Genomic DNA, 70,369 nt, shown 5'->3' with positions numbered 1-70,369 from the left:
CCAACACCCTCAAGTTTCAGTAAGTTTGCTTATGCCATGTCAAATATTAAGCTTTAGAAAATAACTTTTTAAGTGATTATTACTAAGCACACATTTTTCTTTTCCAATTTTTTTTATTGGGCTGAAACAATACTATAACCTTAAATGTTTTCATCAGATATATACAAAAAAAATATCATAACTATCGGAAAGAAAGGCTTTAAAACATCACAGTATAATTACTACTTATTTGTTTCACTTGGTGAATTAAGTTACTGCAATAAATAAGTCCTTCAAGAATATAATTTATTGAATTTGACTTTATATAAGCTAAAGTTTTATCTCGTCTCTCTTCAGGATCAGTGAAGTCGAACCAAAATATTACGCAGACGGAGAAGATGCCTACGCCATGAAGAGAGACCTGGCTCACATGGCCGATGAGGTGAATTAGAATCTGTAAATGTCCTTCTTTTTACTACTTTGACATTCCTTTATTTGCTCTTAGTTGAGATACATTTTTTTTTTGTGTGTGTGTGTAAATTTTGCTTTTTTTTTTTGTCGTTTTCGTGCAGCTGAGGAAGCCTGGCGTGCGCGTGTCGAGTCAAGAAGCAACATCTGGCCAGAGCCCATCAGGCTCCGGCGACCAAGAGAGAGAAAGCGAGAGAGACAGTGGAGGAGAGAGCAAAGAGTTGAGTGAAGTCAGCGAGGCAACAGAAAGCACAGACGTTAAAGATTCTTCTTCTGACTCACAATGACGCCGCAGTTCTTGACATTTTTTTAAAGCACCCATTTTTATCGCAATTTGCAGCTGTTTCTGACTTTGAAGGCTGGCCATCTGACTATCAAAGCTGCATCTCTTTTTTTTCTCTCTCTGCTGTGATGAACAGAGTTGAGTCAATGTGTTATCCAAATTAAACTAAACTTATTGGTCGAAGCATTTTTACTGGATCGATGATTTCTTAAAAGTCCAAAATATCTGTAATTCAAAATGACCAGTGGTCTCTTAATTTGTCGGAGAAAAAAAAACTTACGTAAATTTTACAGTAATTTTCTTTAATATTTGGCATTTTCCCTATTGTTGAAAGAGAAAACTTTTTTTTATTCTACATATACACAATTTAACACAACAAAAAATGGTCAGCAGGTTTAGTGCTCCTTTTTTAATCAGACCATCGATCAGAATAAACTTGACTGTGTAAAAGTAGAGCGGTGTCCAGTTGTGATTTCAACGTAGAAAACAAGCCAATTCACACTCCCTTTTTAAGTTCCCTATTGTGGTATCAAGAATAAATTTGAGCTCTCTGCAAATGTCTGTGCATGCTGTAAACCATTCATGCTTTGCAACTGCAGGTGGTTTTAGTATGAGTTAGAGAACTGCACTCTGAAACTAGTTACCTCTACTGAAAAGGTGTACAAACTAAAACAGATGCAATATATCAAAGTATGTTTAAAAAGTATTTAATTTTGATACTCAAGAGGTTGTGTTATGCTGTGGATTTGTTTTGCTTATTAAGAGATTGAGCATATCGGCAATAAATTTCAAATACAAAGTTGATTTTAGAATATCATATTTTTATTGCCGGATGTACGCAATTAAAAACTGATCCTAAGCCGGAGCAAAGGGTCAAACTTGGAGTCCTGGAGAAATAAAAAAAAAACAAGACGCATGAGCAGTGACTCAGATTGAAGGTTTGACACATTTAAGACCCGCAGCAGAGTGGCGCTTGAGGACCAGCGATGGACACTCTTCCATCTTCTCGTCAACTTTTCTTTCCCTTGCCGAGAAAAAGCATCTCCACAGCCTCATACTGTTTGTTGTAAGTCTGTTGGACTACGCCGGGTCAAAAAGAATATTTTAGCAAGGCATTGTATTTTGCATGTTTCTGGAGCGTTAGAAGCTGGAGTACCTTGAGTACACGCTGACAGAGGAGCAAGAAGCACATGCAAATTATTCAGAAAAAGGTCTGCAGAGCGGTGATTTCACCGGGACACTGTCTTTGAGTGAGGCGACATCTGAGAGCAGGAACAGCATAGGTTAAGAAAAATATGTGAGTGAATTCATTTTGGTGACTCCTAGTGGTAGCATTATGGAAGAAAAAAAATCACTGTCTCCTCAACAAATCCCACAAAGATTAATTGGATAGCTGTCAAGTTTGACAATAGAAAAATGTAATCTAAATAGATGCAACTCTTTCTAAACACAGATAGGCATTAATTCTACAACCAAAGTCCGTTTTAGGTCACTGCAGGGCTAAAAACTGCAGCAACGTGAGTGTTTGTAAGTTTAAAAAAAAGACTACTCATGAAATCACAAATAGAGATGAGAACTTAACATCTTTTGTCACACTGACCAGAAAGTGTCTGTGCAGGGGAATTTTAATGTGCTTGTGCAACACCATCCAACTGTGAATGTTTGAGGAAGGAAATGGCCAAAAGAGAGGTACGTGGCAGAGACATGCGACTCGTGCAGTGACCTTTCACAAAAGTAGCTGTTTTACAGAAATCATAAAATCTTCAGCTTTAAATAAATATATGAAAATTTGACCAATCCCTCTCTTAAAAACTGGAAGTGATCCCGAGTTCTATGCATAACTTGTGTTATACATAGAATGTTTTCTTGGCTAAAAAAAAAAAGGCAGAAAGAAACACAATTTCTCAAAAGCGATGCATCTGTGCAAGAGAAATGCTATGCTAGCACATTTAGCTCAAGCTAGGATTAAACAGCCAAAGAGACAGCAGTTGCTTTTTTTTTTTTTGCATGCAAGAACCATGTTTTCGTTCACTCCAGATTTCACTTACGTGTCCTTTATCAGTACAGACCATCTGCTAGTGTCAACACATCAGTGCTCTAACTTGAGTGTGTTGCTTGCAGGATGTCATGACAAAAAAAACTGAGAGAACAACCTGACCAGGGACGTGGAAGTCCTGGAAGACAGAACAAAAACACTTCTCAATCCTTGCAAAAATATGTGCGGACCTTAACAATGCTGGTCAGAACTGGAGCAGACATTGCAAAGTCCATCTGTCTTCTGCCAATATTTTAGTGGCTCAAATTACACCTGTTTGACTCTGTGGTGGATTTAATTTAAACTGTTATATAAGGTGCTGTCTTCAGTCTACTGCACTCGTCTGACTTTCTCTTTACCGGACCAATCATCACTTTATGGGCTTCAAACCTCAGTGAGAGATTGCACTCTGACTAGCTGTTATGGTTTAACACCATCACTCTGGACTTCTGTTTCTTTTTTTCTCCATTTATAGCTTTTCTCTATTTCTGTCATGGAAATGAATATATCTGACATAACGTACATGTTTGAATATAATTAAAAGGAGAAGTTGATCTATGGTTTCTTCATCTGATGTCTTGTGAGAAAAAAAAAAGACTAAATATTTTAACCCTTGTACTCCTTTTTTTTTTCCTTTGCTCTTTTTTTTTCTTATTTATTTATTTTGATTTGCTCCCCCATCCCCCTTCTTACCTGAACCCCAAACCTGCCTGCATCCAGTCACTGACACCACACCTCTGAGGAGGGACTTAATCAATGGCAGCAGCTGGAGTGTGATTGGAGCCTGAAGCGTTCAAGAAGGCAACATGAGAAAGAAAGAGAAGAAGGGCTTGGCTCAAAAAGGTTGTCGTTTCTTTGCTTGTCGCACTTGCACAATCACACGAGGATGCTTCAAGCTGCATGTGTGAGCGAGATGAAGGCTGGGTGAGAAAGAGAGCGCTGCACAACAGCAAGTGTGTGTCTGTGAGAAAGGGAGAGAACGAGTCACAGAGATACAAGTTCTGCTCCACCCACAAGCATCCAAGTCCAAATTGCGGGGGAGGTGAAACAACCGTTCAGAGTTTACTGTGCAGCTAAGTGGCATTATTTAGTTGTTTGAGTAAGTAGAAGGTGCTTGTCAACACATCTCTTACAGGTAATGAATCTTGTTTTCTTCCTAGTTCTATTTGACCTTTCATTACTCTTGTTTTGATCAAATTAAAACAGACTACGCTCAATTCTCATGAGAAGTGCATGGCCTATCTATAGTTTTTATTGGCAGCAAACACAGCCCTCGGGGCTGTTATCGCTTTATAACCCTGTCAGATTTCATGTTGTTACCTGTGAGACTTCAGTGGCAAAATGGGACACACAGCTATTTTAACAAGCTCTAAGCTATACTTGTAAGATTGAAACTACATTGGTGGTGGTGACAGCACAAAGTTGTGCTGTAAAGAATGAACTTCTAAATGTGGAAAGGGTGACACATGTTGTAAAATAATAAAACGAGGCATTCCTCCTGTGGACAGGGAGTGTGTGACTGTGCCTTTGTCGCCCTGGCAGGTCAGCTGGTAATTGTCGATGGTGGGGGGAAAAGAGAGCCCAGCCTTTAGCTAAAAGAGAGCTGATGAGCGTTTGATTTTAAAAATGGCCAAGAAAAGGGGAAGTTTAATAGTGCAAAGAGAAATGTGGTGCTGATTGTGTATAAAGTTTTTATGACCCAGCAAGAAAAAGCCTTGTTCTTCCTCTTTCTGCTGTGCACTTTGTTGCACTAATGAAACAAGCAAAGAAAAAAATAAAACAAAGTGCTGGTTTGTAGGTTGATGTTAAAATACCACATGCTTAAAGAAATATTTTATTTTTATTTATTTGTCACTTCCTTATGAAAGCAGGCCAAAAAGTAACGCTTTTGGCCTTCCTTTTTTATTTCTGGACTTTAATGTCCCAGTCCAACATGTCTTGCCAAACCTTATGGTACAAACTCCCTGTGATGATTCAGTTGTTCAAGTCAAGAGTCAAACCTTGTGGGATTTGCAGTGGCTGCTCGACCACCTGTCGTCTTTGAAGCACACATCCCCTCAGAGTTTTCTGCCTCACGGTTCAGACTATTTTTAGGATAAAGCTAAGATGCTGCCGGACCTATTTTTTGCACCTTCTGCAAAAGCCCCGCCGTGCAAACGGGTCTGGTGTGGTGCAGGGCAACACTTGTTGTGCCCAACTCCAACTGCTGCTTTTCAGCAGTTTGCCCGCTCAGAAAAGCATGGTGGAGGGCCTCCAGTTTGAGGGAGATGTGTTACAGTAAGATGAACAAGCTGCCTTGACTTCTCTTCTCACTTTAAGCGGCATGAAGAAGCTGGTTTTTGGTCGCTGGAAATACTGGAGGCGTGAAATCTTCTGGAAAAAAAAAGTGTGATTGGTGCAGCAACGGGGCATAGCTTTTGGCTGCTGCAGCATGTCCAGCTAAATGCTAAGAGCTGTTTGTTGTTGCCATTTTGAAGGGTTGATTTCTTTTTCTTTTTTTTTCTTTACTTGACAGAATTCCACCCTGTTGGAGGAGCGATGACTTCTGCAAAGCTTCGAAAGGAGAGGGTGGGAGTGGTGGACTATGACACGCAAATAAAAGGTAAAAGTACTCATCTAAGTAATGTTCACACCTGTCACACCTCTTCCTGAATGTGACCAGCATTTCGTGGGGAAACCCTGCTGCAACACTTTCAGAATGAGTCTCTCGTTCGCTTTTTGTTTGTGAGCCTTTGCGGTTATTGTGCTCGTCTCTCCTTCCCCATGAACATTTCCAGAGATGCGCTGCCAGCTCCTGGACCAGCTGAAGGTGCTGGACGTGCAGCTGGAGCAGAAGACCCAGCAGCTGCAGGACATGACGGACTACCTGCGGCGACGGGGCGAGATTGAAAACGAATATTCCCGCTCCCTGGAAAAGCTAGCGGAAAGGTTCGCCTTGAGGATTAAAAGGTAAACGACCTAGCAAAAGCAGGGAGCGGTTCATTAGAGAGAGAGAGAGCGCCACGCTGACCCCAACTCGTTTTCCCTCTCAGGAAGGAGCCGAGCTCTCACTCCGTCTCCCAGGTGTGGCTGGCTCTGCTGTCTCAAACCCGCCAGGAAAGTAGGGACCACAGCGGACTGAGTGAAAGTTGCAGCAACATCCTCATAACACCAGTCATGCACTGTCTGGATTACACACAGCGCCTGGCTAAGAAGGTACTGATACAAGCGGCCCATTTAAGAACAATAGAACTAGTTGTTGTTTGTTTGCTGGCTTACTCCCCAGCAAACAAACAATAATACCCCCCTTGCCCCCCCACAAAAAAAATTCATCGAATGAAAAACTGACTTTGCATTTAAGGCCAGTTTGCTGAGGAGTTGAATGAATTGATGGGCATTTGTACTTCTGACGGTGTGAGCAGGTGTTAATTGCTTCTGGAAAATAAAACCGGCATTTCCCCGCAGCTTGTCTGCAGAGAGAAATGTCGTTGCAGCAATGGTTTTGTTTTGCTTGGATGAGAAGCCACACCAGATCAACACAAGAAAATGGAACTGTTTACCAAATCCTCAAAATCCCCGAAAGTTTAGAAATCTGCGGTTATCCGAGCTGCTTGAACACCTTTTTCTACCACATTTCTTTTTTCCTACCGCTCATTTTTCCATCAATATGCTGGGCTTCATTAAACACTGACCTTTTAGTAATTTGTAGAGGGTACTAATGTCTGTTTGCAGGTTAGCAGACTTTGCCTAAGATTGTGTTCAGAACATTGAAGGACTAAAATATATTTTTCTGTTTTTTTTTTATGCATGATGTTTAGCTTTTATTTCTGGTAAGTTATAATTATCATAATTGGCAATTTCAAATATATCAGTGTGTCTGAAATGAATTGTAACAGTTTCATTTTTAAAATTGATTTACTAAAGTTAACCTTTTGTTTATGGTCCAACTCATTGAAATAAACCATCTCCTCGTAGTTGTGCCAAAATTCGCAGACTCTAAGGTTTGCTTTTGTTCGTCTGTTTTGGTGTCAACTGTGATGTTTTGTCTCCACATTATGTTTTCAGAGTAGAGACCTTTGTACTCAGCTGCAAGATGGACTGCTCAAGGTTACCACGGAGCTGCAGACGGTAAGAAAGAAACCAACCACTTAAAACGGTTTCTGTTTCCTAAACACGGGAGAAAAAAAAACAACAAGCACTTGTTTGTGCCTCTGTGCAGGCATGGCGTACTTACCACCAGTACCACTCAGAGTTTGTTTGTGCAGAGGGGAAGCTGAGGGAGGCCGAGAAGCAGGAGGAAAAGCAAAAGCAGAGTGCGGCGAAAAAACTGGAGCGCTTGATAGAAAAAGTAAACGAAAATGGTTCCTGTAAATCACGCGTTCTGTCAACGTGGCCCCTCGTGTTCTTATATGTGAAACGATTGTGTTGCGTAGAGGCAAATTAAAGTCCAGGAGATCCAGCTGAAGTGCAGCAAGGCCAGGAATGACTACCTCCTCAACCTGTCCGCAGCCAACTCTTCCATGAACAAGTACTACCTTCAGGACATCACCACGCTCATAGACGTAAGGGCTTCATTTCACACCTTAGTCTTCATGTGCAGTCCCATCTGCAGCTCATTTGGCCTCTTCCTCACAGTGCGCAGATGTGGGGTACCACTTCTCTTTGGGTCGGGTGATGAAGGCCTACCTGTCCAGACAGTCGTGGTCCCAGCAGAACCTGAGCACGGGTCTGCAGCAGCTCCAGGAGGCCGTGGCCGGACTGGACCAGAGCCGAGACAGAGACGCCCTGCTGCAGGACCACGGCAACACCTTCTCCATGCCCCTCCGCTTCCCCTACCAGCCCCACGAAGAAGACCAGGTCGGCTTTTTCGAGCCGGTTTTTAGTCCCGCTGCTTTCAGGGTGGCAGAGATGACTGAAGACTTTTTCTCGCATGTTGCAGATTTCTGAAGTTAGTGCTGAGTGCGAAATGAGGTGTGAAATGGAGACCCGATTCAAGCAGATACAGGCCCGGCTGAAAACTGTGACTGAAGAAACGGAAGAGGTAAAGATCGTGTCACAAAACTTAGCACCTCATTAACGACCTTAACTTGACACGTCAGTTTATACTTAAAGAAAGGATCTGCATAAGTATTGGAAGAATAATTCAAAAGTCCTTATAATCCTGTTTCCCTGGACTCTCTTTCTGGGAGTGATCGTCTCAAATAAACAAGAAAACAGAGTTAATATCATCAGTCCAATTTACTAAAGCCAAATAAATCATAGAAATGTATAGAAACAACAGAGGAATAGTTTACCGTGTCTGCAGTGGACCGCTGCCATGAGTCCTTAAACCATTTTATTGTTTTTGGCACGGTATGAACAGAAAGTGGCTCAAAATTCCCAAAGCTAAGTGTCGAAACCGGCATGTTTCAACATGATCGATTGAAGGCAGTTGGCTGCACTGAAATTTATGTAGGAGTTGAATAATTTCCCTGTTTACTTCTACTTTACAATCGCATGCCGTGTTGTGCTGCTTTTTTCACACGAAATTCCTCTAGATCACATTGAAGTTTGCTAAAGCCCTTGTTTTTAATGAGAAGTGAAAGAAAACTTTTGCTTTCTAATTTCAGAAAGCTGCAATGCAGTTTCTTGATAGTTTTGTGTATTTAAAGACCTTTTGCATAAACAGACCACATAGCTCATTATTGTAACAGGATGCCTATAAAAGCAAACTGGCTTTGCTTGCAAAAAAAAGGAACATATTTAACTCAAATCTTTGTTCATAGACATGTTCCCCTTATGCTCTTTTGTTTTAAAGTCTTTTTTTTCTTTTTTTTTTTTTACTTTGTGCTCATTTGCATCATTGTTGTTCTATCCTGCAGCTCAACAGGATGACCTGTTGCTTGAGCTGATGTGTTTTCTCTGTCACATAGGCTGGTAAAAGCATGTCAACAGCCAAGTCCGCACTGCTGGACAACATTGGTGAAAATGATCTGGAGTCCAGCATGAGTAGCGGTCCTTCTCAAGTGGGCAGCACCGAGAATCTGAATGTTAAACCCAGCGTTGCGCGGCGTAGGGCCAGCATACTGGAAATAGAAAACGTCTACTTCACTGTGAGTCTGCAGACCAGAATAATTCACATTTCAGGGGCTCTCTGAGTTTTGACTCAATAGTCAATCATAACTGTGGATTTGATTGTTTATTGTTTTTTTTGTTTTTTTTTTTCAGAAAGTAAAAGAATATCTGGTTGGCAGCTCGTTGGTGTCTAAACTCCAAGCAAAGCATGACCTGCTTAAAGTGGCTGTAGAGAAAGGTAGCACTTCTGCATTTTTCATGTAAAAAAAAGCAAACTGCAGACACAATGTGCCATTGTAAAAGACCCAGTGTACTGGCATGATGTTACAGTGTTTCTCGTTTAAATTTTAAATCGTGTTCCCTTTTTTTGCTGCCGACCGAGTAGTTTAATGAAGCAGTTGAAAGTTAAACTGGATTGTCATGTCGTTTTCAAAAGATCTCTCGTTTCCCCTTAGCTGAAGCATCAAATGGACATCAGCCCAGGTATAAGTTCAAATTCTGCATTTTCTGTTCCTTTTTATTTGTCCTATGATGACTTGGTATGAAATTAAGGGAAATATGCAATATGGGGGAAAAACAAAAAAAAAAACATTGTCAGTATATTGGGTTCTGCAGGTTTTCTGGAAAGTCGCTGCGTATAAGAAAGAATCATTCAAGTGCCAATTTGATCCACAATCACAAGCTTTTCAGTGGAGACATGCTGTCCTTCATAAAGGTAGAATAATCCTTATTACTCATTGCATTGTTGCATCTTTTACTCTTGCTTGCTTTTCAAAAACAAGTAATTATTGTTGTAGTAGTAATAATTTTATTTAATTTATATAATTTTATTAACACCATTACTATTTTTTTTTAGTACTTTGTGATACATTTTGCTACAAATATTGCTACTTTATCACAAATTAGCCCTACTGTTTGTTTATGGTGTTGTGGAATAAATAGTTGCGGTTTTTGTTTTTAATTAGAAGTTTGAAATGATTTTTATGTACACTATACTTTAGATATTTATTAAATATTTGCTTATTAGGTTATTTTATGCATTTAAACGAAATATGTACTCCTTTTTTAGGCTTCAGGACAACGGATACCATATGTTGTGGAAAGCTGCGTTCGCTTCATCAACCTTTATGGTAAGTTTTTGAGATTTTAGGAACGGTAAACAAGCCGCTTTCATTGCTCATCAGTCTTTAGAGCTGCATACATGGTCTGTGTTTCTTTATACTGTTCCAGTTGAAATATAAAGTCTTCGCTTCATGGGGCAAAAATGATTGTAGCGTATGCTTTCCTCGTCAGGTCTCCACCATGAAGGGATTTTTAGAGTACCAGGATCTCAGATGGAGGTCAATGTTCTAAGAGATGCGTTTGAACGAGGTAGATCTGTGTGGGCATCTGCATTTGCTTGGATGAACCTCACTCACTATGGAGAGTTAATAATGTTGGGCAGTGTGTCCTCGCCTTCCCTGCAGGAGAGGACCCGCTATCTGAGCGACGATATGATATGGACTCTGTAGCGGGAGTGTTGAAGCTCTACTTCAGATGTCTGGACAATCCCCTGTTTCCTGTCAGCAGCACCAGTCAGCTCTTGGAGTGCAATCGTAAGAGCTCGCGCGAGAGGAAACGTTTGACTTGACTGGAGATGCATAGCAACAGCAGCTGATTCTTTTTTTTTCCGTTACGTTTCCTTTAGAGATAAAGGACGATGCGGAGCGAGCAGCTCGGCTCAAGGCTATTGTGTCGACTTACCCTGAGCCCGTCATTGTTGTCATGAGATACCTCTTTGCCTTCCTTCATCAGTGAGTACTGCAACTTCAGGAGCTATAACAATCTAGCAAAGAAAAACTGAGAAACAAAACTGAAAATTCAAACTGTATGTGGCTACAGTGGCAAGCTGACTTAGACTAGGGCACAAGCCAACAAAATCAGATCGTTGGTGGTTTCCAAACTTTTTTGAACGCCACCTGAGACATCGCCAGACTCTGTGAAGTACCGACATGACTGAGTATGTTCTTTTAAAATTTGGTGTTTAGAAAAAAAACTAATTGAAAAGTGTTCACCCACACTGCACTTCTCCACTTTTTGTCACAACCACACGAAAGGTCATAAGTCTCGATGACGGTTTGCCACAAGCCTTACTGTTGCACACAAAGCTCTGTGGCAGAATGCCATGTTTCCAGTCAGACCAGCTACTGGGATCTCATGCAGCCCAGCCACACTAACGATGTTCTTACCGACATACGCTGCTGAGGTACATTCACGAAATGACCTGGGGTTAGCTGCCTTGCCTAAAGGCACATCGTCATATTGGAAAAGATGATGGTGCAGGTGCATGGTAGCCGTCCGTCAGAGTATCCCAGAGCAGCTGTGGCTATAATCCAGTAGGTAACCACAATCACAATCTGTGTGAATCAGTGAATGTAGTGAGAAGCGCTTTGGAGTCCTCTGAATGTAATGAAATACTATGCAAGAGCAGAGCAGTAGGAACTATTATTGTTTCTATAAAGGTTTCTAAAATACTCAGCTTCACTTGCCTCCCCCATCGTTTTCATTTGCACCTGATTTAAATTAAGTCACCATTTCCTGTTGAAAACCACTGACATGACCCTAAGGACCAAAGAGTTAAGAGGACAGCAATGCTGTGGTGAATATTTCCTTACCGTTCTGCTCGTGTTTTTGCCCAAAATTAACTTGAATACTTGGCTAAGTGGGAGATGATTAAAATTACAGTCATGACATTCATGAGGAAAAACTAAGTATGCTGCATCATATTTTAAAACCTCCTCTAGTTGTAATAGTTGACGTTTAAGTCCATCACATCATTGTGGATAACATCAGTCCACTCTTCTTTACGACATAGAATCAGGTCATTGAGGTTTGTGGGCAAACCTCTCTGAAGGTCTCAAGATAGCACATGAAGTTAAAGTTGTCTGCTGCCATTCACATGTACGCCACCTCACTGTTGGAGTCCGGGTACTTTTTATATACGGTTGAGTTGATGGTTGACTCGGTGGCTGCAGGATGCCCTGGAGGTGTCGCTGAAAATTTTGTCCAAATCATTCGTCTTCTGCTACCATGTTTATATTTATATTGTGGCCAAACATTTTTTTTTCTGGTTACTTATGTCCAAAGAACATTGATCCTACAGTTTTATTCACAGGCGGCTTTTTAAAAGTTCTGCTGACGTATTTGTTTTACGCTTTCCTCCAGCAATCACTTCCAAAAAAGAAGTCATACATTTCCAGTCTTTAATTGTACTGTGACATACTTTAACATTAAACATGCTGATTCCTGTAGATTCTGATATGAAGCTCAAGTTTTTTTTTTTTTTTTTTTTTTTTTTTTTTTTTTTTTTTAATAAGTTCTCTGATCATTGATTGCATTGTCTGAATTTGGGGTGATTTTGCTGGGGCATGCAATCCTAGGAAAGTTGGCAACCTCAGTTCTTTGGCTTGAGAAATTGTCTTTCTGGCAGAATTTCTTTCTTTTCTTTTTTTTTTTTTTTAAGAAAAAATTGTCCCAAATTAAAAAATGACAACAGTTGCTTCTCTAAGCTAGGACTTTCTGCCATTACCAATGGCAGAAAGTGATTTTTTTTTTTTTTTTTTTTTACATAAAAGTGTGATCCTAATTGAAATGCAACTGAATACACAGTATAAATTGCATAATTTTGTTGAATGTGTGCACATTAGGGCTCAATATTGTGCTCTTACCTGACTGCAGCGGCATTCCTGTATGGTCTTCTGCTGCTGTAGCCCATCAACTTCAAGGCTTGATTGAGCTGCATTCAGAGATGGTGGCCCATAAACCTTGATTGTAAATAAATAAATATAAAAAATGGTTATGAGCAACTATTGCCTCCATTATAATCCCAATGCAGGCTGTACATTTTCTGACATCATTAGCAGTACATTTTCATCCACACAAAAGTATAGTCGTACGAAGTCGAATGTTGAAGAAACACATTGATGTTTGAAGGAAAACACTTAAAAAAATAAAAAAAAAGACACATTTTGGTAGCTACAAATGTCATGGTGGGGGGAGTTTCCACAATCTATAAATTTCCATTAGCCTAATTTTCCATTCGAAATGTCAGTTAGACCACAAAACAGTGGTGTGAGCAAAACATCTTATGAGAGCAACTTGACCTGAACAAGAACTAAAAAAAACCTCCAGGCTCTAAGAACAGTTTGAGTTCATGCTTCCACTGCACTGTGGTTAAGTTTTTAGTTTTTGTTACTTTGACGATGCTTATTAAAAATAATATTGATCATAAATTATTCTGTGCCTTCAGTGTGTCTCAGTACAGTGACGAGAACATGATGCAGCCGTACAATCTGGCTGTGTGTTTCGGCCCCAGCCTGGTGAGAGGCCTGCAGGACGACGAAGTCGTGACTGTGCAGCCTCAGATCAATGCCCTGGTGAAGGGCATCATCCTGCAGCATGAAAGCATTTTTCCCAGTCAGAGCGAAGTAGAAGGACCAATGTATGAGAAGTGCATGACTCTCGAACAGGACGACTGGTGAGACGACGAAGCACATTTGAGGTTGCAGATGGATAGAAATGAATGCAGAACATGTGGGGAAAAGTGAAACTGTCTGGGCCTCATCTCTTTTGCAGTGAGGTTATTATTGAAGGAGAAGTTGAGGCGGATTACAGCCAAAGCAGAGATGGTAAGTATGCCGTTTATTTTGACTTCAGAACCGAAATTTTTATATAAACCAAAAAAAACAACAACCCTGTTTTGCAACAGATTTAGAAATGGGATTTCCGGCGGGTATCGGCCCAGATGTGTCTGCAGCACCTGCACTGACAAAGGCTGAGCGTCCAAGAGCAAACAGCAGCGGCTGCTTAGATTACAGTAAGGTACCAGCAGGGGGCGTCCTTTCTGCATCTGGAAAGCTAACGCTGCAGATTCCAGTTGGACCACAGTACAGGCAGAAAAAAGTGCTCTCTCCATCTTATACACGCAAAGAGTAAGTAACACTGCTTTTAATCTATGGACCAAAGAGGAATGAAATACTCAGATTGAAAAAAAAAATTATATATACTTACTTACATTTATACTTAGTTATATCTGAACTTATTCCAGTTGTTCTGATCAACAATATATGCATTTTTTTCATATACAATTCCAAAAACGCACAATTAAGTATTTGTGCAAAAAGGGGAAAAAAAGAAAATGCATAAGTTATTAAAAATGTTTCTGTAATTAAGATACAGACAAAAATTTTAATGTGGAAATAATTGAATACATCTTAGTGTTAGATCATTTGTTGTTATGGAAACCACTTGGTTTACTTTGACAGTAATGGTGGACAGTTGCTTGTAGGTTTGCAGTTTGGCACCAGAGGAAGAAAGATAAAGGTTATATTTACAGCTACGTTCAATAATAGCGGTACGTCTGAAAACAATGAGTAAAGCTTAAAATCCTTACAAAGTGTCTGATGTTACAAAAATATAATGTCCACTGTTTAAAATTGTTTAGCATCATCAATAAAGAATTTAGTTAGAAAAAAATAGCATTTAGTTGCATAAAACCTGTTTGAGAAATGGGTGTTGAACCACATTCCACAGTTCTTCTGAATTTCTTACCTTAGAAACGGAGCATTTAACGTTTGTTCACAGGTCCTATACTGGATTCATTAATCTTGTTGGTCTGGAAACCAGAGCTTGCTCACTTCCTTTTAGGCTTGGGTCGTTATTTTAGTAAAATGCTAATTTCAAAAGCATTTCCTCTTCAGCAAAAGGCAGTACGACTTTTTCGATAACTTGGATGCCTTCAAACTGACCTCTGATCCCTGGTGTGTGATTTCACAATATCGTATAAGAAGAAACATCCCCACGTCATACCTGAGTCACCTTGCTTCAGTGTTTGGGTTTCACAAAACGACCTCGGTTTCATCAAACCTTCAAAGGTTGTGTAATTTCTCTTTACGTTAGTCGATGTGTAATTTGGTAAATTAGAACCTTGTCAGCCTATTTTCAGGGGCCTCTTGTTGATGGTGTCACAATACATCACTCACACCTTCTTTGATCATCCTGGAACTGAAACTTTAACTTTTTTTGATCAACAAGAATGGTGGAAGGTTTTTTTTTCTTATTCTTCCTAGAAAGTGGGATATTTTAGTTTTTATTTTATTTTTTTCTCCATGCAGATATCAACATTCATCCTCGGAGGACTTGTTTGTTAAAGTTGATAAGGTTTGTTTTTTTATTTCTTCATTTTTTTAAGTAAATGTTACAATGAATATATTTTATAGCTGTGAGTGATGCACATCTTTTGAAAATTGATATTTTGTGAAATATTTTCAAATAAAAAAATTATTACTGGTATAAAACATGATCATCAACAAAGTAGATTTCTTTTTTCTCTCCTTCCATTTATTTCATATTTCAGGAGGTCTGTAATAACATGGAGTCGGTCTTCAAGGAGCTTCTGACACGGCAAACGCAGCAGGATGCTTCTGCCCAGGCTCAACAAAAAAAGGCAAAACGTGACGGACGGAAAGGGAAGGTAACCAGTCTTTTCAGATCAACAGATCAACTGGACTGAGTGGATGAGCATCAGCACATGACGGCAACAGAGATGATGGAAACCGAGGGGCAGGGTGAAGGAGTCTGACTGCAGCTTTTTCAGCACATCTATTTCTAGAAATCAGAACCCAGTGACCCATGACCCCTGCTCCGAGGGACCCGTGACTCTGTATCCTCTGTCACCATGTTTCATTTTCACATCCGCTGGAGTGACTTCAAACCCACAGTAATTTATAAAAACTGGAAACAACTTGAAATGAAAAGATGTTTGCTTGGAACTAAATGAAGATGATTATCAGCTGAGAGTGAATACAAACTGAGACTATAGTGGTTGTATTTAATACCTTGTTTCCTATTTTGATTTTTCTGTATATAACAAATAAATTTCCTTTTATTTTCTAATTTTATTTTAGGCAAATGTGTACTTAAACAATACCTAATACACAAATACTTAATGATGGAAAAAGAAATGAACGTAAAATCTGAGCCACATTGTAAAAGATGATTTTCTTTTAATAAACTCTGCTTTGTTTCCTTTATGTGCAGGAATAACTGCAAATAAACATTCCTTATTACTTTGACATGTTGACACCTAGTTTGAACATCTTGGCCCCCTCTTCTGTACATGAGTGTATCGATGACTTTGGGTTTCCTTGTCTTAAATCATTGAACCACTATAAACTGTTAATTAAACTTTTTTTTTTTTTTTTAGAGATTATCAAAACAATAAATGCACTTATGCTATCTCCAACCCACTTGGCCTCTTTATTTATTGTGTAAAATTATCAGTGATATGTCTCAGACTTTGTTATTTACAGGTAGTGAATAACATTGAATTAATATATCCAAAAATAGCAGTAGAGACATGCTAAAAGCGGGTTAGCCATTATAAGAATGGTTTGATAATTTTTTTTTTCATTTTATTAATGCGGGCATAAACAAACTTAAGTGAATTTTTAAAGTAAAATGTAAAAAAGAAAATGTAGTTTTCAATTTTATAACTTCTTTTACCTGTTTTGTTTTTTCTTGTATATTTTGAAAGAAATCACTGGTCTTATGAAAACAAGGGGTGTGAATAATTTTGGACTTAACTGTAATACTGCATAAATCATTAAACCAGCTCTACTTACAGCTATAGGAATATACTATAGTAAAATATGAATCTACATCATAAAATTAAAACCAAATGTCTATCTTCCTCATTCCCCAAGAAAAGAAATCCATTTCAAAATTTTTATTTTTTGCAAAATAGTATTTCCTGTGAATGTTGAGATTTAGCTATTGAGATATCAGAACATATTTAAGTGTTTTTGGAAGGATTTCAAAACCGGGTCTTGTATGAAAAAGTTTATTCCCCTGTTATAAAAGTTGGTCTTCAGACAGGGTCACACTATGAAAATACCATATTTTCTTCACGATAGTATTTTCTCTTAGCTTCAATTTAGACCTTTTTAAAAATAATTCTATTGAAGGAAGTGCTAAGTTGTTGCAATAATAAAAAATAACCAGTCATAACATGTAAATGACTTCATGAATAAAAGATCCTCTTGTAATTATTTATCTTTTTTTTTCATTTTTCTTTGCACCATGTTATCAGATTGTGTTTTCATATATTAGATTGTGTTTTCATATATTGTTTTTATTTTTGTTCTTCTGTAGCACTTTTTGTTTTTGTATCGTGTTCCTTGTATTGTTTTATATTTCATTTTCAATAAAGAATTTATTCAAAAAAAAAATCTCTGTTGACGTGTCTTCAATGTTGTTTCCCAGAATACTGTGCGGTGCTACGTACACCTCTTTGCAGCGCAGGCGCACTGGTGTGTTAGCGGTAGGCTGAGGTGTACTTCATTCAGTGTGGCGAGTTGACAGCGGTAGTTTAACACTTATTTAGGGATAAAAAGCTACTCGTCAGACTTCAGGATGATCCGGATAGCTGCGTTTTTGACGATACTGGTGGTTGCCTGTTCGGGTAAGTGTAAGGGAAACATGGAAGGAGGTCCATTGGCTTCAGTTAGCTTGTAATTGCTAATATTCAGCCCATCAAAACACCCTGAAATGTCTTCTCACCATGTGTCAAGCCCGTGTTAATTATTGCATCTGCTCTGATGGAGTATTAGTGTATCTAATATTTAGCTAATCTACATTATTTGTTGGTAGGGGAGAGCTGCAAAGACCCAGTGATCACCCCGTCGGCCTACACGACCTCTGACGCCGTCATCTCATCGGAGTCTGTCTTCATCGTGGAGCTCAGCCTGACCTGCGCTAACGGAGCCCAGGTAACCCAGAAAGCTGCTTCAGTGAGTTACTACTCTGTTGCTGAGGGACTGACTGTGGTTTCATGATCACTGCTCTTCTCTGCAGAGTGTCACTCTGTATGCTGATGTCAATGGAAGACAGTTCCCTGTGACCAGAGGTCAGGATGTTGGAAAATACCAGGTATGAACTCACAGCTGGATTAATTTGTTTAGGCTGTCAGTTTCTACTTAATTCAAATTAGAGGTGCACAAAGTTAGAAATGACATCACATGAGTGTGGCTCCATGGTGGTAATATTGGTAAATAGTAGTTGTGATATATGCCTGTTTTCTTCTCTTCCTCATCTATTCACTCTGCACCATTGGCATTTTGAGGAATGTCATTTGTAGTGTTTGCTAAATCTTCCCCACTATGAAATGTGGTAGTTGTAGCATAACGTGGAAATGGTCTAGTCAAAGCATATTTACAATCTCTCTTGTTTTAGGTCAGTAAAAATTAACAAAATTCTTTATTTGCTAAATGCCTCAATAATGAGGCAATGTGTCAGGGATTTATTTAGTAACGTCTCCAAAATCAGAAGTTTACTTGAACTGTTTGACTTCGGTTAAACCTTTTGGGGTTTCTTTCCCAAGCTCCTCACAATAATTTGCTATAATTCTAGTTTATTCCTCACAAGCCTTTTCAGATACTAAAATAATTTTGGTAATTCTAGCTGACCTAAAACAAGAGGAACTTGTCTTTTTTATTCTGTTTTTGTAAACTTTTGATTTCAAACATATGTGTTGGGATGGCGACTCAAAGCTCAGACATGAACATTTATGCTCACAGAAACTCGTACTTAAGGTTCTGAGATATTAGAAACATTTTTAATTGCAATACTATTTCTGAACATAATATCAGTTATGATAAACCCACATTTTCTTGTCTCTTTCCTTTTTCTCTGGTAACCCAGCCACTCTTTGCAAGCTTTAGTGTCTCAACTCTAAAAATATACAAATTGTTAACACAATAGGCCAAACATGTTTTTGGTGTGCAGAGTTTACCTTCAAGCAGCTATTAGTAAATTGACCAAACTTTTAAAATATAATATTTTTAAGAACTAAACTGAAATTTAAATAGTCAAAATATGTATTTTTTCTCAGCACTTCACAACAACTCGTAGGGGAAAGTAAGAGCGCTGCCCACCACTAATAACGTTCCGGGCGGAACCCGGTGCGCTCCATATTTTAACGAAGCTTCGAGGCAGATCAATTTTCCTTGAGGAATTTTAATAATTGAGGTACTCGAATTATTTGAGGAATCGTTTCAGTCGTGGTTAACGTCTTGACTAGATTTCTTGACACGTATTCTATTTGAGGTCAAATCCTTAAAGGGTGCGAAGTTTTAAAGGAATAGTGAACGGGTTTGAATCGGTTTCTCCCTGGTTCTCTTCCAGGTGTCCTGGAGTCTTCCCCACAAACAGGCCAGCTCAGGAACGTATCAGGTCAAATTCTTTGACGAGGAGTCCTACAGCGCCCTCCGAAAGGTACGTTTCGGTACACAACGGTTTCTTTTACTGTGAAATGTTTCATCTCATCTTAAGTAAAATGTTTACTGTCATCTGTTTCAGGCTCAGAGAAACAATGAAGACGTAAATGCGATTCAGCCTCTTTTCACCGTCAACATTGACCACCGGGTGAGTCACCTACAGATGACTGCAGCTCTTTACGTTTTAAGTCAAATAGCTTGGATTGATGAAACTACAGTAGGGCTACGCCTTACAAAGCCATTCATTTAATGATCCTAATGTACGGCCTTTTAAATGCTTTAATAGGTCCTGAATTATATTTTGTGAAGGTTCTCATTTGCTCATTATTTCTACGTAATTTGCTATTTTGAAAAATGTGCTCTTGGTATTTGTTTTTGTCATTTGTAGTTCTGGCAGAGAAATCTGGATGTTACTGAACTGTGATAAAACAAACAAACAAAAAAACCCTCAAAGAGCAGAGAAGCAACTAAAAAGGATTCTGCTACTGAAACTGTCCTATTGTATTTAAGTGATGAAAATCAAAACCTTGTTGTATAATTATACAATTATATAGCTAGCAACTGATTATAATCAGTTGCTAGCTGCTTCGTCATGGTGAAGTGTCTTGTTAACAAAACCTGCTGTGAAAACAGAGATTTCAATATTTGGGTAAAAACTATAAACTGTAGATGAGGTTTGGTAACCCAAAAGAAGTGCCAGAAAAAGACAATTTAATTTTAGTTATATTTAACTTGGTTGATTTATGAAATAAATTGAAAATAATTGTTTTTTCTTAAGCCACTCTGTCATCTCATGTGATGTCATTTCCTGTCAAACTCATCATATAAACTCGTGCTGAGGTTTGAAAAGGATGCAAATATTTTGTCTCACAAATCAGTAAAATAATTGTTCTAAGATCTCTCTTGGAACATGATTTCTCTGGCTTCATGACTGAAGTGGTGTCGTGCAAAAACACGCAGCTCTGAATGCGCCACTTGCAGGTTGACTCATTCGTTCCACGCTTCTCCTTTCAGGGTGCCTGGAGCGGCCCCTGGGTGTCGACTGAGGTCGTGGCCGGCCTGATTGGCATCCTGATCTATTACATGGCCTTCAGTGCCAAGAGCACCATCCAAGCATAACACGATCCGCAGTTGCTGCCTGTGACTACCGGATCTTTGAAAAAGACTGAATTCTGGCGGAGCTGGATCAACTAATCCATCACCACCACTGCAGCCGAACCAACAGGCTTCTGCTGCTTCCTCTTCCGGGAAACAAGCAGAGGTTGCAGTCTTTATTTCTTTTTATTCGGGCTGTCTTTTTGTCTTTTCAGACAACTTTAGTTTTTTCTTTTTTTTGTCACAACTGTCCTGTCCATTTTTATGGACATTTTTTTTTTTTTTTTAGCATCAAATCAGATTAATCTGAACAAACATTAAACACGCTTTGTATTCAGACCAGTTTAAAACCCCTTGATGGATCCACACCAGAACTGTGTTCTGAGTGGGTGAACTGGTCAGAGTGGGACGTGTGCAGATGGTTTGAACGCCGGTCGAGTTGAGCTTTCCGCGAACATGAAATGTCAACAGAGTGAGAGCGCTGACTGGTCAGAACAGGCCTTTGGTAGACGCGTCTCTTCCTGGAATATTAATAAATGGCTTCTTGCTATCCATGTGTGGCTTGTTGATTCTCTTCAGCTCTAATTTGTCTTTCTCCGAAAGGACGCGGGAAATTTTATCATATTACTTAACGACGCACATCGGCTACGCTGAGGGGTTTTTAGTGAGCTGATATATTACAACTGTTTGTGTCTTATCATTTGTTTGACCATAACGACATGTGTCCAGTGTGGGTTTAAGAAAAATGACAATCATGACTTTTTTTTTTTTTTTTTTTTAAGGAACTTAAAAAAAAAAAAATTGTAGATCTCAATGAGTTTGCTTAAATAAGTGTTGTTATTAACTGAACATCTAAAAATCCAGCAAGAACCCGAGAGATGTTTCATCTTTCAGTAAGTCATAACTGCTTAGCTAACAGATCTTTTAGTTGCTTGTTGGTAAAATATTAGTTTCACGCACCTCAAATGTTTTTAAAAGCTTCAACATCAACAGCAGTAAAACGATCTATGATCAAGATTAGATTTGATTTAGAGGTTAATAAAACAAACATAAAGAATTAAGAGTGACTTAAAAAAAGGCCCTAATTCAGTAAACACTTGCTGGTGTTTTCTGATTTCAGAACCTGCAGTACCACCAAATGAACACATAGTGGCAGCACTGAGCTGCATTAATAAAGGCGTCTGACCTGACTACAGAAGAAAAACAAACCTGATGTTATGCTACATACATGACATTTAAATTGTTTTTCTAGAACAGCTGTCTCCTTCTTTACTGACCAAACACTGAAAGGCTATATACACTAGCTTCTTAAAGACATTTTAAAGAACATATCTTTTTTTATGCTGCTGTCATCACGCACCATGTAATGGATCAGTATCTTAATGTATCTTGAGCAATTTCTTTTTGTAAAAATAGGTTTCTCTTTTGCTGGTCATTACCCATAATCTACACACAAATCTTTGTTTCGTCTTAGTGTGTCGGATCTCAAGGACATTTTAATACACAAAGATAACCTGAATAAATTCAAAAGGCAACAGCCAGTAGACACATCAAAGGATGATTGCATTTACAAATGGATAAAAGCCATTCAAAAAAAAAACAAAAAAAAAAACTGGACCTTTTACAGAAGTAATTGCACCTTAAACTGGTTGTGCCAAGAGGACAGTCTTCTCTGTCACTGTGCAGGTTTTTGGCCCTGTCCTCTTCGAAGAAATACAGATTTACGTTTGGACGATAATTAGCTAAACGACCTCAAACCATCAAACCACCAAACCACCACCGCCATGTCTGACTAGAGTTATGATTTGTCCTTCTGAAATGTTATTAGTTTTACAACAAATGTAATGAGATGCACCAAAAGGTTCAACTTGTCTCAGCAGTCCACAGAATATTGACCCAAATGTGTTGGCAATCATCAAAATGTGTTTTGGGAAATTAAATAAGGGCCTTTGGGTTCTTGTTGGTCAGCAGTTGCTTAATCCATAGAAATCTCAGCAAGGCTATTCTAGATACCATATCCCTCTCTTAATAAGTCATTTAACAAACTGCTTTATGATATTAAAATTTATTTGATTATCTGAAACATCTGAGCGTGACAACTACGGCAAAAACAGCAGAAATACGTGAGGGGATAAATACGTATCCACATAGCTTTATGACGCAGTTGGAGCAGCGAGACAGATGGCAGTTCAGAGAAATCCTGATCTGGAATAGATCCACACACCCATTCATGCAGACCTAATAAACTGTGGGAAGAGTGGGACAGCTGGATGGTTGGAGGGATATAAATGGAATGAGCAAACAAACAGTCAAAGACCTTTGAATCGGTGCTGACTGACGCTCTTCCTTGTTTCCGTTCAGAACGGAGAACTCCAACCCGCATGTCGATGTCGAGACCCGATGATGAAGAGTTAAAAACTGACTCATATAGCTGTTGTTTAAAAAAAAAAAAAAACACAAGTGTTTATTTTGCCAGGGAGCAAATGGTTAAAGATTAGTTTTATATATGTCAAATTCAGATTTATAAATAAAAATACGTCTGAGAAAGTATTTATTTTATTGTATTTGAACAATTACGCAACACATCATGTAAAATTCTCCTCGAAGATACTTCATGTTTATAATGATTTGATCAATGTAGTAATAGGATGCAAATATTGTGTTATGTGGCAAGAGCAACTCTGGAAGGACGATGCATGATAAGCATCATCCTATTCTTTTAATAACATGGTTTTGTTTTTATGTATAGCTTATGTTATTTATGTGAAACATATTTCTTCTTCTATGTTGCTGCACAGTAATTGTCTTGCTTGACATTTTAACTATATGCCAGGTTTCAAACACATCCCCTGATTACTTTGATGTTTAAAAAAAAAAGCCCCAAAAAAGTTAATTTTGTCGCAACTTTTCAATAAAAAAAAAAAAAAACATTTTTCTGAACTCTTTAGGCAAGTTTAACAAACATTTGGAGACCAATAAGCTGCCGTCACATTTCAGTTATTGAAAGAAATGTTGTTCAAAAAACAGTGTGTATATGTGTGTGTACATGTGCTGTAAGGCAGATAAAAGCTGCTTTGACAGAGGTGTGTAAAGCACAGACTCCTGGGCAGACACTGATGGGCTTACTGGGAGTCAGCAATGTGGAAACTGGCGTCTCAGAGATGGTCTTCACATGGGGTCACACTTTCTGCCTAAAAGCGTTGTTATTGCTGCTCTTTAATCTCACTTTCTGTAAGACAGGACAAGGTCAACAAACGCTGGGCTAACTCAGTAATCTTACAGAGGGCTGTATCTTTATACTGCGCTGGCCACGTCCCTCCCTACAATAACAGTTTTTTTGTTTAACGTGTTAAACCTCCTTCTAATAAAACGGCTCAGAGCAGCTTTACTTCTTCCATAACAGCTATTGTCTCTGTCTTGTCTGTGCTCGCTGCGACCTGCTTTGTCTGTCTGCGTTTCATTTGGAGTTTAGGCGACAGATCAACGTCAAGTAGCGAGGCAGCAAAGTGAAATAAAAATGATTGGTGGTTTTCCACATTTCTTTGCAAATACAAATCTGAAAGTTGTGATGTGGATCTGTCAGAGGCCAGAACCAACCATTTTCACACATTTGTCGTCGTGGCAACTCATGAAAATGCCTTTAATCAAAACCAGTCCATATTAATGGAATGCATGACTCTATTACTATGGACATTTTTTTTTCCCCCTTTTCATGCAATTATGCACTACACTGTGTTGGTCTGTCCAACACATTTGCATAAAATACACTAAGGTTTGTTGGTTTTAAAGAGAGAAAATGTAAAAATCTTAGCGATATGAATATTTTTTGAATGTTGCTGTATATGTTCGAAACGACCCTTTTCTCCTCCATCACGTCAGGCACTCCTCATACATGCTGTGTTTATATGCATGGATCAGCTGGCCCCTTCACTATGAAATACTGCAGGTTAAACCAGAGGAGAGACATCACAACAAGATATTTCGCAGCACATAAATCCTGTAAAATGCATACTGAACAGACCCCATAAACCAGGTTTTATCAGACAGCGTCCACATGCCTCGGGTTTTTGTTTTCTCTTTTCTTCTTACTCTAATGAGACGAAACGCTGCAGAGGCTTGTTGAGGTGGTAGAAAAATACCTCTGGAGTAATGAAAACAAGGTGTCTCAGAGTGATAAAGGATAACCTTGATCCCAGAGGGTTCCCCCCCGCCCCCCTTTTTTTTTGAATCACTTAATATTTTTCCCCTTCTTGAAAACATAAGGCAAAAGTTTGCTTTAAAATCATGACAAGGGCCTGAAATATAAACACATCTCTCTCCAGATGGAGAAATAAATGAAGTAAAAGTGTAATGATTGTATGTAACACTGCAAATGTGAAAGGAAAAGCAATCCAGGGGTCATAACAGCAGCATCATTTTTCTTTTACTTTATCTAGACATGTAGTTAAATGCTCCTTCTAACGCACACGGCCGAGTTGTTGTGGCAGACAGGACTCCTGCTGGTCTTGGAATGATCTGAGCACCAGCTTCAGCAGACAGCAGGTCTGCAGACAGACAAGGGTTCCTCAGTAAGACAGATCACTCCTGACGTGATTTCTGATTTATGCAGTCAGCGATAAAGGTTGGATCCCCCTCCCTGTCATTCCTCAGCTGACTTCACACTGATCTGAGGAGGGAGGACGCACCGTTTCCCGCTCCCACCCGCCCCTTTCTCCGTCCTTGCGGCCGTCCAGCTCAGGTCATTTGTTTCCCCTTCCACCCTATTGCGGCCGCAGGCCCGGCAGAACACGCCGCCTGGCTTGTGATGACGAGGTGACCTTGAATCTCGACGTTGACCGCCGCTCGGTTTAAAAGCGAGGGGGCGTCAGGACGCTCGGTATAAACACACCCAAACTGTCCCACCCGATCACGGATAAATCGTGACCAAGTAAAGACCCATCGATCTCGTTTTATGAAAAGAGAGGGAGGACGATGTCTGCGGTTATGCCGGCTCTCTGCTCTCAGGAGTCAAACGGAAATTCACTGCAAGGGTGGATCTATTTTTAGTTGATGCTCAGGGATGTTTATGTCAGTGATTTTTCTCTCTCCGTCGTAGCCCTTTCGTTATTAAGGTGTTTTTAATGTGCTTTAACGACCAAAAGAAACACTTATAATGGGAAGATCAAGCGTGCCTGATCTGAAGTCCGGGCCTTTTCTCACAGAGGAATCATCCTTTGACCTCCCCGCTTCCTGACAGAAAGAGGAAAAACACACGAATCCTCCAAAGGCTTGGGGAGAAGTTTATCCATTTCCTGACATAACAAAGTGAGACACGGGACGTTGTTGCAATAACCTTTTGTTTGGCCGAGAATCAAAGTAGGAGGCCTTGCGCCTGGGGAACAAATGCACGGTGGCGTGCTGGAAGCCCAAACACTTTGGGCTCACAGCGGAAAAGGTGAGGCACTCCTTCAACAAGGGCGAGGGCTCCTCAGACACCTTGAAAGTCTCCCAGTATTGTCCTGAAGACTCGCATAGCACGGCTGCTGCTGCTGCTGCTGCTCGGGTGAAAACACCAGAACGAGCTGAACCGAACAGGCCCTGAACAAAACGTTATTTTCAGGAACCTCTCAGCTGAGATGGATACTTAAAATCTAACCTAATATTAAACACACAGAGTAACAGTTCTGGTCAGAAATTTGAACACACCTAGCATTTAAATATATTTTATTAAAAAAAAAAAGAAGTATTTTTATGATGTATTGAAATTGTTCTTTTTTTTAGTGTCGAATAAATACAGCTTTAGTTAGCATAGAAAGTAAGAGATGCACAGTTTAAATAAATTGTGAATTTTATCAAATTTGCGTTGGTCAAAATTATACATTACACACAAGTTTAGATAGATACACACTCCTCCACTGATATTTACTATCAATGTACATTCCTTATTTGACTTGTATAGATCGATTTCTCATCCTGACTTAATGTTTAAGTAGTCTGTACATGTAAGGTTAAATGGGCCATTAAAAACCTCTATTGTTTCCCTCCTTGTATGTCATTTATGCTTATCAGAATCCCAGTCTGATCAAACTGTCACCCTCAGATGAAATTCAACTGATTGAGATGCTCAGGAACCAATCTAGAGCAACCTGATCACAACCGTCTGCGGCGAATAGACCGAAAGACTGCTGACTCAGAAACAAACTAACTTTGATGACTCTACATCCAGTACAATGTGTGTGTTTTAACGGGACCCTGCTCCAGCAAAGCTGATTGAAATGATTGCGCTCTCTGCTCAGCGTCTCTCGAAGTCGAACACGATTTTCAGCCTTCTCTCGATAAGTGGAAATCCACAGTGAATGTAACTATTTATTCGTTTATTCAGTTTGCCGTTGGGTTCAATGAAGTGTTTTTAAAGTTGAATTTGAAACTTGTGTACCCTAAAGCTGTTAACATAAACATTCAAAAAGGTGACGAAAAGTCTGTGCAGACGTATCTGTCGAAAGAACAGCTTATATTGTAACACTTTTATATAAAAACAACATTTAGTTTGCCATGCAGTGAAGGGACATAATGTACTACACAGAAAGAAAAATAATGTGGAATATATATATATATTTATATATATATAATCTTTTTAAACAATAAATAAGAAAGTAAAATGTATAAATGGCTCATGGTGTTATATAACAAATCTTACAATCCCTGCTCTGATGGTAGCTCCGTCTAATAATAACACAGCTGACATCATTTGGAGATTAAACGTTCAGGGAGGCCCTTCTAACAACATCCATAACTCACGTCCCAGGCACTTTGTTTGGACTCATTTCCCTCTTAATGTGGACTTTCTTCTCAACAGTTCTACTAAAATGCAGTGATTTCCGTCACGTCTGCTGAAGCTTGTTGCTGTTAAGACCTGCGTAGATAAAGCTTTGGTTTGACATCTTTTTGCTTTCCTTCAACGCGCCATCATATTCAACATTTAAATAAAAGGTAGTATCCGTTGTGCTGCACGTGGTCAATAAATACACTTTACATTATCTGGACTGCGCCTGGAATGTAACTTCTTCGTCCTCATACTTTCGGAGTCTCCGTAATTGGAAAGTCTTGTATGTTTACTCAAACCACGGCCACATAGTTCGCAGCCACAGTCGCTCGTAGATAATGTGTTTGTTCGTTTCTGCTCTTTCCTCCTTCCTCCCCTCCGGTTTGAGAGTGTTTTATGCGTGTTTTTCTGCAGCTTCTTGGAGGACTCCGCTTTACCTCAACTCACCATCCTCAGGAGTGAATACATGCCCAGCTTCTGAAGACTTCCTTCAAAGTGTGAATTCAGCCTTTAATCTATCGTTTAACAAAGAAAAAAAAAAAACATTTGTTCACTTTGGTTTCGGATCCCATTCATAGCTGTAGCAATCTCTCTTATTGCTGTTTGGATTCCTCTGGATCCACAGTTTTGTCTGCTGTCTTGTGCATTTGGCATGTCAAGAGGATATTAATGCAGCGATCCATCTTTTGCATTCCTGGTGTTCTCCGCTGTGTTAGAGTCAGCCAGTGTTTTCTGTCTATTTTCCCCACATGAGTTGCTCCACAAGACCCGAGCCAGAAGCTACTGAAGTGAAAATCTCTTTGCTTTCCAGGTCATTTTGCATTGCAGATGCACTGCGAGGCTCGGCAGCGCGTGTTGTTGACATCGTCAATGACATCCTTTCCGGTAGCTACAGTGGGGGCGGAGCAGGCAGGTGAGTACAGATGGATGTCCTGCTGAGGGTACAGCTGTCCTTTGTCAAAGCAAACATCTGGTAAAGGTCGGCCCGTTCTCAAGCGGCGATGCTGCAGATGGCGACAGCGGCGGCAGAAGCGTCGATGCTCGCGGCACGGCGTTCACGAAGCCCAGCCGCCGCGTGCTTTCAAGCGTGTCTTGGCGCGTCCGTCTTCCAGGTGTTTGTCAGTACAGGTTGTCCTTAGTGGTGGAGGTGTGTGTGGCCGTCGAGTCGTCCGGGAGGGAGCCGCGTCGGCCGAGTCGTGACCGACACTGCAGCAGGTTTTGAAGCTCTGTGGACACGCTGCTGGAGAAAGCCGTGTAGATCCACGGGTTGGTGCACGAGTTCAGGCTGGCCAACAGCATCAGGATTGTGAAGGCCACTCCTGCAGAGGACACAGGAAAACAAGCACATGACTAAAATGCAGCATTTCTCCACTGTTAGTCATCGAGCAACCAGGAAGTTCAATGTGTTCAATTTGGGATATTTTTTTGACAAAAAGATTTCACCAATTCTCCTTTACAGAGCAGCTCCAGCTAAGGCAGGCCGAATGGACGGCATCTCAGGAGATCGGTTTGCAAGTTTTGCCACAGATTGTCAACAAGTTGTGGGTTTAAACTTTGACTGGGCCATTCTGACACATTAATATTAATATTAATATTAATATTAATGTACAAGACTCAGTTTTATCGCTGACTCTGAGTTATGGATTTTTTGTTTTCCTTTTCTGGATTGTCCTGCACTCGTCTCCTTCCATCTTGAGATGAGACTGGTCTACTTCCCTGTCTCTGCTGAAGAAAGGCATCCCCACAGCATAATGCTACCACCACCATGTTTTACTATTGCGATTATGTTTTGGGTGTGATGTGTTAGTTTCCTGCCTCTCATGGCATTTTTTCATGCATCCTCAAAGGTTAAACTTTACTCTCCTTCTCCCACATGTTTGCCCCTGGGTGGATCGTGATGCATTTAAACAGCCTTTCTATGGATTTTCTCTCAGCAATGGGTTTCCTCTTGTCAGGTATCTCTAAATAGCAGACTTGTGGAGCACACAAGTCTGGTCACTCCTAGCTGAGCTGTGGATCTCTGCAGATTCTTCACCGTTACCTAGATCCTCGTGTCTGATTCTGTGTTTAACGCTCTTGTTAAGGTGGTCATGTGTTTGTGGGTCTACAGTCGTCCCAGACCTGCGTGTTCCTGAGCTTTCATGGTGCGGTTTGTTCACTAATGTTCTTTAAAAAACCTCAGAGGCTTTCAAACACATCTGGATTTGCACTGAGAAGTAATTACTCAAAGGTGGGCTCTACTTACGAGTTAGGTCATGTCTGAAAGCGACAGGTTTGACTGGATTTCATTTAGTCGTATCAGAGTAAAGGGGGCTGAATAAGAATGCATGATAAGCTTTTCATAAACTTTCTTTTCTAATTCGCTTTGACCTATTTAATTAAATACTGTGATTTATTTATTTTTTTTAAATTAAAACACAGCAAACTGTGAAAAAGTTCAAATGGAATGAAAACTTTTAAATCAATACAGTAAGTAGTGAGGGACAATTTACAGTTAACATGTAATTGATTTCTCCCCAGAAACAAACATNCTCCAGCTAAGGCAGGCCGAATGGACGGCATCTCAGGAGATCGGTTTGCAAGTTTTGCCACAGATTGTCAACAAGTTGTGGGTTTAAACTTTGACACATTAATTAATATATATGAATACCCCAGGGAGAAAAAAAACTGTACCTACTTCCTTTTTTAAATTTTGTTATGGATCTAATAATCTAATAATACATTGTTTGTATAACAACTAGAATAGTTTACTTCACTCGGGAACAGCAGAAACGCTGAAACCACTGTTTTGAATACAGAGCTGATAACAATCATGTGTGTGTGTGTGCGTGTGCGTGTGTGTGTGTGTGTGTGTGTGTTTCCATTTGTGTGTTTGTGGAGCTGCATGCAAGGAAGGACTCATTCATATTTAAACTTTGCATATGTATGCGTGTGTCCGCTCGTGTGGGTGCTTACAAGCTTACGTGGCTCATCCGGCGTTGTCCACCCGTGTGTGTTTTTGGCCATGTGTGCAAGCTGCTGGCACGCACCTACGTGAATGAAATGTGAACACCTGGCTGCGGTGCAAAATTAGCATGGACACAAACAAGCTATTTACTGTGGCTCACCCACTCGCCCAGCTAAAGGCGGAAGCAGCCGCTCTTGGTTGCACCGATCTCTGGCTGCCAGTAAATGCATCAACAAAAGTTGTTTTGTGCTGAAAATCTACAGAGACATGCGATCCAGGGGGGTTCTGGTTGCGGGTCAAAACAAACATTGTTTTTTGACCTTGTGTTTCATTCGCCATTACGTCATCTGAGCTGCGGCCGGTTCTTGTAATCAGAAAATGGTCCTTGGAATAACGAGGGATCCTTTCTCAGTGAGATGGACAACAGCAGCGATCGGAGGCTGCTGCTGAGTAACGCAATCGCTTAGTTTTTTTATTTTTTTGGGGGGGGGGCTGTGCAATGTGGCAAAACAGATCAGGGTTGCCCATTTAAAGCAATTAAAAGGATTAACATGGCTCAGGAGAATGAATGCATGTGGGACAAAACAGCATCAAGGATTCACTTTAACTCCCTGGATGCAGATGCTTGGTTGTCTTGTTTTTTTTTAATTTTTTGCTTAAGGATTAAAAACAAACTGTGACTTAAACAAGCATTCCTACTTCTAAGACTTTTTGTTGCATTAGAAAGCAAAAACTTTCTTGTGTTTGATTGAGATTTCATGTGACTGACACACAAAGTTCTGTATAATCCTGAAGTTGAGTGACAGTGGATATCAATTTCCAAGCCGCAGATTCTCAATTAGAATTTGGTTTGGACTTTGACTGCACTGCAGCGCTGGTTACATGAGTCGCTCCGTTAGAAGGTGAAGGTGGTTGGCGCTATCCATCAACTCTAACCAGTATCTCCGCAGTATGACTCTGTCACTACCATGTTTGTTCATGTAGAAAGCTTTTGCATCCATTGCATGGGAGGAAAACTGCAAAGAGGACCTCTTATGTCTTCCTTATTGACTCTAAACTATTAGTTGTTCCATCCACGGATTGTTACACCTGAGCTGTGAAGTTCTCCATCTCCTCCGGTTGCAACGTATGTCTTGGGTTTTTCTCTGATTATTGGTCTCCTTGCTCAGGCTTTCACTTTATAGTTATTCTTTAACTTACTAGTGTGTACCCTGTTTTTTTTTTTTAACTTGTTTTGGGTTTTTTTTTGTTTGTTTGTTTTTTTATGAATGTTTCCATTCTCTAATGCTCTCCAACAAACCTCTGAAGAACATTTGGCTTTGGCTGCAGGGGATTTGGTTGTACTGGATTTTATCAGAGTAAAGGAGAGTTTATATTTGTAAAATATGCTGAAAACTACAAATTGTCCTTCTACTTCAAATTTGGGATCTGCTTTGTGTTAGTCTGTCACATAAAATTCCCCACAACATGCATGTAAGTTTGTTGTGCTGCACCTTTACGTGATGTTTGTCACCAACCTTGGTCTGGAGGGTCTGGATCCCAGGCCGCCCACAGCTGGACGATGAAGAACGGCGACCAGCAGACGGTGTAGACCAGCACTATGACCAGGGTCATCCTCACCGTCTTGGACATTGCCTTGGTGATGCTGGGGGGTGGAGTGACCTGATGCGGAGGGGGGGCATAGTCCAGGGAGCAGCGGACGGACTTGGCACAGGACTCCCGGAAATCCGAGCCGTTCGGTATTTGCTCCTGCGTCAGCGATGTGGCTGCTGTCTGATGTTCGCCGCAGCAGCTACTATACTGAATAACAGACGGCACATAGTCGTAATGTTCTCCCACTTCGCAGTCGTGGGCGTCATTGTCCTTCAGGAGCTGTCCTCCTCCTGCTCTCCCCGTCGCCTGTCTTCCCCTCTCCCTCTCTCGCTCGTCCTCCTTCCTGAGGCCCTGGAAGCGAAGAAGGATTTCACTCCTCTTGAGCTCAGCCATCATTATCCTCTCTGACTTCAAGTAGATGTTGTTGTGGATCTCCCGGAAGATTCTTATCTGAAACACAGGATTTGTAGCAGCAGATCAATGCGAGGAAACCAGATGAGCTTTAAAAAACGCCATGTGCCAGAATAAAGAGAAAGAAATTGAACGCTCAATGGACATAAAAATGAAACTATGTTGGCTTCAGTTGTCTACAATAAAAACCGACTGTGAAACTTTTTAGTAGCATCACTAAACAGGTTTATCTCTTCACTGCCTTAGAGAAAGGTGGCCATTAAATTTTATTGCAGTGAAATGTTTATGGAGCTCTTTTTAACTACTCAATCTCTTGCTTCTGTTCCAGTTTTCCTTTAAAAGGAAATCTGAAACCCATTTTAGAGGGATTTTATGATCTCTAATTCACCGCTACCTCCAAGGTTGTGGATCTAATTAACCAAACGTAGCTTTCGGACTCACTACGTTCAGCATTTTTTCAGGTTTTGATCATATCTTCCCAAATACGGTGGCTCTCAAAAGTGCACACTTTCCTGTGAAGTAAAAAACGAGATCACGATGAATAATTTCCTATGGTTTTCCACCTCTAAAGTGAAATTTATTTTGTCCAACTGAACTGAAGCCGACAAATCCACAAGAGGAAAATATTTTTTTGTTTGTTTTGTTATTTTTAAACTGCAATAACCTGGTTGCGCAAATGTGGACACCCTTAAACAGATATGCTGTTGGAATGTGTTTGATACTTTCTCAGAATTACGTCTAACTTCACATCTATTAACAATGATTTTGAATCCGATTAAACTGAAACAAATTTCAGTTGTCCCAGTGTGCTTTTCATGTCTTCTACATATTTCAGCTAAAACTATAGTTAGCAGAGAGGCTACAGGATTAGGAGAAGCTCAATGTTTGAAGGCACCAACTGTGACACAATGAAGCCAGTCATCATTAACTGGGAAAAAGAAAGAAAACGGTAAAATTACAAAAACTGGAAATTTCTCCAAAACTGTCTCCAAAAGAGACAGGTAGGCAGCCAATTGGGAGGGCAACAGCAGGGTATGAGCAAAGGTTTAGGTCAAAGGTTGTAGAGCTGTGAGACAGAAACCTTTTCTTCAGGCAAAAAAACTCTCAAACCTGCAACTCCCATGCAACTACGTATTATGATCTAAAGAAATTAAACTTAAAGTATTGGAATTGGTACACAATTCCAAAATGTGTGCTAGACAACACAGATCCTCTCCAAAAGAACCCCACACCACACGTGGTAGTGGCAGTATTATGCTCCAGGGTTAATTTTGGCTAAGTTCACACTGTAGCTTGAAGAGACCCAATTCTGATTTTTAGTCTGATCGCATTTTTTGTTGTTGTTGTTGTTTTTTTTTGTTTTTTTTGGGGGGGGCGGGGGATGGGCGTTCACACTTCCAAACATATGCAACCTGTACTTGTATGTTCTCCAGTGTGAACTGCCAACAACCTGAAAGTGTCCCGCATGCGCAGTAGAGGGCGCAATAACATGAGCGCGTGCTCAGTGTTTTGCCAACCGCCATGAAAAAGAAAGAAGTGCTCAGAGTTTACGGAAGCAAACATGGATGCTAACGGTGGAGCATAGCTTACGATTTTGAAGTTGTTGTCCGACCGGAGCCAGCATATTAACAACTTAATCCTCATTATAGTCCGCCGTGGTTGTTATTATTCTTCCCGCTTGTGCTCATCAGGACGCAGAATAGTGACGTTTGTAGGATGCACCTGAACGTGCATCCTACGTTCAGGTAGGATGCACGTGGTAGGATGCACGTGGCCTGGACTTCAGGTCACATTAGAATCGGATATGTATTGGCTGTCAAGTGGCCTGGGTCGCATTTAAAAAAAAATCCGAGCTGTGTTGTTCAGACTGTCTTGAAAAGATCAGGTACATGTCGCATTAGGTCAAATTAAAAAATAAAAAAAATCAGAATTGGGTCTCTTCAGGCCGCAGTGTGAATGCAGCCTTTGATCAGATGGAACTAAGAATTTTATTAAGTTGTGTAAAGGTCTCAACAGTTCCAAATACCTGTCAGCTCTGCTTCAAACCTCCTGCTGTCTGCTGGAAGCTAAGGACGAAGAGCAGTTTCAGTTTAGTTCTTAAAGAATTACTGTTGGTGATGAAAATTAAATTGTCGGAAAGGTTAATTTAGGGTCACAAACTAAACTTAAGAGACAATCAGCACAATTACCTAAAAAAAAGGCAGTGGGTAAGAGATTTCCTTACATTCTGACAGACCTGGAGGATGGTACATGGCAGAGTAGGCAAATATCGTCATGTCAAAATGTAAGATGTTGACAGACTCATGCTAAAGAAGACTGAACATTGAGTCAAAATGTGTTTTAGCAAAGTGTTAGTCTAGGGTGGTTTGCACCTTTTTAATATCTTTCTGTCTCGGATATTAATTTGTCTCTCAGCTACATTGTAAAGAATAATCTATTTTATGTGGAAACAATAGAAATGCGACCTCACTTTTTCAAATGACAAACACGAACACCTAGTGTTTCGACACATGCATATCCACATTTGAAAGCCTTTGTATATAAAAAAATATTCTTCTTGATATGAAAGGCCAGCTTGAGAAATGGGCCATCAATTTGGTGACCTCCTGGCAGGTCGCTCTCAGAGCAGCCGCCTCAACAGTGGACCTCCAAGCGCTGTTTTAATTAGGGAGAAACGGCCAGACTCTTGAAATATCTTTCCCCAAATAGAGCAGGACCGCTGGGAGGCAGTCCAGAATGCCTGTCCGCCACATAACACCAACTGCAGCGTCCCGTGTGTGATTGGACAATGGCTGCCAAGTGCACCTCACATTTCATTCATGCCACATGCATCATTATCTGATGAGGTTGCCTTGAGCATGTAATCCTGTTATCAATAGTCTGTGCACGCTGCGGGGAAGTGGCCGGCGCAACCAATATTACCTGACAGATGGTAATGATGAGGGCGGGCAGCAGGAACACAGCCACGGTCATCCAGGTGACGTAGGCCTTCAGCCCCCACGGCTCGGTGAAGTGACCCCAGCACTCGAACTCACCCGGAGCCACTTCCGAGCGGGAGAAGATGAACACCTGAGAGATGTAACAAGAACCTGTGGTCACCACTCCCTCAGACCTGACACAAAGTAGTTTCCAGTCACCTGAACTGTAGTGACCTCATATAGTTAAAAATAAACCACCAACACCTTGAGCTGGTCTGTTAAAGCCAGGGTGTGGAGGCCTGATTAGGGCTTATTTCTCTATTTCAACATGTTTGTGTGGGTGCGTGTGTGTGTATTTTGTTCGCCCCTCCCTACCTGTGGTATGCTGAGGACCAGAGCCAGGGCCCACGCCACTATCACAGGGGTGTTCCAGCGGGACATAGCCCCAACGCGGTAGGCCTGCAGCGGGCAGCAGATGGCATGGTGTCGGTCGACTGTCATGGCAACTATCATGTAGGAAGAAGCAAACATCCCCACAATCTGCAAATACTTGACGGACCGGCAGAGCAAGTCGGGCCCCTGGAACCTCTCTGTTATGTCCCATATCAGCTGGGGCAGAACCTGGACACAAACATTTAGAAAACCGCTATTAGTTGCAGCTCGTTTTAAAGCATTGTTGTTGTTGTTGTTGTTTTTTTGTTGTTGTGGTGCAGAAATGTAGAGGTGAAACACCGAAGGTCATCACAGGTGATACTGGGTGTTATCTCTGCTGCAAGGCTTATCCTTCTGCACCACAGGCTCCTATTCTTATCCAGACGCACATCAGTAAATCACAATGTTACAGTGGATTACGCACCTCCATGATCACCTTAACATCAAGAGTCTATTTATATGCACCCGAAAACTGTTCCAGCAATTGACCCTAAACTCATGTATGAAACTAAAGTTCACTACTTTAAAAAAAAAATAAAAAAATAAAAACGCTGAGCTACACACTAAAAAAATTAAAAATCAGCAAAACAGTGCCATTTTAGTTGTTCATTAACTGTCAGATTTTTCATTTGAGTCTCTGTTAATATTTCCATCCAACACACATTAACAATCTTAACAGGCACAACCTACAGTGCCTATTGTTTTTATTTTGAGTTCTACATTTTTTTTTTTTACATCCAGAAATGTGTTTGTGTCAGGCAAATGTAAAGTGGTATATAATTTTCCCAAGCTTCTTTTCCCAAGGTTGCCGTGTTTTTAGCCCCATCAGGTCCCCCAACTGAACTGAAGAAAAGCATCTCCACATTTCAACCTAGGAGTGTGTGTGAAGGGTGTGTGCAGTGTTCAATCTTCTCTCCTTCTCTATATTCCGATTAGGTGACATCTGGAGGCTGTTGGTTGCGCTGGATTTTATTGAGTGCATTGTGTCATGAGGGCTGAATAGATGCATGTAATGCTTTTAAGCTGTTTTTTGTAGAAAGAAAAACTAATAAATCTAAACGGAAAATAAAAAAAAAACATCACATGGTACTACTTTGTATATCAGATGAGATCTCAGTAGAATACATCGAAGTTTATGGGTCTGATAGGACAAGAAACAATCTAGAAATACGCCCTGCCTGCTATTAATACATTTTATTGTATTAAATAGACGATTGTATTGCATTATCATGACAAGCACATGAAAATCTTACTGAGACATCACATTACGGTTCTTATCAGCAAGAGTTCAAAGCTGCAATGATGTAACAGCATTTGAAAAAAGTGCAGTGGCAGAAAGTCGTCTGAACGCGTCATTAACATTACAAATTGTCATGATGGCACAAATTGGTTCCGTTTGGTTTATGCAAAACAAGACCTGTTATCAAAACAGACCTGGAACCAGTGAAGCCTCACGTTGGCACGCAAAAGAGCTGGCATGTTTACTCCGATTGTTTCTGGTTCCCTGCGAGATCTTCTTCTCTGAGGGAGCGGCCTCCAAAATGTGTTTTCCATAATGACGGAAACGTCAGCGCATAAGCGCAACCAGTACGTCTCTTTTACTTAGTTTTAAAGCCCTCTGGAAATATCTTGTCCGGATCTGAGATGCTAGATTGGCAAAACAAGTTGGTGGATGGTGATAGAGAGTTCAGAGGTGATCCAGTATTTTATGCAAACACATGGAGAGCAAATAAGATCTGGATGAGGTTGCGAAAGGAAAATATTCTTCTTTTTTATAAGTATAATTCTTCTCAGGAACTCAAAACAAACCAGTTGTAATTTTGTAAACCAGCCAGGTGAACTGACCAAGATAAACCTGGAAGCCAGACAGTGTGCTCCGACCTTTGACCTTTGATTCTGCTGCAGCATTGAGGACGTTGAGGACAAATTTGCACATTATGCGTTAAACTTAAGATTTAAACATTGCTCTATATATTTAAGAAAATAATGAACAGTTATTTATGTTTTCATTTATTTTTATTTGTTTGTTACTCACTTACTTATACTTCATGTTAATTACCTAAACAATTTATTTAGTTTATATTTTCATTAACTTTACTTTCTGACCTAACTACTTACATTCTTCCTCGCTTATTTACTCACCTGATTGTGCACTCAATCACTTGCTTACTTGTATACTAACCTAATTACTTTCTATTGTACATATTTTCTCAACTACTGATTTTGTAATTATTTACCTATTTCTTTAATCACATATTTTCTTACTTATTTGTCCAAATATTTACTTAGTTTCTTGCTTATGTTTTTACTTAGCTACCCACCAAATTATATGTTTTTTTTATAGATTCAGTGACTTTGCTATTTCTTTCTTTTGCTCTCTTTCTTTTTTCTTTCTTAACATTGCTAAAATTAACTATTTATTAGTGGTATTACAAACTAGCCAAATTATTTACTTTCTTAGTCAGTTACTTTTCTTAGTACTGAATTACTGATTACTTACTCACTTACTTATATGCCTAAATACTCACCTTCCTACTACTTACCTTATTATCTATTTGCTTACAAGTCTAATTGTTTTCTACCTTAACTACTTGCTTTGTTTCTTATTTACCTGATAAATTATCTAATTAATTACTTACTTAGTGACTTATATATTTAACTACTTAATACATTGATTACTTACACTATTTCTTATTTTTTTAATTACCCATTAACCTACCTAAAGTCACATTCTTACATATGTTTTCCTTCCTAATTACGTACTCGTCTACTTCTTTGCTTACCTAAATAATTACTTATTTACTTCGACAATTTCATAAAGAATAACTTGTCACCTTTTGATCTGCTGTCAGTGCTTGAGTTAAACTAGACGAACTGACCTGAAAGAGCGCCACCACCAGGTCAGCCACACACAGGTTGACCATGAACAGGTGCATCGGTGCATTGTGCTTCCTCCTTCTCAAAAGCACCCACAACACGAAGCTGTTGCCCAGCGTGGTGAGAGCCAGCACCACCCCCAGGATGGCGATCTCGGCCCGGGCCAGGCCTGGGTCCCTCACCCTGGGCTGAGGAACGGTGTGAGCCGTGGTGTTGGAGCCGTTCTCTATTAAGATCCCAAAGAGGGACCCTCCGCCGCGAGAAATGTTGAACGAGTTCAGCTCAGTGACAAACGAGGAGACGTTGTTTCTTCCCGTGGCGCCCGGAGAGGAGAGACCTAACCCATCCCAGTCTGTTTCCACGCTGATCCTTTCCATTCCTGAGAAAACAAGCAAAGTGTTAATGTGTTTATTGTTTAGAAAAACAATTTCCGGCTGAAGACAACAAGCAGAAGTTAAACTTGGACACGCACTCAGAAAGAAGCCTGTGTACACGCAGTCTTGTCACAACACAAGTATCATGTTAGATAATTAAATTAGTCATTATTAAATTATCCAAATGGAAACTATTTTTTTATTTTCTGGGTTCTGTTGGGTGCTTCTTTTTTTTTCTTCAGTTTTCCATATTTATCCAAACTCTTGGACCTTTTAAAAGACGAGGATTCACATACTGACCACAGGCTGTTTGTTTTTGGAACATCAGGAAAAATTTCACATTATGCGCCACAAATAGATTTTCCTAACTAGTTTTATGAAGTTTTGACTGAAAGGTAGACGTTGCGCCGATCATGTTCCATTTTGGTGCTTTCTCTGGTTTTTTTAATAACCCGAAAACGTCTCCGCTTGTCCATCTTTCGAAACTTCCAATTTTTTTCTGACGCAAGTCCACTTCAGCTTATTTTCTTTTTCAAACTTTCTCAAGGTTGAATTGACAGTTTTTCCCGTTATCCCACCAGCCTACATCCATTCACCTCTGCTCTCAATCGCTCTCATCCCATGGTTACCCCAGCCCCCAGCATTCCTGTTTTCCCTTGTTTTTGTTCCCTTCTCTGCAGAATTTTTTTTCTCTCTCTCTCTCATACATTGTTTCATTCTTTTTATTCCCCCCTTCCATCATGTCGCACTGGCTTTTGATCGCAATAAACTTTTTGGTTTATTTTTCTTTGCTTCAAAATAAATGCCAAATGAGAATGGAAAGTTGAGAGGGGTGAGATGATAATTTGAGAAACAGAGTCATGGGTAGCTCGGGGTGAAGGGTTCAAACTTGGTCAAATAAACTGGATGCAGGCTGAAGGATGTAAGGACAAACAAAGGGACTGGAAAGACAAGACATAAAGTCCAAAAATACATTTGTTGTAGGACATACGGTCTGAAGATTTTGTCACAAATGTTTCAAATTATTAAAAGAAACGACATCAGACAAAGACAACCAGCTCCTTCTCTTAGTCCATGAGGAAGACACTCTTTCTACTTTTAAGGAGAAGCTTAAAACTTTTCTTTTTGATAAAACTTGGTTGACGTTATCCAGAGCTATCGTATGCTGCTTCAGACTTTGGCTGCTGGACGACAAACTGACCGCCGTTCCTCACTCTGCTGCTTTCTTCTTCTACTACTCTGCAATTTACATCATTTGTTGTTATTTACTACTTTACACTGTTTCTCAGTATTTTTAGCTCCATAAAAGTGTTTAGCTTTGGCTCTTTTCTGAAGGGGATCGTCACTTGATATGATGTGAAGAACTAAACGCTCTTCTTATGCTCAACTTTTTACTGTTCTTTAACATCAAAAGTTTATTTTTTTTGTCCTCTTTCATTGGAAACATTTGTGACAAAAAGAAAAAGAAAAAAATCTGTATATAAAAAAAGACTTTTTAAATCAGACATTGCACATTGCAGCCTTTTAAATGTAAATATGTGCTCTAGTACCCTGGCCTTGTAATATAGCTGAACTGCAGATAGATTTGCTTTTCATCAGTAGTCTGATCTCTTAATGGCTCAATACGTATTAGTGAGGGGGATTGGGAATAACTATTTAGTTTTTCCTTTATTTTTTTTTGTCCTTCCAAACTGTTTCTGTAATCTTCAAAATGAATCTTTGAGCCTTTTGTTGGTGAAGCCTTTCATTGTAATTTTACTCGGGCACCTACGATATACCCCTGGTGCAGCTGTACCAGTAAAATATTTACGATAACAATTAAGGTGGCGTTACCTCTCAGGATCCATGTCCTATGAATTATCACCAAGTGCCATCTGATTTGGCTTCCTCGCGGTTTAATAACTTCTGTGTCTTTCAGTACAAGTGTCACAATGAATGGATGCCACCCCTATAAATAGCCCTGAACCGACCGGCGATGATATTGAGCGATCAGATGTGACTAATACTCCATTATGAGGTTATTGTCACCGCTACACTGAGGCCTAATGACCAATTTGCAAATAATAACCCCTTCAGTGACGGCCGTGTGAGATAACAGAGCTTATAATACCCCCGGCCTGATGTAATGGCTCTGCCTGAGGAATTTTTCAAGCGGGTCCAGCTGGTCCTGTGTGTCCAACAGGAGGTTGGAGATGTGGAAAGAGGGAGAGCTACGCTTTTGGTTTATAAGATTTCCTACATGTGTTGTTTGGTTTTTTTTATTATTATTATTCCAATAAAATATTAAGTCCATCCATAAATATTGTTTGAATTCAGAGCTTCAGAATGCCTCCCTATTACATTTTAATTATATTCCTCTGCACACAGCAAGGTCTTCCACTCCACCAAGGGATCTTCTGACCTTGCGTTGGTACAACTCATGTCCTTCTCTGTAATTACAGCATAATTTACGAGCTCATTAATAAGAGCTGCTGTGCTACTTCCAAACCAATAAATAATCTTATTAAAAAAACGCTCCCTATGTCATCAGTTTCTCATGTGAAGTCCTGTTTTTTTCCCGCTACATGTGCAAATGAAGTACACGGAGGTCATGGAAAAATAATTACAAGTATTGGAGGAAAATCAAATAAACTTATATTAAGTTTAAGCAGAACAATCAATTAATTTCATGCAGAGGTGTACGTCTGCAAACGTCTCTCTTCATTTTAAGCTCCTGCTGCTCTAAGCCCTCAAAGCACATTGTGTTTTTTAGCTAAATGCTTCAGCTTCATTTGCTTTGCTTGCGCTTCACAGACAGGCTCCCGTCTACTGGCTCAGTGGGCTACACGAACAGGAGAGCCGAAAACTTCTGCCGCTCATATTTCCTGTATTCAAAGAGGAAAGCTCGCCGCTGCATGGTGAGAGAACATCACGTCTCCAGAACCGTGCCGGATACGGTTTAATGTATTCCAAGCACATTGCATCAATCCCCGTTTGTCCAACTGGCTTAATGTAAAGCTCAAATTATCCCATCTCCCCACGCTGGATGGACTGTAAACACCGCTTTTAGGAGTTGCTCCACTACATTGCTTCCCCTCTTTCCTCTAAAGCTTTCAGTCTGATTAATGACAGAGTTGGAAACCCCACACACGCCCAAAAGCCCTCCCTCCGCCTTCCTCCCCACGGACAAGCTGATGTGCAACCATCCATTTACCGCTCTGTCTTGTGCTGCCTTCCAGCATGAGGCCCAAACATACAAAGCCTCAGGCAGACAGAAACAGATTGTTAAAAGTGTATAAAAACATTACAAGTCAGCCCCTCGCGCCTTTTCAGTCTTTTCTACCACATGTTTCGGTAATTCTCTTAAATGACATCATGTGCAAGCTATGCCAAGTTAAAAAGGCAATTAAAGTTCAGGACCAGATGTCCTAAAGAACATTTTTTAGGTGAACATGGTTGACAGTGTTTAATTGCAGAGACACGTAAAGAGTGCTCTGAGATGATCCTTGTCTTTACAAAAGCCCTGAGATAAATAGCAGTTGTCTTTGTGCCTTGTTTGTCTTTACTATTTTGAAGAGGGGCTGAGAGAAGTGGCCGTCTGTGCCAGTTCATAGTTGTACTTCAGGCAAACAGAAGATCATGGATGGAAAAATCCTAAACCAGGGATCATCAGTCGTCACAATCCAAAGTGTCCCACTTCCTCCTGCCAAATAACGTTTCTGTACTGAAGGAAAAACCAACATAACGCTGAGAAGATAAAAAACCACAATTTCTCAAAATGTAAAACAAGGTTATGTTTATTTAATAGTAAGAATTAAGGAAATGCAACCATGTAGCTTTGAGACAAACAAGACAACACTTAGGTCTGTGAAACAGTCCTTGTTCCAGGATGGAAAATAAATAGAAATGGATTAACATTTCTTCTTCTTTTTCTTCCTCTTCTTCTAAATGTCATTAACCGTTATGCTGAGTTTCTCTGTCATGAAATTACAAAATTCTTCAGTTACATTTAATCATTCAAATTGTAAGAGGTGTCAACAAATGTGCTACCAAAAGTTTTGCAAAAAAATAAAAAATAAATAATTTTTCTCATACTAAATAAGTGTATATATATATATATATATAATATGTACACAATTTTTTCATATTTTTCAGGGTTACGTCGTGCCTTGGATGGATTTGGAGGGATTTGTATAATGTCAGTTTTAAGATGATCTGTGCTGCATCGGTAACTGAGAATGGCATTAAAAAAATATCCGGTAACACTTTATTTGAAGGGGTGTGCATAAGACAGACATAACACTGTCATAAACATGACATAACATCTGTCATGAATATGAACAAGTCCTTATGAATGTCTGACAGTTGTCATGAAGTGTTAGTCGGTAAATAATGACACTTTTAATGCAAAGTTGCTTTTACAGTTGCATTAAAAGTCCATTAAAAATGCCAACTTTGCATGATTTTGTAAATAATGACAATTTAATGCAACGTTGGCACTTCTATTAAAAGTATAACAAATAAAAGTTAAACAAAAGCACATTTTGTCAGAAAAAATGATGAGGCGTTAACCTGGCTATTCATGTATCCAAGTCTGTTACAAACTGAACAAAAAAAAAAAAAAAAATACACAGAAAAAAAAAGAGTACAAAAGAGCCCCCCTAAAAAGGCTGAAAAGCTGAAATCAAGAATATTCAAAACATATTGTTCTCCCAGAATGGCAATAATAAACTTGTCAAACTCTTACAAAGCTCGAGGAAAACGACATGATGAATCCCTCTCCCTGTCTGATCAGAAAAGACTTGCATAAATATTCCATTATGTCAGAAAACAAAACGATCGCTTGTACATGCCGAATCTGTTTTCTTGTAATTGAATACAGTTAAAAGGTTAGGAGAATGTTTTTAGTATTATAAAGAGACTTTTAATTGTCTTGAAAGGTTGTCTGTCTGTGCGGCAAGATGATAAAAGTATTGAAGAATTCAACAACAACAACAAAAAAAATCATTAAAGCCAAGTTTGTATTATAAAACTGAGACTACAGTGATGTCTATAGAATATTTATATTAACCATCTTTAACCAAATAAGTATTTTTAAGGAAACCAAGATGTTTTTTGTGTCAATTGGCGAGAAACAAGTTTTCACACATTAGGTGTTGTAATCCAAACATAATTAGAAATCAATCACCTTCCCCTGCAGCCTTGCTCGTCTTGATTGCACTTGTCAGTCCCTTGATTAGTTTCCGTTGACAAGGTCCAAGCCGATCTGATCGATGGGAACCTCTCAGTCCTCATTAGCAGCCCTGCGTGAACCACAACAACATGCTGCAGATTCCCTCCTCTAATCTTCTCTTCGTCTGTTTTTGTTCTCGCCTCTCGTTTTCATCACTTCTTCGCTTCTCCATCTGTCAAAGTGCCTCCAGTACGTCTAATTGTTATTTAGCAACAAATAACTCCTAATTTATGGGGTGTGGCAGCAGGAAAAGGCACGCTTAAAATAAATCCGAGCTGACAGGCACTAAACATTTGATATAAGCTTGTTACTGGGAGTATCATATGCAGCTGTCCTTCATACAGCATGGCACTTCACATACAGATCAATAGGTTCTTACAGTGTAAAGGCTTGGATGAGTCATGTGGTGCCGCCGGTTTGGACGGCTGACATTTCATCTGCATGATAAAGTGGCTGTGACCACAATTTCATCTTTGAAACCCCATATTTCATCAGAACCTCGCTATCGCGCTCACATCCAGTGTAAATTCACCTTCCGAATGATTCTCAATGACATCTTGATGCTATAAATGCGCTTATGCATTTCAATTTGTGGAGGGTAAATTCAAGGCTTTGTATTACCGACTGCCTCTCTGTTAGCATGGGTTGACTAAAAACTTTGAGTCCAAAACCATCCAAAAGGTCAAATATTGTTGAATATTATCGGAGGTCAAATGTCATTTATGTGGCCCCTTGAAAATCTAGAGGGCCACATGAATAGAAGGTTCAATGTAACATTTATGTGCTTAAATATTTTTAATCAATAAAATCAAATCTGCTTTTATTTGTAAAGTGTCAAAATACAGAAGTGTGAGCAAAGCTTCAATATTTAACTGAACATTTAATATCAATATTAATGATCAGTGGAGATAGCCGATTGTTAATATTTTGTTTGTTAACATGCAGTTTTATCAATGCATCTAATCAACACCTTCAGCCATTTGAGGATATTTATGACCTAGATCAGTGTTTCTCAACCCTGGTCCTCACAGCCCCCCTGCTCTGCATGTTTTAGATGTGCCTCTATTCCAGAACAGCCGATTCAAATGATTGCATGACCATCAAGTGCTGCAGAAGCCTGTTAATCACCCAGAGATACAATTCAGGTGTGTAGCAGAAGGGAAATACCTAAAACATGCAGGACAGGGGGGGCGGTGAGGACCAGGGTTGAGAAACACTGACCTAGAGCATATGGACGATCAAACCCATCTGGGGATATGTGGTAAGGTGGTTGCCCACTTTGTGTTTGGTGTCTTTATTTTGGTTTAATTTTGCTCACCAAACCCAGGCCTGGTTACTACCAGACCTGAAGAATCGGGACAGCACTAAAAATGTGGAGGAGGCTAAAAGTAAATGATGCATTCTGAGTGAATCTAAAGAAATTTAGGAAAAGATGAGAAACAAAGACATTGGCATCTATCAGCCTGGAAAGAGTTAGAGAGACATTTCTAAGGCATTTAGGTTGCAGTGAACCACAGAGCCATTATCATCCACACACTGAGAAAACATCAGGGAAGCTTCCCGGAAGTGTCCAGTTTATCAAAATCAGTCTAAGAGGACATCACCAGCACATCCAGGAGGCGGCACGGATTTCTTACAAAAGTTCTTACAAAATAGTGGGACACTTACATTGGGTGGAAAACTTACGCAGCATGTCAGACAAAAGCAGACAATTACCCAAAACGCATCTGTAAGTTTGCCTCGAACTAAACAAACAAAATAAAAGCAGCCTAGAAAAACCTCCAATGTGGCTGTGCAGAAACAATTTTGCAAGCAACAGACAAAATTTCTGCTAATCAGTTATCGCAAATGCTGACTGGCAGGAATTGCTGCAAAGCGTGGCAAAACTCAGCAATTAATATTAAGGCGACATTAACTTTTTAAAATCGGCAGCAGGTTGGTTTTGACAACACTTTTCCTGTAGTTATTGAAAGCACTATTTTAAAACTGCTTTTGGCATTTATTCTGATTTCCATTCTGTTATCAACATTACTTTGATGATCTGAAATTTTTCAGTGTCCCAAAAAAAAAAAAAAAAAGTAAAGTAATTTAACAACGCTGAGACTCCAGCACTATAAGCAAACCATTTAAGCTGATAATCGATTAAGGGACACATGAGGTTTCTCAGATGAGAAAAGGAAGGCACTGAGTTATCCATTGACACTCAATAATATAACATCATCACCCTTTGGAAACTTTCAGCTGTTCCTGACGCTGTCTCGTGCTTTTTTTTTTCTTTCATTCATGCATTTTTACACATTTCTCTTCTTCTAATATAAAATAAATACAACTATGATGGGCTTCAAGCCCCAGTATTATTGAGAAAAGTTAGAAAAATGGAGATCTGTGCTCTTGAAATTTTAATGATGTGAAGCCAAACCTCGTTGGGCTTATTTATTAGGGTCACTGACTGACCTCCTCTCAAATGAGGTTAGCTGCGTCTTGCATTCACACACACAAAAAAAAGGCAGGGAGTGCGTTTCCCTCCTTCAGCCAATGGGGAGGTCTGATGCAGAAGAGGGTCCAAGTCCTCTTATCATTACTGATAATGTCTGCTCATGAGACCATGGGCTGTTTTCCTTGTTATGTATCATTAACTAGTGCACCAACATCAAACCTGCGCCTTACACAAAACCGGATGTCACGCAGGCTATGTAAAATTCAGAGCATCGCCCCTGCAGACTGAGAAGAAAGCTGCAGTGTTACCACTTCAACTAAAATAAGCCTGGAGGTTGGCAGCTGATATGGTCAGACCTGCACCACATGATGGAATGATTCCCTTTTAGAAACCGGGGCGAACAGACTGTGACAATAACAGTGTTGATTGCGATTATTCCTGGCGGGGGCCACAATCAAGCGGCTGATTTTGTGCACATCGTTAGAAAAAAAAAAATTGCTCTTTTCGGGGAAAAGTCAGCTTCCTGTTTTCACTTGCTGCGGTTTCTTGATTCCACTGATAAGCCAGACAGATTTACTTTAGAGCTTAATTTAGACACCATTCTGACATAAAGACATGTTTCACTGTGAAAACTCTGCGATTATCACTTTTGCTGGCAAAGAAAATATTGCTGTATAAATGACCCCCTCTGTTTTGGTGAATCTCCCTCTGAAGTCAGGCACGAAATCATTAATCTTTGAGAAACCAAACGCCCAACAATCTCCTGCTTGGGATAAATCTTCTCTGGCCATTTTCAGAGCCATCATTTTCTCCTTTAACAATATGGGCAGGACATTAATAATTTTTTGAAAAAAAAAAAAAGCTTCAGATAAACCGCACACATAGGCTGCACAGGCAGGCAAGCGCAAGGTGAGCATCATGCCTCAGTCACGTACCTCGCTGTCAGTGCATTGTAGGTTGCCTCATGTGTGTCCTTGGTTTCTCTCTCCCTCTGTTTGGGTATAAGGCAAAGTGTTAAGAGGCGTCATCATTACAGTCCATTAATATTACATGCTACAGCGGCTCACATTAACAACCTGACAGTCCCCTCCTCTCTCTCTCATCCCTATCCCCCCAGACCTTCTCGCTAATCCATGGAAAAACTTAGACAAACAAGTTCTCTGGGAAGAACTGGGGCAAAATACTTCAGATGGAGGACAGTCAGCAAGACATGAAATACTGTTTGACAGTGCTGTGTTGTATTTGTTTAAATTGATGTCAAAATAAATAAAAAATGTCATTTCATGTTGTTGTGATAGAAGCTTGAAAAAAGTTTTTTGTTTTTTTATTTTCTTACTGAGATATTCCAGCATCAGATGGAAATATTGACTCTAAGAGTATATTTTTGATATGAAAATGAATGAAAGTGTTTTTGTCGATATATATTTAAGGCAACACGTCAAACACGCAACGTTTCCATATGTGACATCATGGAAAAGTCAATAGAAATCAGCCAGCGTTAACAGGGAGAAAACGGAGGACCTCCACACGTCTGGTTCTTCCTTGGGGACAATTTCCAGATGCCTGCAGGTGCCACATTCGTCTGCTCAAGTAATTACACAAAACTGTAAACACCGTGAGAGTGTCCAGCTATCAAAGAGTTCAGCTAGGAGACGGCTGCTGTGTCCCAGTGACGAATGTGCCTTGGTGTGAAATGCGAGTATCAACTCTCGAACAAAAACAAAAGACGACGTGAAGACACTGGTGGAAGTTTGTTATGGCGCGTCATTATTGTAAGTGGAACTAAAGCTGAAATGAAAAAAAAAAACACTCAGGGAGGAAGAAGACAATAAAAACGCGAAGCAGACAAACACATTTAATTTTAGTTTAAGCTAAAAACGAGGGGAAACTTAAGAACACCATCCTAGCTGTGGGGTGGCAGCATCATGATGTGGGCATTGTTCAGTGTTTGCAGGAGGGACAAAAATACATGACATTACAAGGAAAGAACAACACATGAAAATATTAAATCAACATTTCAAACGGTTTGAGCACAATATAAAACGACCCAAATCACAATGTAAGAGTAGACCTGAAGTGGCTTGAGGACAACAGTGTCAGCGTGTTGTGAGTGTCCGGAGCAACATTTTTCGGGTGGGGCGTTAAAGGTGTGTTTGTGAGCCAAATGGCCAACGGTTCTGACTCAGCCATGTTTGTTCTGTCACAATGAGTCACAATTAGGGCAAATGGATGAGAAAGGTTTCTAGAAGGAGAACACTTGACCCAAGTCGCACAGTTTGAAAGGTCATTCCACCAAATACTAAGGAGCAAACTATGAAAAAAAAAAAACCTGATTATTCTGGCATTTAGGAAAATAAAATAGCTTTGGTCACCTTGATTGACTCAAAACAAGAAACATTTTGACAGATTTAATGTCGAGGATTGTTTGTAAATTCTAGTTATGCTACACTTAACAAACACTACTACAATTATATACATGTAGTTATATATAAATACTTAATAATATGTTTGATATTATTTGTAATTATGTATAAAAAAATTTAACCACAAATAACAAATGATCAACAAAACATTTTTTTTTCCTGACTTACAGTCAAAACAAGGTCAACTGCTGTTCTGGCATAACATTCATAATTTCAATAACCCATTTCATTTTTTTTTTTTTTATGTGTGTCATTTCTAATTTATGTACAAACGTCATATTAAGAAATCCCTCAACAGCAAAAGGATTTTTATAACCTGTCATTGATTTTCATCTTGTGTATTTGTCTTTTTTGAATGTTTTATATTTGTGTTTATATAGTCCTGTTGAAGACAAATTTCTATTTCCTTTGGTTTCAGATAAATCCATGTTTCTGTTTCTGTTCTATTCTATTTTAAATAAGACAGTGTTGAGCTTATTTAATGCCGATGATGAGTGTATGACTTTGTTTTAACGTACATGTAGCATATAATCTAATTAATAGTCAAAATGTGCACAACACAACAATATTTACAGTTACAACACTATATTTTCCCCGTGAAAACATAAACATACACTGTGCTGACTCAGGTCCACCAAGAAACAAATATGGATTCATTTTATTATTTTGGCCGGAACATGAAATGAACAACATTTACAGAAGATAAAAATTATTAAATATCTATAAATGGCATCGTTTCTGCCTAGGTGATAGTATAAAAACACCAACATGACACAATACAAATCAGTGTCAGCCATAAAAAAAAAAAAATCACCTCTGACTAAGGAAAGATTTCTACTTACTGCTGTCCTGCTTTTGTTCTCAGATCCAGATTAAAACCTTTAGTTCTTCAGCGTTTTCAAACACTGCTCACCGTCCCATCAGCTGACTCCTCAATGAATCTGTCAGAACTGAAGAAGGAAAAAAAAAACATGGCAACTTTTTTCCTGGCCAGTGCTTCAAAGACAGAGTCTGTGCAGGTCCCCTTATGTTGTCCTTTCTGGGCTGTAAGTCACAACTGTTTATTGGTGAGGTCCATTTAAAAGCCATGTGCGTCTCAGTTCTTTTCACTCCCTCGATTTGCTTTTGCCCATTGTGCCGTGCCTCCAATACCACCAGCACAACTGAATTTCAGCTCCGTGTCCCCCACCCTCCCCCCCAACCCCACAACCCCGACTTCCCACCTCCCGTTCTTAGCTTTCTCCTCCTCCCAGGTCAACCAGCCTGTCCTCTGTGACTGAGGGTGGAGCCTGCTGTCAGCAGCGGAGGGAGGATGTTACACATACCTATGAAGAGAGAGAGAGAGTGTGTGTGTGTGTGCGTGTGTGTGTGTGGGCATGTGTGTGTATGCGCGTTTGCGTGTGTGTGTGTGTGTGAGACAAAAACAGACAGGGACAACTCTGTTCATACATGTGTGCGTGTGCTGTATGTGTCCGGGGCTGCGACGTGAAGAAGAAAGCCATGTTTATTATTGTGAGGAGGACAGACCAAGGTGAAGGTTACGCAGCAACCCTCCCATCCTCTTTCCAATCTAATAATTTGTCTCTTGTATAACTCATTGGCTGTGTTTGTTTTAAATTCAGGCTCACACCTTTTGTGGAATGCTTTTTTTTTAGTTGTTGTTGTTTTTTACTCCTTTGTTGATGGAGGACAAGAACTGGAGCACCTGGTGAGGAATGAGGGGCGGCTGAGTCAGCTGGGTCACACCCTTGATGTATTCACTTGGGTTTACACAAAATAAATAAAATGATTATGCATTTAAATTTCAGCATTACAGCTCCTTCTCTCTCTCTCTCTCTCTCTGCCCCTGTTTCTCTCTCTCTTGGGTGTGTATGGTACTTGTGATTGTAAGGAAATACTGCTGGCATGCATGAAAACATTCACAGGTGTGCACAAGGGAGGGGTTGGCGGTTCACAAACCTACGTTTGCTCCAACACAAATACACAGAAGAGGCAACAGGAAAATTGTGGCTATAAAGAAGCATTGCAGTAAAACTTTCCGTCATTGTGTTGCTTTACAGCCAGAAACTGTTTAATCTGAAATGTTTTTGATAGGCAAAATATGAAATAGTGCATAGTTGTGAGATGGAAGGGAAACGTGGCAGTGTTTTCGATTTCTTTGCATAAATAAAAATCTGAGAAGATTTGCACGCGCATATTTTCAGCTCCCTTCACTTTGAAATCTCTAGACAAAACTGCAACCGAAGCCGTCCTATAGGTCAATCATTTAGTTTTATAATATACCAAAACAGAACGAAACTGAAAAGTGGAAGAGCAATAATAAACAAAACTCTTCTAAAACTAAAATAGTGTATAGGATATATTTATTTTGAACGGCCAGTCAGAACAGCTTCACATCTTTAGGGGACGTTTCTATGCTGCACATTAAAAACACTTAAATTTGTGGTGATTTTTCTTTGTGAAATAGATGTGGTTCAGTTTGATTGGAGGAAAAGTTTCTGTGGGCATCGATTTTTAATTCTTGCCACAGAATCTCAGTTGGATTATCGTTTCTTCGCCTTTGGCTCGACCATTCCAACTCATAAATATACTTTTATTTAAATGCTTCCACCTTTGCCAAGGCTGTATGTCTTGGCCCAGCCGGAGGGTGAATGACTGCCTAAGTCTCAAGAATTTTAGATATTTGGTGTTGAGCTTTCTTCCAGGATCACCGTGTATTTAACTCCATCTTATGAAGGAAAACATCCCCAGAGCCTCAGGCCTCCAGCACCGGTTTTTACTGGAGGGATGTTTCAGGGCGATATTTTTTAGTCAGCGCACAACATTTTTGCTGCCTTTTAATACCGCAGAGCACAAAAATGGACGCTATAAATTGGGTGGCGTCTGAAGCCGGTTGAGTGAATGGGAGCAACATTTTTCAGATCTTTACATGCAAACTTTAAAAAAAAAAAAAAAAAAATCATGCGTCGTTTTCCTTTGACTTCCCAACTTTGTGAATTTGTGTCGGTCTCTCAGAGAAATAGTTTGAAGTTTGCAAAAGTGAATTATGTCAAAACGTGAAAAAAAGTAAAGGGGTATGAAAAATTTGCAAAGTGCTCCGAGGTATGGTAATTTTATTTATATAGCACATTTTCAGCAAAAAGGCAATTCAAAGTGCTTTACATGAATTAAAAGGAAATACAAACAAAATAACAAACCAAAGGAAAGAGCAAAAGAAGAAAAAGAATCTAATAATGTTGATCCAAAGTATATAAACTAGATGCTCCTGTTCATGGATGCTAGATAAATGTAGGTATCCAAGATCTGGTCTAATTCCTTTAAGTTAAGAAAAGTAATGCAGCTAAACTGTTTTTTTCCACTAAACTTTATGGGACGGAGGGTATCTACAGACATTTATCTTTGTAATATTTAAACCCGAGCCACCCTCCTCAACAATCTGATACCAGCTAAAGTCAGAAGACGTGTTTCTTTCCCTCAGGTATTGCTTGACTCGCCTCCTCAAGCTGAACCATTTTGTCCTAAGCTGAAGAGGTGGGACAATAGGTTTCACTCTAACATGATTATCCTGGCTGCCTGGATCCTGGAGAACATTTTGTTTTAAAGCAGTAAAGCAGCTAAATTAATCCAATTTGCTCACTGCCAAAATTGACAACTGATGAGCCTGAGGGGGAGATAAGAAGAGATTCTAGTAAAAAAAAAAAAAAATCATGAAATAAATAAATTCTTAAGGTCATGACCAAAAAATTAAAAAACAAAAAATCTCCAGATATATGTAGTTTTTTTGGGGGGGAGGGGTGGGTTTGTTCCAATACAACATTTTTTCTGCTCTGTCCATCATCCACTGGAGCACCTTTTTGCTTAACATGTTAAGTCGCTTGGCAGGAGCGAAGCTCAAAAGGAATGTGGAGACTTTAAATATCTCAGATCATGACAGTCTTTTCCTTTGAGATTTCTGGCTGGTCATTCTCCCACATGTTGGAGCTTATTTTCAGCTGCGGTTTGAGCCAGAAATGAAAACGACAGCTGTTTCTCTTTGAGATGGGTTCTCACCTGCTAACACCTCTACCCTAACTCCTTTCTGGGACCTTTTTTGGGGTTTTTTTTTTGCACAAAGATTTCTTACAAACACCCAAGAAAGGCTGCATAATAAGCCGTACGGTCAGTGAAGTCAGAGGCCCTGCACAGTGTGAAGAAAAGTTTGATGGAAACACTAGAACACGCCAAAGGGAACTCCAATAAAAAGAGAAAATAAATCAATCATGTTCACTTTCCAGCCCAAAGAAGTTGGCAGCAGACGGGGTTACCTTCAGCTGGAGCTCAGGAACAAGCAACGCATATATATGTAAATATATATATGTATAGTGGGAAGTTCATTTAAAAGAGTCAAGCTGTGCACACAGTACAGAAAAACACCACTGGAAAGAAAAATGGCCACTGGAAAGAAAAATGTTGGGGAACATCTGAGGGAATCATTAACCGTCAGATGACCAATAAATACCCGAGACGGACGGAGAAATTGGGGTTCGTCTTTTTTTAGGGCTCATAATAACCACGAAACCCAACATCTCAAAGCTCCTTTTCATGAGATTACTTTTGCAAACCTGTAACCGGCCTTCGAAAGGATGCATTCCACATCTGCTTCAAGCATCTGGGTACAGCTTTAATGTTGAGCCACAGAAATGGTTAAAAAAAAAATGAAAAATGGTAACTGTATTCTAATTTTCTTTTATTAAAGGTAATAATGTGTAATGAAACACTTCAGTCTGGAAAGCTCAACTAGTTCTGTTTTATCTGTAAATGCTGTTTTCCTCGGCTTTGTTTTTTTTTTTTTTTTTTTTTTACATAACCGTCAAATGTGGCGTTCACAGGACAAATTTCTGTCAAAATGTCTACTTTCTTCGCAAATTTCTTAACGTGTCAGAAAAACAACTGTTGAATCTTTTGAATGAAAATCCTAATGTTAAAGTTTTTCTAAATGGAAAATCAGATATCAACAAAAAAATATTTGAGTATTACATTTTCATCATTTTACACTTAAAGTCATTTCAAGACTTCTTACAAACAAAAATCTGAAAAGTGTTGTCTGACATGTGTATCCATTCTTACTGAGTAAATGAAAAGCTTTTACTAATGAGTATCACTGTCAAAGTCAGAGTGCAGACGTCTAATAAGTATCTAGAAACAGGCTAAATATCCAAATACTTTTTACGACCGTTTACATAAGCCTGTGGGTCTGTGTCAAGAAGACAAACATTATTTATTTTTATCATGTTTAACTTTATGATAGAGTTTACAAAGAACAGAACACAATCTAAAGATGATAGATTGTGTTTTAAATGTTAGAGAGGCAACAGAAAGAGGTGTATGTTCTTAAAACAGCTTTGTGATCATAATTTGAACAGTTCTTTAGCTGTAATTAACTCACTCTGGCTATGAGCGACTGTTTAGATTTTGTCCGATTTAGATGTTTAAATATCACTTGCAGACAAATTTGTGATTTCATTGTGCACTTATTTCGAGTGAGGAAATTAATCAAAGCTTAAAAACTGGAAGGAGAGATTGAAAAGTCAAACCCAGATGCATTCTGCACCATGGCTCCAAAATAATCTAGGCTCTGGTTTACCAACACGAAGAGTCAGAAGAAGCAGTCTTATCGTTTGGTGGGATAATAAAGTGAGACATACATCTTGCTGCAGGTTAACAAGTTCTAGCTGGAGCTCATCTGAGCTAATCAAGGCAGACTTAAAAGAGTGGCAGAGGAAACGGGGACTTCTCAGTTCTTTCTGTGGTTAATTGGTTCCAGTTATGGAAGCGTAACCCCTGCTTCTAACCCCTGATCCTTGGATGGACTTCCACACCAAATACTCACCTTCTCCTCCTCATCCTGGATCATCCAGATCTCAACGCTCCCTGTGCCTGCCTTTCATCCTCACCAGGAAGCAGAATTTGACAGATGCACCATCTCACTCTGCTGCTCACACATATTACACACTATTTCCTCCAGGACAAACATCTGCAAGAATCAAATAAGAGCAGATCATCACTGAGTTGTTTCATTTCCTTTATTAAATGGTAAACGGCCTGTACTTGTACAGCTTTTTATTGAGGCCAGAGATCCCCAGAGGGCTGCGCACATTATTCACTCATTCACCCATTCACACACTGATTAACATCTTTCATACTTCTCACAGTTCTCTAGAAAACACCCGCATTACTTATGTTCATATTAGCACGTTAACCAGTTACCTGTATCCGGAGCTGTTTCCGCACCAGACAACTATGAGAAAACATGATGCACAGGCCTTCTTTTTTTTATTTTATTTTTTTATTCTGGTTAATATAAAGCTGTGCTGATTCCAGGGAGCAGAGAGGCTGGATGTAAAAACTGTCTCAGAAGAAACTTATCAGTGTGATCTTCCTGCGCAGAGAAAAACTGGTTCTGCAGAAAAACTAGACATTTAAACAATAGCTGTGTGAAGCACTGTAGTCTTTTTCTCTAAATGCATTTTTTTTAAATGTTACAGTAAGAATTTGTTTAATTTCTTAGATAAACATTAAAAGTTTAAAAACAATGAACAAATTAGCACATTTTGCCACTATATAACTTGTAAGAAAATATTCAACAATGTAATATTCACTGTATAGCACCTTCTCCAGTATCCATTTTCTTTACACCCTTGTCCCTCGGTGGGGTCGGGAGGGTTGTTGGTGCCTATCTCCAGCTAACGTTCCGGGCGAGAGGCGGGGTCACCCTGGACAGGTCGCCAGTCTGTCGCAGGGCAACACAGAGACAAACAACCATGCACACACACACTCATACCTAGGGGCAATTTGGAGAGGCCAATTAACCTGATAGTCATGTTTTTGGACTGTGGGAGGAAACCAGAGTACCTGGAGAAAACCAGATGCACAGGGAGAACATGCAAACTCCATGCAGAAAGACCGGGGCTGGGAATCGAAGCCAGAACCTTCTTGCTGCAAGGCAACAACTGCACCACTGTGCAGCCACCTTCTCCAGTAGCAGAATGTAAATATATAGAAAAAATGTCAATGTTTTAGAAGTGATTGAATTTTGGCAATTTTATTTCTGCTACATTTCAGTCAAAATGTAAAAAAACAAAACAAAACCTAACCCAATCATTTTATAAAAAGGGCAGAACACAAAGAATCACCGCTGTTTCATAACTATTTTACTACTTTATGTTGATCTATCACATAAAATCTCAATAAAAATCATCAACGTGTATGACTGAAATAAAACAAAATGCGGAAAATTTCAAGGGATTCGAATGCTTTTGTTCCTTAAAACATTTTTATTTTTTATTTTTTGGTTTTAATTAGGTGAAAACCAGCTTTTCGCCTTTAATTAAAGGTTCAGTCACAGCGACATGTCATTTGAGAGCTGCTGCTGCTGCTGGGATCACATTTGTGGTCTGCTTTGCTTCAAGGTGATGTCAATGAACAAATAATTCTCCTAAAATAGTCCAGACGTGCTTAATGTCTTTTTTCTTTTTTTTTTTCCTGCTCGTATCAAAGGATTGTCTGTGACATAAACTGTTTATGAAATTAAAGGATTGAGGGGGGGAGGGGAGGGGTTGGGGATCTAAATTAATTTGTTGCATATGTGTGTATGCATGTGGTCACAGTTTGATAGCCAGAATCACTTCTCACACAACTATTTTCTCCATATGCTTTATCATACTAATAGCCGTAATAGACATAGATGAATGCGCTGAACGGCCTTGCTGCGAGTCTCACTGCCAGCCGGGTTATAAATGGAAGCTTGTGAAGACAGATCAGAGCCACCAGCCTGCACAGATACGGCTGGAGCACGACCTGATAGCAGAGCTAAACACAGCACCGCTGCATTCATCCTAGTATGTTTTTGTGCACTCATGTACAATCTGTGTGAACAGCCAAGGCCATAATTAAAACAGTAATGTTCGGGGGGAGATTAGCAGAGTTCTGCGAGTAAAAAGGCTTTGTGTTCATGATTAGAAATCAGATACGGCCAACAAATCCATTTAAACCAAATGTTTACGCAAATGCTTTTCTTGATTTTCAGGGGGGTGGGGGGGGGCTTTCTCCACTTGAACCAGCAGACATATTTATTGCCCCATTTTTCTGTGAACACTTTATTTTATTTTTTTATGAAGTCGACGAAAAACTAAGTATGAGAAAAAACAGATAGGAATCAACGATGACATGTGGTTGTGGAATGTCATTATTTCGCCAAAGGATGTTATCAGTCACAAATGAATCAAGAGTTTGACTTTTTTTTTAATTTTTTTTTTTAGCTCAAGTCATTTAAAGTGGGAAGTAGGATTTTTTTTTTGTTTGCTTGTTTTTTTAAATCACTATTTGGCTGGAAATTGAGGCTCAATTCATGGCAGAACTGCTTCCACGGTCCACAATTAGAGGGTTTATTTGACTTACATTATTATTTTAGATTTTTTTAAACTTATAAAAATAAGACAGTTTGCCAAACCCTTTATGTTTGACTCAATCACTCCAGGTCACATCATCATCATCACCTTCTATTTAATTTTTAGGAAGGGTCGGAGTGCACAGCTCAATCAGTGCACTGCAAAAACACAAACTCTTACCACACAGTTTTGGGTTTGTTTCTAGTGCAAATATGAACTTGTTTTCTGTATTTATTTTTCCTTAATATTGATGAAAAAGTGTTTGTTCCATTGACAGATTAACAAGATATTTTTTTTACATATTTTTGGTGGAATAATCTCCCAAAGGAACTAGAACTTTTTTGTCAATATTAAGGAATTAATTTAAAACAAGCACCCAAGTAATCTGAGAGATTACTTCTAAAATAGCTTTCTCTTATTTCAAGTGTGCTAAGACATTTGCACTAGAAACTGGAGCAGAAGTACTTGGTGAGGTTTCGTGTTTTTGAAGCGTAAAGCAGGCAGATCGTGGGCTGAAGACGTCGGTCCTGACTGCAGCTGTCCCAGGACTTCCAGTGTTCCTGATGCCATCTTCTTCCTCTGCCCACTTTCCTTTCTGGTGACTGTCAAACAAAATATGATATTGTCATGATCCAGAAATTTTTACATTTTGTTTTCCAGTTGCAATTCCTTCCCAGTCATCCCAATTGACAACTGAAGAGAGTGGTGACCAAATTTGAGGCTAATGAGGTGGAGTTCTCCATATTTTAGACGTCACAACGGGTCAACGCGTCTGAATCATTGCCTCTGGGGAATGCGGCGACATGTTGAGGAAGTAATTTAGCCGTTTAATTCAGCCGTTGCAACAAGACAACACATCTAAAACCTGCAGGACACTGCAGGTTTAAAGGACCGGAGTTGGACACCCTTGACTTAAGAGGACCAGTGAGCATCTCCAGAGATCCCAGATCGTCCAACTTGGTTTTTTTTGTTGATTTAATTCCATTCTTTCCTCTCTTGTAAATACGGATTAAATAGTTGTTGCAACCTGTGTGTCAACCACATGTTTTACCCTCTCTGGGATGTACAGTAGCCTACCTGTGCTGGCAACCATCACAAAACACATCAGAACATCCCTCGCTAACATACGACTCAAAGAGTTGCTCTGACCTTGTTCTCCTGTTCCTCAGATCACTTTCTGTTTTGATGTTTAACAGGGACTAACAGAGAAAACTTGGACTTGAGTTGCACTGAACTCAAACAAAACAAAGTCTAAAACTTGGCTCGGACTCACATTTAAAATTATTGAGGTTTTACTTAGACCTGAGATCTCTGCCTTGAGTTTCATAAACAATCTGGTTCTAAATTAATCAGGGACGAAATAAGCCATTAAGTAAGACACGAGCCTCTGAAATTAATATGTGTTTTATCTTTTTCAAAGGGTATTTTTGATTTATTAGAAAGGGATGTTTGCTTTTAACAGTTTACAACAATTTGTTTGTGTCAGCTGTGGCTTCACAATAAAGACCAGACAGATGCCTCTCCAGCTCTGTGTTAAATTATGCTGGGTTATTTCAAAACACAATAAACTTTACTGACCTTCCTTTTGAGGTTCTGTTGAAAATGAGCAAAAATGGTTCAACACAAACACACACCTCCCTTTTTAGATCTTAATTTGAGCAAAAGATAAAAAAGATATAAAAACCTAATGTATTATTTCCTTCAACCTCACAATACTTAGTATCAGTTTACTTTATGCTGCTCTGTTGTGTAAAATCTCAATAGAAACCTTTAATGTTTGTGAAATTAAGTAGAATTTAAAGCCTACAGTGATGCACCATTGATGCATATTGTACTTTTACTAAATGAGCCTCAATAGCAACAGATTTCCATGTTGGATTTTATGGTCTGTGCTGAATTTTGACTTGTAGAGACCTTTTTTTTTTGTTGTAGAATTTCTAACTACAGACATCGACATCTTAACGTTAAAATGATTTCCATAGTTAAACCCTTTTGTCAACCCGTCATACAGTCCAAAGAATTACCATGGTTTTGTTTTTTGTGACAATAAACGAGCAGAACTTTAAGTCATCATGAACACTCAAAATGTTTTACTTTAGCCACAACTTAAAAAAAGGCAAAGTCTGGTCGCAATATCATTACGGCAAATGATAAAACGACTCCAAAGCGATTTCCACGCAGTCATGCACGCTGACTGGTGGTAAGCTACACTGCAGACACAGCTGCCCTGCGGCAGTCTGACAGAAGCGAGGTGAAAGCTGGCGCCACCGCGCCCTCTGACCACCACCGGCAGTAGACAAGGTGAGTGAAGGACAACAGGCAGAGCAGGCACAGGTTACAGGACGACCTCCTTCCTCCTGAGCCCCCGTCGCCCTGACGGTTACAAGCCATCTGTCAAGATGGTGCTATTAACTGAGGTGGTGTTCATTGCAAAAAGCTTGAGAACTACTGCCTTTAGAGTAAATAAATGTGACCAGCTGACCTGAACCTCTGGAGATCGGTGACTACGCTGTGAAGAAAGAACGGTGAAAGAAAAATTAAGCCTGCAATGAGAGTGAAATTAATAGACCCACTGTGATCTGAATAAACAAGGACTGGAACGTTGCTTACTCTACAGTATAAGCCGAGTATCAATATTTACAGTGTATGAATAGGGGTCCTGAGAACAGACCTTTTCTTCATATTAGTGCACATGTGGGGTGACTGTCAAGACCTTAAAACATTTTTTTTCCTCTTCTCATTCACGTTTTTATACAAGTTCTCGTTTATGAGTCTGTTTTGTGCTCCTTCTGTCAAAACTCTTTTACTAGATGGCATTGATGAATTGTCCGTGTGTGTGTGTGTGTACAGTAAACATACAAAGGCTTAAGGGTTTGATAAGTAAACAACCGAGCAAGTTTATCGACTGAGACCAAGCAGGCAGGAGGACAGGAGACACAAAAGAGAAGAAAATGAAGAAAAGAAGCTTGAAAATCAATGAACGTTTAGCAATTGAGGCAACCAAGTTTCTTTTTAAGCCAAAGTGAAGACGCCTCTAAATGGTTTGGTGATAATACAGTGATGAGGGCAGCATTTAAGACAATGGCTTTTAAAATGTTTATCACTTTAAGCTGAAATAAAATAAATGTGTCTTTTTTTTTAATTGTTATTATTCTTTGCACTGTTAAGTTTGTTCACTCAATACTCAATACTTTTGCATAAATTACTGAATCAGAGTAACATGGAGGAAATCCACCCACGGTTCTGCCAGGATTACTTTTGTAAAATCATCGACCTTAGCTGCATTGTTGGCTGTGGAGTCTCTTGTTTTCCTTTTAAGCAACAGATTTTTGACCAGGTGAGTTTACGGCACAGTTACAGTTGATGGCGTGGATATTAACGTTTTTTGTTCAGCGTCTCAGAGACTCTCTGCATAACAGCTTGGTCAGCAGTCTTCCTCTATGATTGCGTAGCGATCATAGAGGAAGACTGCTGTATTATGTATTAAAATGTATTTTTCGACAGTCTGATGTTTAATTCAAATTGTCTGAGAAACTGATTTCTGTGAGGATTTGAGTTTTTCTGTGTGTTTGTTTGGGTTTCTGTGTTCTGCGGAGTCTGTGTTGTCCCGATTAGTTACACCTGTTTCTCGTTTCCCCTGATTGTCTCCCTGTCTACTTAAACCCACCTGTGTTCCTTGCTCTTTGTCGGGTCCTTGTCTTGTCTTTCGTCAAGTCTGTCGTCTATGTGTTGTTTTGATATTCACCAGCTGCCACCAGTTTGTGAGCCTCAGCTTTCCGTTCTTTTCTGTGCTGCCTGGTCTTTTTTGGATTATTTGCGTGCATTTCATCATTAAGTCATTGCTTCTTTCATCTCAACCTGAGTCCGCAGTGTCTGCCTCGCCACATCATTACTGCAAATCATGACAATTTCAGGTTTAGTCATCAAAATTAACCCATAATTCTAAGTTTCACTTTCTTTTAATTAAATTGCTTGAATAAATTCAACTTTTTGATATTGTAAATCAATCAGAAAAAAAAGAGATGAAGTGGTACAGATGGTAACCTGTGCATGTTGTTGGGGGCGTAAGGAAAGAAATGGGGGAACAGGAGTGACGCCATCGCAGAATAAAGAGCCATGAGGACAGTGCAAAAAATAAATAATAAAAAAAAACAGGGGGAGGCGGCGTGGCCTGTGTTTACTCAGAATGTGTACATAAGTAAGCAGCACCGTGTTTCCATGCAGAAGAAAGTTTGTTTATAGTTGTGCCGAGTGCGAGAAGTGAGAATGCAGATGTGCCGAGTAGCACTCTGGGTGCTTCAGCGGGGTTCGGTGGAAAACGATGAGAATGGGGATTTCATTCTTCCACTTCCCTTCCTCCCTGCTGCATCGCACTCCGCAGTCCCCCTGAGGCGGGTTATGTGTATTTTTTATTCACAGCATTAGCAAATGAACACATTACTGTTCGAAGGTGTACATTTGTACCCGAATGGATTTGAACAGATTAAACTGTTTAGGTTGGTTTATCAGAAGTGGAGAAGATTTATGTGATGTCTTCCAGTTTTATTTATTCCATTACTTTTATAAAAGTATACAGTAAAAACTAATGGTTGCTATGTATGAGTTATTTATACTCTACGCTATTGCGCAGAAGCGCATAAAAGAAGACGGAGTGGATTGTGAAATATGAACATATTTATGCAAGAAAAGCTAAAAATTGACCAGTGAGCTCCGGCCCTGTTGCATATTTTCCACGTTTGATGTCTTTCTGTTGTGAGGCTTCAGGTTCAGCAACTGGATGCTGGAAGATCCGTCTCACAGAGAACCCTGATTCCAGCCTATTGTATCTGATTCTCCCTTCTTGGGGAAGCTTAGATCCTTCAGTGTTTACAGAAATGTGCTGCCTGTCTTTTGTAAGTGTGTTGTGGAGAAGGTAGTCTACTCTGTCATCATCTGTTTGGGTAGCAACATCGAAAACGCTCACTAACCTGATCAGGAGTACTCTGGATAACCTGGAGATCATTGTGCGAAGAAGGATTCTTCATAGAACCAGCGGCATTACAGGCAACTTTTTGGAGCACCCCTTTCATGACACGCTCTCCATCAACAGAGTGTCTTCAGTCAGAGGCTTCCTTTGAACCACTGTAACACAAACTGGCACTGGAGAACCTTCTTGCCCACAACTATCAGCAAATGCAACAACTCTTTGAAGATAACTAAATGAGTCACAACAATTTTTAGCTTCCTTCTGGGATTAATACAGTATTTTTGTTTACTGAACTGAATTGAAGTGAATGCTCAGTGTGAATTTAGTATGAAGGCTGAATTTCAACACATATGCCAGGCCTTTCATATTTGCATAAACTCCAAGTAAAATGCACCGATATTTATTTATTTTTTTTTATACATAAAAATATCCTGAAATGTTTGACGGGTTTGAATACATTTGTAAGAAACTATAAGAATGTTCACATCAGCTTGAATGCAACATCTTCCCTCACTAGGTCAAAAGGTCAAACATTCCCACGAGAGAAAGCTCCAATCAGCAGACACTATAGGACTTTAACTGTATGTTTGCTCTGTATGTTGCATACACAGTGCTTCATTGAAGCATAAAATCAATCCTTAATTATCTGTAGAGCCATCCTGCCTGTAATAATCTTCTTTAAGTGCTTCTTGTTGATATTGGACATACATGGTTCCTATTTCCAATTAAAACCGTCTTTGATCAAATTGCCATAAAAACACAAAATATCTGGGAAAAAGGTGGAACTCCAACAACAACAACAAAAAAAAAGCAATAGTCCGTTTCTGTTGCTTTAGGCAAAATATAATTAAGATGCCATGTGCAGTGGACTGTGTGCTTGATTGATACCTATAGGTGGATATGCACAGAGGAGAGAGTAGGGTAAAAAGAAGCAAACGCTCCAATGCAGTTTCGCTCCGGGGGATCTTGCAGCAGGCCTCTCTAGATGTGTGTACCTGCATTTCTGTGCGCAGTATGGATTTTTAAATAATCGAGAGCAGCAGCGCATGAAGAGAAGAATGGCAGTGATGGAATAGAGACAAACGTCAGATGAGCTGCAGCTGTTTGTTTAGACAGCTCTCCCTGAATCCTGGAACGTCCCCGTTGTTTCCAACAGACAGCACTCAGTGAGTCAGTGTTACGCAAAGTGGAAGAGACAGGTGAAGAGTTTCAAATGGACACGCGCGCACACACACACGGCAACACACACAATGGAGGTGTATCAATTTCACTTTGTAAATACAGAGTCGAACAAAAAGAGGAAGCCAGGGTATAGAGACCCAAAGCTTTCCATGACAGTGGGTTGGTGAGTGGGGATCCACGTAAATGTTGTCAAGCTGACATGGAATCCAACCTGCAGGCCAGGTTTTTGATATGGCTCTTTGACCAGGACTGCATGGCCTGTGGGGCACGATTAGTGCTATTTTTTGTTGTTGTTGTTTCTTTGCAATTAGTCAATGGGGAGTTGCTGGGTGTTGAGCATGGCCCTTTTCAACTACGACCAGCTCAGCGCAGTTCGACTCGGCTCTACTAGTAATGGTTACATGGTACCAGTCCCATTTTTAGAATCTACTTAGCTGGGAGTGGAGAGGTGAAAACACTGGTTGTGTCACAAGAGCGAGTCCCTTACAAAAGTCCAACCTGCCGCTTGTAAAATCTCACAACAGCGACTGAGGGTATTCGGAGGTTTCGAGGACAATGGCAGATCGTGCAGATTGTTCAGCATAGCTTCCGTTGATGCGTTTTGTTTTGTTTGTGTCACTTACACATTACGTTCCTCTACCTCTCGTCTCCGCTCACTCTGTCTACCCCGCTCACTAAAGTTGTTACTCAGTTGTGATGGAAAACTACCTGAACTGTGTAGAGTAGGGTTGAGCCAAATCGAGCAGCACTGCTTGGTGCTACTGGGAAAAGGCCAAAGGAAAACAGGCCTTTGCTGGATGAAGACTCTGGGTTTGGTTTCTGATCCATAAAGCAGCTTTCCACGTCTGTCAAGAATTAAAGGAGTATTCTGCTCTTTTTTTATTTTAGAATTTAGGCTGCATTTAACTATTTCTTGCTCCAAAATACTTTCTAGTGTATTTTTGTCATCCACAACATTATCTTTGCACAGCAAACGACTAGTACAAAACAAAACATCGTTATTTTTCCTTGAGATTAAATTTTTCTTAAAGAAATGTTGGCGTTTTCATCAATATATGGTCATTTATTATTAATAAACCAGACTTTCTCAGCTTAAATTAGCATTTCTCTGTATGTGTGTTCTTGCACCTCTCTTGCGTAGTTCTACATGAATTATAGCACCGACATAGTTTTAATGATGATGCTGTTTAATTACCTGCAGTCACAAAACAAAAACACAGGCATGGACTGAAAGAGTGCAGTGTGAAGAAAAGCGAAGGAAAGAGTGGAGAGAAGAACGGAGGGGTGACTGGTTCTCTGTTTGAGGACTGAAAGAAAAGAGAGGGACTTGTGTGGTGTGTTTACATGTCAGCAGCGTAGTTCCTTGTCTGATTGATTGCGCGTACGTGTTTGTGTATCTGTGCGCGCCTGGGCCGGTGTGCGTTTCCACATTCAAATACTTCACATACCATAAATTAAAGTGAAGCAACGTTATATCAGGTTATGAGCTACGGTTCTTATGGTGATATGCAGTTGGGTTTAATTTCACTTAAGTCCACTCTGAGTGATAATTAATGCGCAGTCCACGAGAGAGGGGCTGAAAAGCTTAAAAAGGCTCATTGAAGGTTGTTTTAATCCTTCACTGTAATTTATAGTGGCACAAACCCACCTCAGAGTGGCAGGGAGTGTAAATTTGAGTTTGGCTAAGTATCATTTTGGCCAGATAGACACCAGTGAGACGAGAGCATGCAAAAATATAGTTAGAATTTTGGTGAGATAAGGGAATAAAATTGAAGATTATATAATTATTTCATGTTCCAACAAAAAACTTTTTTAAATTTATTTCTGATATTAATGGCATTAGGGTGGACAAAAATGGAGGGAAGGATTAAAGGAAAATCTTTAGCTATGTTTGGGTAAGTTTTATTCCTGTACATTACAAGACCAAATTTATTGGCACACCTGGAACCAAAAGGCCTTAAAATAAATTCAGCTTTTATTTTGTCTCATTAAATTACTCCAAAAACATTCACAAAAAGCTGACTTAATTTTGTTTGCACAATTGATCAAGTAGGGGATCCCAAGTTAAATTACATATTTTCAGCAAAATCACTGGAGGCGTAATTATTGGTTATTCCTGCTGGGAATTCTTTATAAAACTCATTTTTCAGAGGGACAGCAGTCTGTTATTATCTTTATCATTTCAAAAGGTTGGAGCAAATAGAGAGAAGGATTTCTGGCTTAATCAAATTCTTCTTTCAAAAAAAAAAAAAAAAAGCTTCTGCTTCTATCGGATAACCACGGCATCCTCCTCTTATGACACATGCTCACAGATTTTGAAAGTGGCCTTGGTCAAGGGACTAAGAAGGCTAATGCAAAACCTCCAACTTGAACCTCTTGAGGTCTTGAAGTCCTTTAATCTAGTTTGCAGAAGTTTACTTCCTGAATTTCCTGGGTGAATGCAGATAAATCCATGATTCCCTCCTCCAGCTCCACGTTCTCGGTGACACAAACAGCAGCAGAGGTCCGCTTCTGATCAATTTGAAGAGGTGGTTTTTTTCTCTCTTTTTTTCATGGAAATTTTGCATCTTTATTATTCCCTAAACTGGTTAGGTTTCTTGCAGCCAAAATGTTGTTTTTAAACATCATCAGTCCTTGTGAACCGATTCCAAAATCTATCAGACTTGTTTAGGTGTTTTTTGCAAACACTGGAGGCTGACTGTTTAAAGAATAGTAGAAAAGGGTTTTCGGCTGTTGACCCTTTAATGAAGGTCTGCTTATTTCTACAAATATAGCGGTGCAGTAAGACATTGCATCGCCTCTCTGTTTGACCAGTAAGTTCTCCAAAGACTGGCTGAGAATCATAAAAGGAAAACTCTGGAGGAAGTCAGAGCTCATATTTTGGACTCTGCAATGCTGTGGGGTGACTTGAACATGAAAGAAACCTCTAAAACACTTTTACCTTTCCACAAACCGATGTTCAGCTCTGGTAGATGGATACAAGAAGCAACTCACCGAAGTTATTTCAACCAAAGGAGGGAGGATTATCTACATGAGGATTGGGTTTCTCCATTTTTTTTTTTGTTTTGTTTTGTTTAAATTTAAAAATCCAGGTTAATTTCGGGTGTTAAGTTGCAATTACATTCTTTAAAACCAATAAGAAAAAGGGTTAGTCATCGGTATGTGAAATTTTAATTTGAAAGAACTAAATATTTATTGCCTTCCTTTTAACATGACTGGCATCCGGCAAAAGGTGTAAAAGTGGCTTTCATCTCCTGTTACAGTCAATGAAACATTGAGTGTCCCTCGCCATATATAGCACACAGTAGGGGTGTCGGGTTTTTACTCTGTGCTGAGAGGCCATCCTTGTGCGTGTGCGTGTGTGTGTGTGTGTGTGTGTGTGTGTGCATGCATGAGTGTTCACCCAACCCATTTGCTTAATGAAGCCCTTTGTGTGAAACGAGTCTCAAAACTCGATCGTGCTCTGCGTGTCAGCCTGACCCCGATCAGGTTGACTTTCTCATACCATGTCTAGACATGGACGTACATCAGCTTAGCTGTGCTGAAACCGCTTTAGGCTGTCATCAGTGAAGTCGGTATGGTATTAAAATAAAGGATACTCCGGCAAGAAAGACTTGTATGGCACTGCTACCGCAAATTCCTGAGCGGTACAACTCTAGGAGACAGAAAAGCCAAAGGGGATCCAGAATCAGTTTAACTTTAAGGACTACAAAATATCCCTGGACATGTTTTATCTCTCTCTTTCTCCAGGGACAGATAAAGGTGTAACTCACTTTAAGCAATCTGGGATGTGGAGAAAACCTGCGTCTTGCCTCAAAGCCCTAAAATTTACGACGTTGGCAAACCGCTCTGACAGAGCAAGCTCAGCTCCTGTCTCCATCTGCTGTTGCTCAGTCTCTGGGCTCCTGCAATTGCAATGACAAGGCAGTGACAGGAGTGCTATGCCAAAGCATCAACCTGCCAAATGGGAAAGATGACAGCTCTCAGAGAATCAACAGTGGATTAGGTGTTCTCTTTTCCACAATGGTCATGTTTTGAAGGCCATGCGAAGCAATAAATGTCACTTTTTAAGTGTGCCACGCTGCACCTTCCATGAATAACTCATAAATGTTGAAGGGGAAACCCTTCAGGGCTATATACGAGGTTTAAGGAAAGGGCTTCTCTTGACAGTAAACCGTCCCTGGGTGGCCCCACGTCTTCTTTGCCTTTTAGCAACTGTCCTGACCTAAATGATTCACAGTTTAGGCCGACTCATATGGGCATGTGTTAGCCATTATCCTGACAACTAGTCAAGCTTATTTCATATCAGGTCTTTTTTAAATGGCAGCCAGCAAGCCACATGCGGCCCAGATCCCATTTCCAAGTGGCTCAAGCCATGGTTTTGACAGAAGAACCAAAAAGAAACCAATATATTTTTGCTAGCCTTCAGAAATACCTATGAAAATGAAAATTCCTACAACAGTAAAGATCATGAATGCAACACTTGGTGGTATAGTAAACCCACAATGCACCGTATTGTTTTTTTTTTCTCTTGAGTAGTGATTCTACCCAGCTTGATTCATACAACATGTCTCGATCAACGCTGGAATGTAAACTTGTCAGTGAAAACCATAGATGCAGCCCCACTTGGATTCATAAACACTTGTTGATTTTACCATCACATCCAAATGAAAAACCACTGTGCTTTTTTTTTTTTTTTTCAGTGAATGAAATTACATGATTATTAAAGTTACATGACTATGTAACTTTAATAATCGGGTGGTACGGTGAGTTGATGAGTAATGGCTACATGTCTTTAAGGTGATTTATAGAAGTGAGTTTGTTTCCACACTCTTTCACTCCACGTATTGATTTTTTAAAGCAAAGCTACTTGCTTAAAAATGAAAATACCACCTTAATTTTTCCATCTTCAGTTTTATTTTGCCTTGACCAGGGCGAAAGGGAACATTTAGATGACTTATACTGCACTTCATCCAAGTTTTTACACCCCTTAAATTGTCCTAATTGGGCTATTTTGCTAAGAGGATTGGACACAAGGTTCAGTCTCTTTATGCACCTCAGGAGACTTGCAGCAGTACCTGAAGTGAAATGTGGTTCTGCTATTAACCCAGGCTTTTTTTAAAAGCAAAACTACTGTGATATTTTCCTTCTTCTTCACTGTTACTGTATGCACTGCTTTGTGCTGGTCTATCACATGAAATACAAATGCAACCTTTCAGTGAAGGTTGAGGTTATAAGCTGACAAAATGTTGAGAAGTTCAGGGAATATAGATACGTTTGCAAGGTGATACAGACACAAGAATCAGATTTTTTCCACGCACGTAACTCTGCTGTGCTTAAACAGCACCTGTTTTACATTCAGAGCCGCTAGTTCTCACGAGTGCGCTCGACCTAGCCTGGTAAAATTAGAGCATGAGGTCACTGCAAAAATCTGAAAAATGAATCCTTATGCGAAACACTTTTTTCAGCTTTACCTTGTTTTTTTGTTTTTTTTGTTTTTTAAGGATTATATGGAAATGTGATGGGAAGCTGTTGATACTTCGAAGCTTTGATGTAGGCGAGGCGAAGGAGCCAGGAAGACGTGTGCAAGAAATTTGAGGTTGACAAAAGGAGAAAGAATGAGGAAAAATGTTGCGTCTTACTTAGTTTCCAAAGTAACAAAAGGAGCACTGAGTTTTTTTTTTCATAAACTGGAAAACAAATAAAATTTAATAAATAAAAATGCGTCTGCTATACCGATCTTATTTCACGAAATCTCACAAGAAACAAGAACAAAATCATTAATATTTCTGCTTTAAGTTGGGTAAGAAAGAACCATTTAAGTAATTAAGTCTTATTTTACTCATTCTCTGTAGATGTATTTTAAAAAATCCTGGCTGAATCCGGCCAAACGAGAAAGATAAAAACTAAGCAGAGTCACAGCTACACTATAACCTGTCTTCTCTTTGACCTGTGCAAATTCACGCGTGTTGCTGGTGACCCCGTCCTGAGGCCAGATGCGTTCTAGCTGAAAATTAAACATGTCTGCAGCCTCTCAGACAGGTCACCAGGTCCACAGAAAAGGACTACACCTTCATTTGACCTGGAATGCTTTTTAAATTATTTCACTTTCATCCAACATTACGTACGGCTTTGTCCAGTCATTTCATTTTTCACTTTGCTCATTTTCAAAACGTTGGAGACAAGGCAACACGTCAAAACCCTAACCGTCACCTTCTCCTCTTCCAACTTTTCACTCGGAGCAAAACAAAAAAAAATAAAACAGAATCCAGCCGGGATGTCACAGTGAATGGAGAAATCCAATCAAAGCTGAGTTTTCTGGTGGATTTGCGGAAACCAGTTTTCATCAAAACTTTAATGCGTGACCCGCAGACAAGGGAGGGGGCAGCATAGACATTCAAGACATAAGGGGGGCCACAACTAGGTGGAAATCAGAAAAATGATCTAACAAGAAAAGAGAAAACTTTAAAACCTAACCCTCCACCCCACTTTTCGTTTCCCTGCAATTAGTTGAAATTGACGAGGTTTTTTTTTTTCCCCCGGAAAGCAGATCATTTGTAAAATTTACCTTAAAGTCATAAAGCTTTTGAATGTAACAAGCCTACAATCTTGAGAATGTTTCAGTTGGAATGACTGTGGTAATAATAATAATAATAATAATTAACAGAAAATATTTAAGGAGGATTAAAAATGTGCATGGGGCATGTGCCAATAAGCCTGACTCAGTTCTGCCAGTCCTGTCAGGAGGAATGGGCCTAAATCACAGCAAACTTGTGGAGGGAAATCCAAAATGTATTTCACAATAATAATGTATGTAAAATAATTCTCTAAAATAATTTTAAAAACTCCTCTTGGTATTCCTATCTGAACCAAAGTGTGAAAAGTTTTGTCTGATTATAACTGGACAATTGTCTTTGTTTCTTTTCATACACTCTGAAAAAAAAAATGTTTTTATAAATGTAATTGTGAAAAGAAATATGGAGAAGTACAATGGTTAATTAGATGGGGAGCATTTTTTTTATTCATTTTTTAGAATTACTACATGAAATTAAATTGTGATCAAAACAGGCTACGGGGCAAATTATATCCAAGCCTTTTTGTTGTGATTTTCAGCCAGATGTGCTTTTGTTGTTGTGTTTTGCACCTCAGTAACAGTGACAACA

General features: G+C 39.6%; 4 protein-coding genes across 8 annotated transcripts in view; 3 read left to right on the top strand and 1 right to left on the bottom strand.

Annotated features, from left to right (window-relative positions):
• naa10 (N-alpha-acetyltransferase 10, NatA catalytic subuni) overlaps positions 1-1,183 on the top strand; it is a 2,441-nt gene extending 1,258 nt beyond the window's left edge. The window contains exons 6-8 of one of the 2 annotated variants that reach the window (XM_007556656.2): positions 1-19; positions 337-421; positions 552-1,183. The exon at positions 1-19 is cut by the window's left edge and continues 26 nt beyond it. In XM_007556656.2, coding sequence (XP_007556718.1) covers positions 1-19; positions 337-421; positions 552-734 — 287 coding nt within the window. In that variant the 3' untranslated portion in view covers positions 735-1,183. Of the gene's footprint in view, positions 20-336; positions 436-551 lie in introns of both variants that reach the window. The other variant, XM_016673660.1, reaches the window with a different exon arrangement.
• Positions 1,184-3,510: 2,327 nt separating this feature from the next.
• Positions 3,511-16,077, top strand: arhgap4a (Rho GTPase activating protein 4a). Of its 4 annotated transcripts, none has more exons than XM_007556652.2 (22): positions 3,511-3,608; positions 5,281-5,367; positions 5,543-5,714; positions 5,798-5,960; positions 6,810-6,872; positions 6,964-7,092; positions 7,178-7,306; positions 7,380-7,601; positions 7,684-7,785; positions 8,657-8,836; positions 8,952-9,036; positions 9,254-9,281; positions 9,414-9,513; positions 9,868-9,928; positions 10,092-10,169; positions 10,265-10,393; positions 10,486-10,591; positions 13,087-13,314; positions 13,413-13,465; positions 13,546-13,768; positions 14,951-14,996; positions 15,193-16,077. In XM_007556652.2, exons 1-22 carry the CDS (start codon positions 3,572-3,574, stop codon positions 15,346-15,348), a joined length of 2,577 nt encoding a protein of 858 aa, XP_007556714.1. In that variant the 5' UTR covers positions 3,511-3,571; the 3' UTR covers positions 15,349-16,077. The 4 variants fall into 4 exon arrangements, with proteins under 4 accessions (XP_007556714.1, XP_007556716.1, XP_007556715.1 ...); XM_007556654.2 differs by lacking the exon at positions 3,511-3,608 and adding an exon at positions 3,615-3,864; XM_007556653.2 differs by lacking the exon at positions 3,511-3,608 and adding an exon at positions 3,615-3,900.
• A 1,042-nt stretch (positions 16,078-17,119) lies between these two features.
• Positions 17,120-20,456, top strand: ssr4 (signal sequence receptor, delta). Its single transcript, XM_007556650.2, has 6 exons — positions 17,120-17,298; positions 17,487-17,605; positions 17,691-17,765; positions 19,020-19,109; positions 19,194-19,259; positions 20,126-20,456. Exons 1-6 carry the CDS (start codon positions 17,250-17,252, stop codon positions 20,228-20,230), a joined length of 504 nt encoding a protein of 167 aa, XP_007556712.1. The 5' UTR covers positions 17,120-17,249; the 3' UTR covers positions 20,231-20,456.
• A 6,844-nt stretch (positions 20,457-27,300) lies between these two features.
• On the bottom strand, positions 27,301-54,589 carry avpr2aa (arginine vasopressin receptor 2a, duplicate a). The gene is made up of 8 exons (XM_016673684.1): positions 54,502-54,589; positions 49,475-49,582; positions 47,145-47,200; positions 38,189-38,565; positions 35,253-35,498; positions 34,882-35,028; positions 31,473-31,998; positions 27,301-28,327 (listed from the first exon to the last, which is right to left on the bottom strand). The coding sequence occupies exons 4-8, from the start codon at positions 38,561-38,563 to the stop codon at positions 28,128-28,130; spliced, it is 1,494 nt and encodes a 497-aa protein (XP_016529170.1). The 5' UTR covers positions 38,564-38,565; positions 47,145-47,200; positions 49,475-49,582; positions 54,502-54,589; the 3' UTR covers positions 27,301-28,127.
• Positions 54,590-70,369: the final 15,780 nt, after the last annotated feature.

Source organism: Poecilia formosa, unplaced genomic scaffold, assembly GCF_000485575.1.
Source record: "Poecilia formosa unplaced genomic scaffold, Poecilia_formosa-5.1.2 Scaffold80, whole genome shotgun sequence".
Classification (NCBI taxonomy): Eukaryota; Metazoa; Chordata; class Actinopteri; order Cyprinodontiformes; family Poeciliidae; genus Poecilia; species Poecilia formosa.
The sequence above is the reverse complement of the archived record's forward strand: the minus strand, read 5'-3'. Positions and strand labels throughout refer to the sequence as shown.

Bases quoted from the DNA above. Each gene is read 5' to 3' on its own strand.
- arhgap4a (XM_007556652.2), top strand. From the start codon at position 3,572: ATGAGAAAGAAAGAGAAGAAGGGCTTGGCTCAAAAAG. The intron at 9,037-9,253 runs GTAGCACTTCTG...GTTTCCCCTTAG, and splicing joins TAAAGTGGCTGTAGAGAAAG to CTGAAGCATCAAATGGACAT. The intron at 13,315-13,412 runs GTGAGACGACGA...TCTCTTTTGCAG, and splicing joins ACTCTCGAACAGGACGACTG to TGAGGTTATTATTGAAGGAG.
- ssr4 (XM_007556650.2), top strand. From the start codon at position 17,250: ATGATCCGGATAGCTGCGTTTTTGACGATACTGGTGGTTGCCTGTTCG. The intron at 17,766-19,019 runs GTATGAACTCAC...GTTCTCTTCCAG, and splicing joins AGGATGTTGGAAAATACCAG to GTGTCCTGGAGTCTTCCCCA. The intron at 19,110-19,193 runs GTACGTTTCGGT...CATCTGTTTCAG, and splicing joins CCTACAGCGCCCTCCGAAAG to GCTCAGAGAAACAATGAAGA.
- avpr2aa (XM_016673684.1), bottom strand. From the start codon at position 38,563: ATGGAAAGGATCAGCGTGGAAACAGACTGGGATGGGTTAGGTCTCTCC. The intron at 35,029-35,252 runs GTAGGGAGGGGC...TACATCTCTCAG, and splicing joins TGGTCCTCAGCATACCACAG to GTGTTCATCTTCTCCCGCTC. The intron at 28,328-31,472 runs GTTGGTGACAAA...TGTCCTCTGCAG, and splicing joins TCCAGACCCTCCAGACCAAG to GAGTGGCCTTCACAATCCTG.